This window comes from Leptosomus discolor, chromosome 5 (assembly GCF_034619465.1).
Source record: "Leptosomus discolor isolate bLepDis1 chromosome 5, bLepDis1.hap2, whole genome shotgun sequence".
NCBI lineage: Eukaryota > Metazoa > Chordata > Aves > Leptosomiformes > Leptosomidae > Leptosomus > Leptosomus discolor.
In genome coordinates this window covers 30940230-31012318 of record NC_141395.1, presented here as the reverse complement: position 1 = coordinate 31012318, position 72089 = coordinate 30940230, and the positions used below count along the sequence as shown (strand labels likewise).

Genomic DNA, 72089 nt, shown 5'->3' with positions numbered 1-72089 from the left:
GATAATAATGAAGAACTGTCATAACCATTTGGCTGAGGATCTCATGTCATTTTGTGAATACTTCCAAATGTAGCTTCAGAAGTCCTCTCCTGCCCTTAGGGGAATAATTTTGGCATGTGGACTCATGTGTTTCACAGAAAACTCTCATCTTAAGTCAAATTAATCTTGACAAAGTATACAGACGCTCTGTAAACTGAATATAGCAAAGGTGCCTGGGTAGCTATGCTGTTTTCATCCCTGCTCCACAGAAGAATGCTGCAAAGTGAAACGTATAATTTTTTTATCACCTTCAGGCTGAAATAGGTAACAACTCTTGAGACAGCCATTCTATTGATATGTTACGAATTAGTATAAGTTTCTTTTAATGAAGTTAATTCCCAAAATAAGACTTCTCTGGGAACATGTGCATGAGTTTCTTGGTGAACAGAGAGATTTCCATAAATCTACTAGGGTCATTAGTAGTGTACCTGGAGTTGGTTGCAGAAACCCTCTTACTGTTTCTGAGAGTGGAGAAAGCTAAAATTAATGGAGATATCTGTGAGTCAGCCAGAGATTGAGGAAAAATAAAGACATCCAAGTAAAACTTTCCCAGCTGTGGAAAAAACTATCCCCATCTATCAAAGTATGGAAAGTGTAGGAAGCAGACAGCAATTCTTCTATGACGTGGAACTCTAAGCATTGCCTTGCACTCATTGTCTGAGAGCTGGTGCTTTAGTGGGGCTCAGAACTCAGTTCTCTAACCATTTTGGGTTTCCAGTGGGTCCAGTTCTTCTGACAGTGGACTTCTAAGAGAGATTTCTCATCCAGTGAGCTACTAGATGTTTAACTGTGTGGTGTTGAATTTCCAGTGTCATGTGGCTCACATATGTCTGTGCTACAGGTCCATTCCAACTCCAGTTCTCTCAGTAGGAGTTGGATTAGGCCTGTAATGCTGTGGGATGAAAATGTTGACTGGCATTAAGTTAGGAGGAGTAACAGACTGAAATAATGACAGATCACTGTTAGGAGAATAAAGGTGCTTACAGACTCTACATGTGGACATGTTTTTAAAAATGTATCTATAAAGAGACTGAGGCCCATCTTGATGCTCTAGCTCACACCAAAGTTCCCACACAACCAGGAAGAGCTTCATAGGCTAGAAGGACTGGATATTCAAGTCCTTTAAGATGCATAGATCATAGTAAACACTAGAGTTGGTTTGGTTTTTAAACCATTCTATTTCACGCTGGCTGAAACTGAAGTAGTGCCAGCCTGCTCTGAGAGCCTTCAAGAACATTTTTTTTCCCTTGGCAAGACCACATAATTTACAGGTTTTCTTCTTCATTGCAGCTGTTCTTCGTTTACTGTAATTCCCTCTTAGACCAATGTTGAACGTGGATACTCTCCTTTGCCCTACTGTGGTATTATAATCCCACTTTTGTCACTGGACGGAAATCTGGCATAGGATGAGAGCTGGTCCAATCCTGAAGCTTTTATTTGGTTGTTTCCCAGTCCTAAAGTCAACAGATTCTTTTGCTATAAAATCTTTGGCAAAAATCAGATGAGGATGGTTTTAGTCAGGGAGCTTATGCTGCTTTATAATCATATGCATCTTTTATTGTAATAAGACATGCGCATTGTAAATGTCAATATGAATTGTCCTCTGAAGGCTGGATCCTGCTGAATATCCTTATTTATCCTTATCCTGCATTCCCTGGCTGGAGGTAGAAACTGCGGTGCACAAAATGGAACATAGTTGTCAAGGCAGGCAGAGTTCATCTTTGGAGGATGTTACTAGTTGACTGAATACTGAGATGCAAAACAGGAGTCTTGCGACTGTGTTGAAGTGTAGCAGTGCCAGACAAGGAGCACCCCTTCTTTGCTTTGACTGCATCAGTACTTATCTGCATTGGGTGTAAGGTTGAGACTGAATGCCTTAAGGTTTGACTGTCAAAGACGTGGAGGTTTGCTGTCCACGTGCTAAATAACTGCATTGGCCATTAGAGAGGTGTGATTGACTCAGTAGCTAGGCCAAAATCAAAAACCAAAAAAGGTCCAAAAAAAAAAGTGCCAAAACCCTCAACAAAATCTCACTTTTTTGTGTGTGCGTACCAGCAGACTCCAAGAAGCCTCTGCACTTGATCATGTCAGTGTTTGATAGAAGATTCCCTGCCTTCTATTGACTGACTTCTCACCCTAAATGTTCCATCAGTGGCCTCACCAGAGAAATATCCTGGAATGAAAACTAGCTGTAGTCCATTGTATCCTTGTGTTACCAGCATTCATCCCAGCTTGGCATGCCTCCGATTCCAGAAATAAAGCTAGCATTCAATTTTTGGAGGGTAATGAACCCCAGACAACAACAACAAAAAAACCCACACAACAACCAACCAAACAAAAACCAAACAAAAAAAAAAAATCAACAACTTCAAGACCACCTCAACCCCACCCCCCTAAACAAACTATTCTTAACGTTAAATGTAAAAGTTTCAGGCAGAGACACTGTCGTTAAATGTGAACATTGGACTCTGCAAGTCAGCAGAACTGAAGTCGTCCACTTGTTCTTATGGTAGTCTTTTGTTAAGCTTGTGAATATGTAGTGTTGAGTTTAACGTTCAGCCCCTGCAATCTCTCTTTGCTTGGATGAAGGCTACTGCAGGTAGGATCTTGTGGCTTCTGCTTAAATTTGGAGTTGTATTGGAAGATATCTGTGTTTTGATTTGGGGGTTTGATTTAGGACTGGAGGACTTGATTTCACTGCCGGCTCCCACAAAGGTAAGAGCTGACTTGGACACATTCAAATAACTTTCGGTTAATTTCAGTGCTAATTTTTGTCTCTGGGATATACTTAACACTGTATTTTGGACTGTGTTGAGGATATGTACTCAGGAATGGAGAGATTGAAGGTTATGTTTACTGTTAGGATCTAGAAGGCTCATAGGTCTACAGTGGAATTAGCAGAGTGCAGTGTTTAGTTTTTTGAGCTCTTCTGTATGAGGTGTATTGTGAAACCTCAGGTTAAGGTTGGGCTCAGTGCTAGGCATCAAACAAGTGGTCAAAGAGCTTGTTTTACTTTTCCAAAGAGTAGAGAAGATTCATATAGGATGAGGACTCTTGTCCACAGTGTTATATAGCTCATGGTATGCTTTGAGTCTGCTCTTTAGATTAAGACCTGCATCTCTATGAATAGCTGTTGTGATCTAGATTTAGTCTTAGTATTAGTTCTGGTGCTTGTGTGTGTCATGTGTCACATTAATACTAGGATTAGGAAATTGTTAAAAAAGGTCAGAGTTCAAGGTGAGGAGTGATTTTTAAGTGCTTGGTTTATTTGTGTGTTCTCCAGGGCTGTAGAGCTGTGATGAGCACTGATTTTCTGCTGCTTTTTTTGGCTTATGTTGGTTTTAGTGTAGCTGTCACTGAGCTCTGTTTGATGTGAGTTTTGGAGATACCTGAAGCTCTGTGGCTTTTCGTACCCTGTAGAGAGGGACAATGGGTTGAAGGTTCTGAGAGGGTGTTCCATGTCATCTCCACACACATGGGCTTCATTGGCCTTAGATCAGGCACAGAGGGATATGGGCCACTTTAAACTCTATATCCGTATCTGCAGAGTCACTTTCCTATTTCAGGGTCTTTCTTGTTTGAAGGTAAAAATCAGTTTAAGAATTGACCTTTCGTTATGATACCTTACAGATTTGCAGACTTTAAGCAACAGTATTGTTTTTGATAACATGGAAATGAAATACGTTTACTTATAAGTGTTGTGCCTTTACTCTTGATTTCCTTTCTCCTCCCTTAAGTCATTATTTCCTGCGTAATGTTTCTTTGATAATATGCTGTGGAACACTGAGTAAGGAAGAAATGGTGAGTTAGGGAGGAAACCAAATTATGATGAGTTGTCCCATAAGAATCCTTTTTTTTTTTTTTTCCCAAGGTATTATATCTCATGTGGTCAAACTTGATAGATGCAGTGCTATTTGGAAAGAAAAAACCTTTCCAATACCCAATAAAACTTTTTTTAATTTTACATATGGTATATAGCTGTTTTGGTTATGTGCTTTTTTACTTTACAGTGACGCAAACCAAAAACTTTTGGCTACAATTTTTTTGCTTGTGTTCCTTTGTCTTTTAAAATATTATTTAATAGTAGCAACCCTCAAAGTACAGGAATTACAATTCTAACTTTAATAATTTCATACCAGTCACTATATTTCGTACCTGAGATGACATCAAGAAATGGTATTCTGACATTACCTGTCATTCTGGTCTTCAGTATTTAATTAAATTCCAAAGGACAGAAATTGTCAAAAGAACTCACTGAGCAGGGGAAAAAGTAATTTTTATAACTTGTAAAATTGTTCCCATTTGATTTTTTTTTTTTTTTCGTTTTAAATTTTCTACTGAAGTTGGAGGGGAATCTCTCCCACACCTTGGGTTGAAGATGATCAAAACTGGGGTTTAGCAGGTGGTGTGCTATGCAGGAAAAAAGCAGAATCACTAGGGTGCATCAGTACAATAATGTGCATGATCTGATTTGTTTTGCTTAAGTCTTAAAAACACCACCTGCAGACTAAAGATGTTACTGGAAGGAGTCAGGTGTCCGTATGTTGGTATAAAAAATGCTGTAACTATTAGGAATGTTGCTGTCTTTCTCAGTCTCAATTCAGGTGCTCACTAGACCAAAGGGGATGCACAGCGTCTCCTTGTCTTCCTTATATCCCTTTGAAGGGAGTAAATAGCCAAGTCTTGCCCTTGCTTGCGCCGAAGAACAAAGTGGTGGTAGGACCATGGCGTAGGCCTCTTCCCAAGCTCTTGGTTAGGGTATTCTGAGCAAAGGCAAGGAAGTGGGTATTCTTCCCTCACCGGGTTTCCAGTCCTTCTATTCACCTCATGGATCTGTGCCTGTTGTGTAGATTCCAACACCCACAAGTGCTCTTTAATGCTGTGACATGTGCAAGTACTTGTATTTCTTCATTGAAGCATCACATTTTAAATTCCACCATTCATTCCGTTGATTTTGAACATAACTGTGACTCAGCAAGCCATGCAGAAATGTGTGTTTAGATTGTAGTGGACTTTGGGACCTAAGCTCTGAGAGCCTTTGTGGTGGGAGCCTTTGCTAGGTGAAGTGCTTTGAGGAACACCTGGCTGTTTCAAATGCAATTTGGAAGCAATTAAGAGCTTTCTTCCTGGCTTTAAAATAAAATCTGTGATGCTGACAGGACTTTTGCACTTTAAAACTTCACTTTAACTTTGGCAAAATACATAGTTTCAATAAGGATAAAACAGATGAAATAGGACCGCAGTCACACACTTCTAGTCTGTTAGTGAGTATTCTGTAATACAGAAGTAAAAATAGGTCTGCAAAGACAATCCAGTTAGTGCCTTAGCAGAGGCTGATTTCGGCAGTCAGGATATTCAGAAATGTCGTGTATACTTCTCAGGTTAGCTCAGGGACTGCTGAACAGATCTGACTGCAAAACAAACAAGGACCAGTGTGCAACTCACTTAAGTAGCAACTAGAAAGGAGTAATTCCTGTCTGGCATGCATGGTTAAATCACAGACCAGTTCATTACTGTCCTCTTCTCTCAACTGCGGAAGAGAGTACGAAACTTACCTACTACTTTTTTTTTTTTTTTTCCTCCTCTTGCTAATGAAATCGGCAGATCGGTTTCCATTTATCTTTGTGTGTACATAAACAGGCACTCAGCTGTCTATGTGGTTGTATGGCTTTAACTTTAGGTAGAATTCCTCTGAAATCTATATACAAATCAGCAAAGGGCTTATGTTGTGGGCAAAGTGCTGGTGTCGCTCTTTGGGCTTTCCTTTGTTTCAGCTGAGTTAGTGTTCTTGAGATAATAATGTTGCTTATTGGAGAATGACCACACTGAAACTGCACTGGTGCTGCTCAGAGGGATTTCATTAGTAACTGATGAGGTACTGTAACTTGCACCTACAGCCCTCTTCTATTAATGGATAGAACAGTTTGCATCGCTTACGTTTATCTTGCTGCACATCCTAGTGTACTGTCTAGTTTGATTTTAAAATTTGTGTTAGTTTTAAAAATGGGTTTGTTTTAGCTGGTGGAATTGTATGTGCAGTCAGGAATGGGGTTAAAAACAAGGCGTAGGTAATTGCCTAAGCTTGCATGGCAGTGAAGATAAGCCCTGTAAAAACTGATAATGGTATCTGTCAGCACCCCTACGTGCTGACCTGAGCAGTAAGGGGATGAGGGATGTTTTTTTTTCACAGAAGTCTCCTGTAAGGAGAGAGCAGTAAAGTAAATGAAAGAGCAGTAAAATAAATGAAAAGTAAATTAACTAATTACTTTCTTTTTAACTTCCAGCTGTTTTTGCAGGAGATACAGTCTGTTGGAGACAATAGAAAAATAGGAACAGAAACTGGAGTCATTCACAGTGGTAAGATACCTTTTATATCTCTCTCTGCTAAGCACTGTGACTGGCGTGTGGCTGGGTAAGGTCAGAAACTTGTAAGTCACACTTTCAATCTATACTTTACAACCAAGTTCATCAGGTTTCTTGATCTGTCCTGCTAAAGCTGATGACAGTGCCACATGCTACATTAACCAAAGGGGAAAAAAGGAAGAAAATGCAAGCATTAGTGAACTGGTGCATTCTAAATTCCTTACTATGTAGCTTTGACTTTTTACAAAGACGCAGATTAGTGGGTAAGTCTGCCTGCTTTTGCATTGTGCCTGTGTGTGATGGATAGTGGATAAGAAGGTACTTCTATTTGTAGGTCTATTGATGTGGGAATAAGAAGCCAGAAACTCTGCAGGCTTCTTTCACCAGGGCAGTGCAGCCTATCTGAACATCTAGGAAGCTGCTTTGGTTCCTGTTTTGTCTGCAGGGTCTATCTTTTACCCCTTCAGATAAATTTCTTTGCTTTATCTTCTTTCTCTTGTGTCATTAAGTTGATCAGCTCATACTATATTGTCCTACTTATCCTCCTCATCCTTTTTTTAATTGTTTGAACTGCTGTGAACATGTATCATGGTTTACAACTGAACTGCTGAACTGGTATTCTAAAATAATCTCATGTTTAGTCCAAGGTGATGTTCAGAGGATGGTGGAAAAGTGCAGTTTCGCTGTAATTTAAAAAAAAAATAATAATAAAAAAATAGGTAAGCCTATAGACCACAAAACTGAGAAGTGGGATTGTCTCAGTTTAGAGGTGGTCTGAACCCAATGTTTTTTGTCACTTGTTTTGAAGACAATATTTGTTTAAACATATCAAGTAATTCCTTTAGCTGTTGTGTCTGAAAGTAGGCAGTTTGTCCAGCATGTTACAAAAGCTTAAGCTCACTCTGGTCCAAGCCTGAGTCTAATGAGTGGGCTAATCATTCTATGTAATTCTAATGGGGATGACCATTTTTTCAAATGTCTTTAAGATTTTCCAGTTTACTTGCAGCTGAGGACATCTGGATTGTGTTCCCTATGAATAGCTTCCTGAGAAATCTTCAGTGAATCACTTAATGCCTCAATTTTAAATCTGTAAAATGAGATAACAATACTCCTGCATGTGAGCTTGGGTGTCAGGATGATAAATAGATTATGTATTGAGGTTTGTGAAATGTTCAGACATTATAGTAAATAGGCTGAAGGAGGACACATTTGCACATGTTATTCACTGCAGGCAGCCTGTTGGTTTTGGTTTTTGTTTTTTTTTTTTTTGGTGGAGGGCAGTTACACTGTTTTTTAAGGATTTCATTTTTGCTTGAAATGTTTGGTTTTTTTTTTACACAGAGTTGTTACATGGTAAAATTCCAAAGCTTTTTGTGGTGGAAGGCTTACAGGGAGTGACTGGATAGAATCAATCTGTTAGTTAATAGTTTAGTGCGCTAAACTCGGTAGTGGTGAGCTGTGTGGCTTCCTCAAAGGAAAGAAGAAAAAAGATACGGATGCCCAAAGTGTTTCTTACACATCTGCTGGTCCTGAGTGTGGCCAAGTGCATGATGAAATATTACTTGTTTGGCTATGAGCTCTATTTACTACAACTAAGTGAATCATCGATTCAGTTCCTGACCAGACCTTGAGCTGTCAGAGACAGATGGCCTGCCTAGAGAGCAAGAAGCATCTCCACCCGTCAGCAATGTTACGCAGCAAAGGGATTTGTCAGAAAAGGAGTGCTGGCATTCAGTGATTTTGGTGAAAAGATGGTAGTTTTTCAGCTGTACTTGGTCTTTCACATCAGAATAATATCTTGTGGCTCTGAAAATAAGGAAATTGTTGCTGGCTTGTTAGTGAAGGTCCAGATTTGTGAACCAGATCATGTACTTGGAGGAGCAGCAGTAGGGAGGTCAATAAAGCCCTCAGACTTGTGAAGAGCTGGGGTTTTGGCTCTGAGAAACCTTCAGGTTGCTATTAAAAGATGGCTGGTGTGTGTAAATGTTCTTCCTGGAAATGAGGCCAGAATTTTTAATCAACTCTGGAAATATTTTCCTGTAGTCTCTCTCTACCTCTCTACCTATCAGTGAAATGATGATAATAAATGCTTCACCTCAGTTGTGCTGAGGATAATACTTGGCTCAGATACTTGGGTAAATAATGTGTCATATAAGTATCTACAGAAATAATAGAATATTGTAGACACTGAGTATTGGGGGCAAGTTCTACATCAGAATCTGAGAAGGGTATAGTACACCAACCTGGAATATGTTTTCTGTGTGGCTTGATGTGGTGGGTTTGCCCTCGCCAGCAGCCAAGCTCACACACAGCTGCTCGCTCACTCCCCTCACCAGTTCTCTACAGTGGGGCAGGGGGAGAAAATAGGAAGAACAAAATCATGACAGTTCTTCTGGAGAATGAAATAATAACTGGAGAATGATTTGCTTTGTTTATTTATGTCTTAGGGTTTTGCAATAGGCATATATGTAGGTCAAGTGCTCCTAAAACTGTGTAGTGTTGGATATTGAAGGATTTTTCAAGTGGATGAAGAAAATCCAGGCAGGTTCTGTTCTGCCTGTGGTAGTGGTTGCAAGTCAGGTAGTTGGAGTAAATGCAAACTCTGCAGTTAGATTTAATTTTTTTTTTTTTTTTTTTAATGCCAGGTAAGCTCTGTTAAAGCACAGTACTAAAGTGCTTCATCTTCTAACTAGCATCTGACCCCAGCCTGCAGCCAAGCACCCACACAGCTCACTCCCCTTGCCAGCTCCTCACAGTGGGGAGAAAACAGGAAGAAGAAAATCATGACAACTGTTGAGTTTTGATAAAAACCAGTTTAATAGGTGAAGAAAAGCGGGGGGAAGAAACAAGCAAAGCAAAGGAGCTGGCACACTGCCTCGCACAGGCTGACCGATGCCCAGCCAGTCTCCAAAGAGCAGCCACCTTGGAAACAGAAAACCCCCATCGTCATCATCACCTTCTACCCCTGTTTTTATTTCTGAGCTTGAGGATACGTCGTGTGGAATATCCCTTTGGCCAGTCTGGGTCAGCTGTCCCAGCTGTGTCCCCTCGCAGCCTCTTGCCCACCCTTCTGCTTGCGGGGGTGTAGTGGGAAACAGAGGCGGCCTTGACTCTGTGCAAGCACAGCTCAACAATAGCCAAAACACTGGTGTGTTATCAGCCCTGTTGTAGTCACAGATCCAGAACACAGCACCACACGGGCTGCTATGAAGAATGTTAACTCCGTCCCAGTCAGACTCGATACACTTACTTTTTAATGTAGTACTGAAAAAAGAATTATCAGAAGAACAAAATCCTATTGTGCGATCTTAAGAACAGCATTTTCTTGATTAAAAATGTTTTCTTGCATGGCAGATGTGAAATTTTCATTATTATCATGGGCACTTCTGAAATGGTTCAGAAAGACTCAAGGCTCTTAAGTATGTGCTGAAGTTCATTTTTCTCTGAAAAATGTCTCAAAAACACTTGTTTTAAGTGTCATGGAATTCAGTAGTGCTTAAGTGCTTTTCTGAATAGGGGCTGTATGTTCAAGCTGACTGTCCTGCAGGAGCAATTCTGAAGGAAGGTCTGATGTTCACACTGAGGAAATGATCTCAGAAATGGGTAGTTCTGTAATTACGTATAGATGCATCTTGTTACTGTCTGTATAAATATGTCATTTTGTGCCTTAAAATAATCAACTCTGCAAGTCTGAGATGGAATTGTCTGCATTTATCCTAAGACTGGATAGATAAAATGCTTTCAAAACTAAAACATTAAGCATTAGAATTATGTGATTATCCTAGGAAATTGAACAATAAAAAGAAAAAGAATTTTAGTGAATTACTTTACTGTCAGTGTCCCTGTTCTTCCCTGCAACACTTTATTTTTGATCATGTATGCTGCTGTCAATGAAAAATAACTGGCAGCTGTGTGCAAAGAGCTCAAGAAATAATTCAGGTTAGATTTCTCTGATCGCTTTGGTCAATATCAACGTCTGAAACTGAAAGCAGGTTGAGCTTTCACAGAATTTTCTGAGGAAATCATTGAGGTTAAAGGAGACTCTTTAGTTCTTGACGAGATACTTTATTTTTAGGATGTTTGGACTGCTCTGTTATTGCTGGCCCTTCTTTATTCCATTTCTTTTAATATTAGGATGGATAAGCATTTGTTCCTGGTGGTGGAAAGCATCAGAAAGGCTTTGGTGAATGTATAGCAGTGTGACCAGTCTGAATGTAAGATTTCAAGGTGGCCGTCTTCAAATCTCTTACTGGATTTGTCAGTCAGTGCTATCCAGTTCCAGGAGAGATAAAACATTATGGGATTTGGTTGGTCGCATGGTAAACACAGTGAAACTGAAACTTCAGTGTGTTTATAAAAGGTGTTACTCAATTTCTCATGGCTTTTTGGTACTGAATGAAGGCTTCCTTGAATGATGGGAAGAGTGAACATATTAATTGAAAAGCAGCCTACAGTGAAGGCAGGACAGACTTGCCCCCCTCCAGTGTGTTCTGAAATGGTTCATGCTATAAACGTTCGTGATCAAACCAAGTAGTTTTTCTTCGCTGGTGTTAGCTTGCATTTTTGTGCTCTTTATGGAGCATGCACTCAGAATAGGTTGGAAGAGTTGTGGATATCTTTCGTCAGCAGCAGAGGAACGAACACTTCTGAGGACAGTAGGATGGGAGTGTGTGTTCTGCTAGAATGGAGGACCAAGGCACTAATTTGTGCCCTGTCCAAAAGAAGGTTGTATGTGGGGATAAAGTAGTGAAAGAGTTCTTGTGTTTTTCCTCCAACTGCACAATTCAGGCAGTTTAAAAAGAGCCGAAACATTCCCTGTTTGCTGTGCTCTGATTGTGAGCAAGGTGGCTAGACTGGTCTCTGTTAGTGAGCAGAACCCCTGGAAAAATAATGATTGGTAAAGTTCAACTCTTGGAACAACTCTACCTGTGTCAATATTATTGGGAACTCTGCATGTTTAAGGAAGACAGCTGGTGAAGCTGAATCTCATTCCCTGTAAATGGCTTCTTGTACATGGGGTCTTTTTTTTTTTTTTCCATTGTTGGAGAGTCCAAATGTTGAGCAACTATAGAGCCAGCTCTCTCCAGCCAAAATCCTCGGTTCTGTGGATGCCAGTGACAGAGCTCTATTAACTGCAGAATCTAGTTGAAGCTCACATCTGATGCCCACAGAGCCAGCTCTGTGCTTTTTGGTATGTGGCTAAATTGGACATGTGAATTTGTGGCAGTTCTGACTGTGTGGTTTTGTCTACAGTAAGAGCTCTGTACACTGCTAGAACTGCTCTTTGTAAATAAAGATGATAACTTTGTGCATGGCTTCATGAAAATACAGTCAGAAACCTAAAAAAAAGGCTAGCTGTTTAGGGACCACCTTTGCCTTTACTTGAGGTCACTCTAGAAGAGTGAAGGAAAAGACATGACTGATACAGGGCCTTATTTGACAATAAACACTGTGGTCAGCTCTTCTGTGAGCGCACAAGCCACAGTAACTTCCTGCTTTGATAAGTTGAATTTTGCTTATCCCAAGTTTTGCTGTGATTTCGGCTCTGTGGGGAAGGATAACTGGCTCACAGGGAATTCGATTATTTTTTTTGGAGAAGCCTTGTTCAGCAGATGTTTGAGAAATGTTTCAGTTATGATGAAGTAACTCCACCCGCCCCAACAAACCCCTTTTGATTGGAAAATTCCTAGCTAGCCCAGTTTGTTGTCTGCCAGTTCTTACTGCTTACAGGATGTTTAGAGCAAGTTGAGATACTGAGAATTTGGCTCATTTAGTGTGGTAACTTAGCTGACACTGTTTCTTTGATAGTACCTACATGCAATATATAGGGGCTTGTAAGTGCTATTGTAATGTTACTAGTTAACAGCAGTGGGAAGAGAGATTTAGCCGTTAGGGCAATGTTGAAGTTCCCGTACAAAATGTGCTTTTCTGTGCACTTACCTGAAATGTGCTGGTATCTGTGTTTGCCCAAGAAATGTGGGTGCGGCATCCTTTAGCACACTGACAGTTTCAACAGGTAGGGCATTGTTGGTAACTGCAAACGAGAGCTTAATTTCCTTTTGAACATTAGATTCTGTAGAGCAAATATTCTGGTACTTTATCCTACAAAGCTATGTTAAATATTCCTTTGCAGAAATTCTAACAGATGCAAAGTAAGGGTCTGTCTAGTGTGCCACAGATTTTATCAGTTCAAGGATTGTGGCATGCAAAAGATCACCTCCAGTGAATGGGCAAAAACAGATGAGCTACGAAACGCTCTAGAGTGTGTGTCTGTGCTGTACAGTGTAACTGATCTTACCTGTCTTTGAGAACAGTACCATCAAAATAAAACATACATTTATTTTCTTTAAAATGTTCCTCAACAGATGAACAAAATACCTTCTTTTTATTCTATTGATAAAATTACTCTATTTGCTGTCCACATGTGTTCTTTTCTGTGGCCAGTCAAACAGCTTTCTTTATCCGACTTGCCCTTGCCAAGTTAAGAAATCAGTAATTTTTTTAAAAAGCCCTTTATGTGCCTGGCTAAACAAGGGCCTCAGTTCATGCGTGTCAGGCAACACTTCATATGCTATTGACCTTCAGAAGCAGAAAAGCTCTCTGGCATTGTCTCCTGACTATTGGGAAGAGTGTGGGAGGGGAGGCTGGTTAAGGTGCCTTTACTTATTTTTAGCAATATGCAGTCTGCATTGACCAACTGTACTTTTACAATTAATTTTGATGTACCTGGGTAGTGTGGGTTTCAGCTGAAAAGAATAACTGGTTTCTTGTTTTTTTTTCTCTAAAAAAGTACAGTTCAAAGTCCAGTAAATACTGTAATAGCCAGTTATTTTAATGTGTAATAGCAATTAGGTTGAAGGACTGTATGAACAACAAGTAATTATAGGTTAATTTATTTATATGCTTTTGTTGTTGTTTCCAGGAATACCTTTTGTTAACATAGAAAATCAGTGTTTTCCGTGGGGGAGGAGAGGTAGGCTAGCATTTGTTGTAAATCTGGGAATACTAAAATGTCAGTGGTATTGCTTCCAGTATAGTGTGTGACTGTGGATACTGTTAACATGGGAATACTGCTGGCCCTGTGTCTGCTTACCATGGGTATATATCAGGTCATTTTAATGGAGGAACTTGTTAACATTTTTTTAGAGTTTTTATGTACATACATTTTGTGTGTGTGTACATATATATGTAAAAATAATTTAAAATATTGTTCAAGGAAAAACTTACATCTTCAAAGGACCTATATGGGGTGACTTGGTCTTAGAAAATGAAAGGCTGCATATAACTTTAGTGTTCAGTTTTGGAAGGTTCAGACTGGTCTAACACCTTTAAATCAAGTACTTACCTTCAAGCATATGCATAACTTCACTGACTCATAGTATGCTTACATATGCTTTGAACATACATTAGTCACCTGAGGCCTAGCTGCATTAAGGCTTCTTTAGATCTGTCTTGCTTCCAGTTGAGTATCTGGCTTTATCAGTTTTCATCAAAAGCAGTTTACTTCAGGGAGCTCTGGTAAAGTTCTTACCTTCCCCAGGCTCACCATAAACTTGCCAATTCATCATTGTGAGTGCGGTGCTTCCCTGTGTGTTCAGCCAGAGCAGCTCTGGTGACTGTGTTCAAAATGCCACTGCCCAGACTCCTTCTCTATGTCTGCAGCTGGGGGAGGCTCTGCTACCCTGTCCTGTGGGACCAGCAAGCAGGTGATTCATTCAAGTCCACATAGCTCCCTCCATTCAAAGTGGTTGCTCCAACCTGCATTTGTTGAGAATCAGCCCTGCACATCTAGCAATGCTAAATTGGCTCTTCTGAGATGTCTGAGCGAGAAGAAAAGGCGATGTGGACTTAGAACACTTAGTAGAAAGAAGGCTGAAACATGTTTAGCTCCAGGACTTTCTTTGAACTTGAGATTATGAGAATTTACTGTAGCAGTTACGCAATCTGCTGGTAGAAGTTTGATTATTTGTGATAATTTTATTTCTTAACATCTAAACAAGTGAGAATTCGAATACTTCCTAACCTTCCCTGTTGTCCCTCTGTGCTTACTGTTTAGAGAAACCACTGTGATTGAGGCAAGGTGCACTACTACATTGCCTACTTCGCTGTTAGCATTCCCATGCCATACCCTTCTAGCAGTTCACATTTGGGCATCCACAGAAGCAAATTAACTTACACTGTCTCTTCGCATGCCATTCTGAGCTGAAATAGGAGCCAACATAAATGACTGTTAATGACTCAAGCCCCTGGCAAGAATGACTTGGAAGATAATACCTAGGTTGGCGGGGGGGGGGGGGGGGGGGGGGGGGGGGGGGGGGGGGGGGGGGGGGAATAACCTGGTTTTTTGTTGTTGTTGTTTTGGTTTGGGTTTTTTTAGGTTTTGCAGGGGGTTCATGCAAATGTAAAATTCAAGTAGGTCATATTTTATTGTTTCACTGCTCTTTATCAGTATGTTTGGCAAGATTCCTTCAGGCACTTGAGGAAGAGCAAGATGGTAATGTTTATTTTGGCAAGCATTGCTGTTGAAAGTGAGTTTTCTCAGTCTGAAACTTTCTTTCCAGATACCCCATCCCTCCTTCCTGCATATCAGAGAGGACCATTTTACTGGCCATGTAGCTGAATTCAGCTGTTCTGAATTTGGCTCAGCTGTACTGGTGAGATATATGTGGTAAACCCAGGAATTTTTGACATCTTCAATTTGATGCTGAATCAGAGTGATACTCTTCAGATGCTCCTCTAGCCAGAGGAACATAGGCTCTCAGCAGTGATTCTCTTGCAGAGTGGGGAGGGTATAGAGCCCCTGGGTGCAATCCCTAAAGTGGAGAGCATTGGGAGTTAAGCAAGTTTCTGCTTTATCCTGAGCAGCCATTGGCAGTTGTGATATTGGAGTGGTGCTGAGATTCTTGCCTTTTGACCTCTGGAGTGGGGAAATGCCTTTGCTGGCTCTTAACTGGTTCTAGGAAACTAATAGGTGGTTTTGAGAGGCAGATGAAAAATACATAGAGAAATTCCTCTTCTCCTCTTAAGAATTGCCTAGGGGTTAAAGCAGACTTCTAGTTTAGCAGGAGGCTGGTTTGGAATAGGCAGTAGATCTTCAGTAGCAGTAGGCTGGAGACATTCCCTTGTCACTGGGCTGCTGGGATGAGTTTTTTTCAGTCTCTTCCATTTGAGCTGTTTCGTATTGTTTAAATAGACATTTGTCAGATGGATCTATAGCACAGGAGTCCTTGTTCTTTCAGAAGTTCTGATTTTAATGAATTGATAATTTCCTACTCTGAAATGAAAAATTGTTGGGAGACTTCCTGGCTTATAGTTCAGCACTTTAGTATTTTTTTATAGTTCAGTATAGCTTCTTAATGTGAAGTAGAGTTTCAATGCTGTTGGTGAGTGTTTCCTTCTTAAGCAAAAGGGTGGTATAAATTGTATGGGTCAAAAAGAAGAGCAATGGGAAGCACTGTTGCCTCAGTTTTGAGATAAATGTGCATTTGACAGCTCGCATCCTTTCAGGAATATACTTGGTAGTTGTTGGGTCGAATCAGATCATGTACCTCAGCAGGGACACAAAACCAAATTGATAGGGATTTCAAACACATGTTGATATCTATACCAATTAAGGTGGGAAACTGTTGCCTTCAGATTACTGCCACTCTGCTTCAGATGGCAACAGTCATGCGGCTTTAGGGAACATCTGGCTTGAAAAGGAATGTTTGGCTAATAATCAATATGGTAAAGAGGATGGGAGGAATTTTCAGAGGTTGTGCCTAAGTCACTTGGCTGTCCTCTAGGAAACAGTTTTTATGTCATGTAAATAGCCTTTCTTGGAAAGGCCTGATATTGTGCAACAAGACTCCCTTCCAGGAATTCGACGTTTTTTGAATTTGAATTCCTAGGTTTTGTTTAAGAAACGTGCTGTTACATATGCTTGGGGGATGTTTTTCAGTCTTTAGAATGCTATTTATTTTTTTAATAATTGTACTTATTTTCAAATTTATTTTGCTTAAAGTATGATTATTTCATAGAGCATTGTATTATATTCGTAGTTTCCACCCACTGAACTACTACTGAACGGACTAGAATGTGTTCTTAGAACACTCAAAGTTAACTAAACTTTTGGTGTGAAATATTTAGCGAAGACTTGATTAGTTTTTCCATAGTAGGATTTTTCATAAAGTTTGAACACCTCTTCATCCTTACTCTCTTTTCTGAACAAAGATTGAGGGTGGGAGATTGATCTGCCTTGTAGCCTTATCTCTGTTTTTGCCAACAGTATGACACAATCTTTTGTTTTTAATTCATGATATCATTAAAACTACCATGATTGAATTAAAACACAATTTAATACAAGTTTGTCAAACAACAAAGAGGAGAAAGTGAACAGTGATGAGAACTTTACAGGTCTCTGGAGTCGTAATTGCTTGTCCATCATGCAAAGAGACTGGAGATCACTCATCCTAAGCTCATTGCCACCCTAGAGTAGGCATTCTCTGGACTCACTAAATGGGTCATAATAAGCCACACAAAATTAGTCTGTTTGGATATTTGTATTGTGTGTATTTTTAATGCACGGGTGCAGAATGTGACGTAATGAATCAAAGATCTTTTTATGGATGGAAGACAAGTAGCCGTCAAAGGAAGGAGCGGTGTTTGTATTGCATGGAAGCAAATAATTGTTTACTAACTCTGTTGAATATAGCAGGTGACTGCTGGTTTTAGAATGTATGTGTATTGCTATGGAATATATGTATGTATCATTAGGAGAAAAACAACTTTATTTCAGTAAGATGGTTTCTGGACAGGGGAAGTTAATGTGTTTTCTAGTGAAACATGATGATTCTGTGATGATTCTTTGACAAACAGTAAAAAATGGGTGCATACATATACCTTATATACTTTGGCTCATGGGTTATCACAGGACAGATTCTTGGGTATGTGTATGTGCCTGCCTCTATATATATATGTATGTGTGTGTGTGTATGAGCAGTTACAGAATATCTACTTTGTACTGGTACCCATCTATTGCAACATGGACATGTTGCCATATGCAGGACTTGCATGTGTGGCCTACTGTGGCCTGATTCTTCATTCCAATAATTTACTGTAATTAATGCAGAGCTGGCCTTTTGTCAATGTTGTGATTCGGGTGTCTCATATGGCAGAGTTCTTAGTTGTTTCATTACAAATATAGTAAGAGCAGGGACCACGCTTTGCAGTGGGAAAATGCAAGGAGGAGGCAGAGTTGGCTTTAGAACTCAGCCTGAAGCATTAGTAAAAAGAAAATTGATTTCTACTGTTTGGTGTTCTTGAGCACATTAGGCTAAAAGTCCTGAAGGAATTACTCAGAAGTGCAAGAAAAGATCGGCAAAATGTTACTACTGACTACCTTTTTTAATCTTTATTGTAAATGGGGACATATATTTTGCAGCTGTGAATTTTCTGCCCTTGTGAGCCAGAGGCTATGAGAATTGCTTTGATTTATTTCACTGCAGTGTAATGCACTTATGGTGTTAATGAGCTAAGTATAAACAACTGTTTTAGATTCTTCTCAGCTCAAGGTGTATTCTACAAAGTTAGCAGATTCTTATACTTACACATATCTGGGATGGTAACTCTGGTGGTAACTGTGACATGGTGTCAGTCACTTGTCACAAATGAACATCAGCTAGTACAGTGACACTGATCTTTCACGGAAGCCACGTTGAAACTTGTGTTAAAAAACAGCTTAGCTTGGATAGGACAGACCCAGCATTCAAAGACTGTCCAGCAAGAGGGTTTGCAAGTAGCCTTTGCTAGTAACAAGGGTGTGTTGTCTGTGGACTAATGATAGGAAATACAGCCACAATCTTTTGTGATGTCTATATCAAAAGGTACGGTCATATCACTGAATACTTGTAAACTGTTTGGGTGAAATATTAATGGAGTTTGGGGAAGATGCCAATCAAGTAGCTTTTCTCTGACCCTCTCTCAAACTGACCTTGGTAAGGGCTGGAACATTCCTCTGCAGGAGTCTCTTGTAGTGGGGTCTGCAGCACCAGATGCGTGGAGAACCTGAGGATCCATCACACACTACATTGGCACTGTTTCCAGCGTGAAAGCACAGGTGCCTGTGGAGCCCACATGTGTAGTGGCTTGGCTTTGCTTATTCACTGGGACAGGGAAGTGAGCTAGCTGACAGGAGAGGAAAAACATAGGCTCTCCCTGTGTTATATTAACAGCATCATCTCTGCTTATGAAGAGGAGAGCACAACAAGATCGAAGATTGATGTGGTATATCAGAGTGAGGTACAGGACTTACTGGTGCTTAACCATTTTGTTGTGAGACTCATTGGATACAACAGTGTTACTGTGATACCTGGTTAGAACCATTCCTGCCCTTGGCAGAATCCTGAGAAGGACAGGAGACAGGCTTCAAAGGATGCTCACCCAGGTGCTAAGGACTGTCCTTCCTCTCATATCCCACTCTCACCTCTGTCCCTTTTCTCTTTGTAGCAGTTAGGTCCATGGTTTCTCAGGTATGGATTTTACAGCATTAAATAACATAGCTGAGTTCCTGATGCACCATTGCCTGTTTTCCAAACTTTTATGCATTACTGCCTGTTTTCAAGCAAGCAGCCTGCAAGGCTGTAGATCTGAGACGTCTGCTTCTTTCTCAGGTTGTAATGTCAATTGTTTCAGAAATCCTCAGGGAGGAGGTGATAAACAATGGGAGAGCATAAGCCTCTTTTCTGCAGGAATCCAGACCTACATGTGGAATCGGTGAGACATTTTATTTCCTGCATCCTGTTTCCAACTCTGCAGCCAGTAAGTTTCAGGCAGAGTGTGGTGACCATCAGGGAATCAGAGTGCACCAGCTGAGCAGAAGGGAGAATGCAGATGTAACAGCTGTGTTTTGTGGTTGAGACAAGCATGACCAGGGGATGGCAGTGGGACTGGGCTCTGCAAATGGGGAATATTCTGGAATGTGTGTGCTCATGTACGTACGTTTACGTGTGTATTTAAAGAAAAGAATACTAAAGGCCTCGGATATCATCAAACTTACCCAGAAGTGGCTAATCTCAAACTTATGAAAACCAGGAAATACAAAATTATGGTGTGTACTATTTCTGGATGCAATATTTAGAAAGGCTTAAAACAGTACTGGAAAAATAGCAGTTCTGTATTAATTACACATTATGTTGTTTTTTACTGTGTTCATTTATAATGACACAGAAAGCTAAAAGGACAGCTAAGAGGACACTTGTTAGTATGTCCTAAATGCTCTTGACACTGGTTATGTTTTATGCATTTATTCTTTAATTATTGCATTTGTCTTTAGACACTAGACTACAGCAAATAAAAAAATCAGTGAAGACAGGTGTCTAAATCTCATGCTCTCTCTAGTAGTTTTACAACCGCAGTGGCAGGGCTTTGCACAACAAAGGACATTGTATACACACTAATGCTTGGCCTTTGACCTAATGAGGTAATTTTTTTCTCCTGCTATTTGAGTAAAACCTGAGTGAAGACCAGAAGAATTCCTTCTAAAATATTTAAATTTTGGAATCACACTCTTGCAGTTTTGTCAGTTTTGTTGATACAATAATGTTAACTTAAAACTGCATCAGAAAAGGTGTGTTCATCCCAGCCTCCATCTGCAGTTCTCTGGTAGCATCTCTTTATAATGAAAGTCAAAGTCAAATATGGAATGGAGACCATGTGTCTCTGATTTTGTCTTTACTCAGGACATGTGGACGTATGCAGGCAAGACAGTGTAATATAATACATATGGATAGGTAGGAATCCCATTTAAAAATGAGATGTCATTCTGTAAGAGAAGTGAAACAGCAGAGATGAAAGCACAGTGCAGGCTGCTGCAATCTCATTAGATACTTAGCATTTACATCTTATTTTTTTGAAATTGGCTCTAAAATTGTGGTTGCTTGCTTCTGCCCGTACCTTGCATGCTAGCTTTTTGGAGCTGGGAGATTTTGACTGAACTAATTGGAAATGAGTAAATGATCCTTAATTAAAACAAAAAAATAAAAATCCACATTCTAGCATTGATCTACTTTATGAACATATTTGAGTGACAAAATTGTAAACTCCAGTAGCTGCTTTGACAGTGAAAGCTTGTTCCGTGGCTGAGTGTGTATAGCCTTGCTTAGTAGGGTTGATACCAGGTTTTTTGGTGGTAGGGCCATGTATCTATTTATCTCCTGCCTTGTGTTGCTGTACTGTCACTCAAAGTATCTATAGTCATGGGGTCGCCTGACTTGTAAAAGGAAAGAGGAGGGCAGTGCAAAAGAACCTGGCATTGGGGTTTTTTGGGGGTGCTGTGTGAAACTTTGAAAAGTTAGTCATGGGACATTTGAAAGAAATTAGCACAGTGAGAGGCCTGGGTTAGCCCAAGGTGCAGCAGATGACTGCAGAATGAATTAGAGAGGCATTGGCAAGGGTGAAGTCGGTTAGACCTGGGATTCTTGTTGTGCTGGTGCAGGAGAGGAGCATTTTAAAAGGAAACAGTTGCAGTGGGCAGATGAGGAAATACGTCATTTTTGGGGTGTAGGAGGCTATTCATCCATAAACCTACAGATGGGAAACCCTTCCAACACTGGATTATTCTAGGCTGTTTTGTGGAGAACTTTCTGTTCCCCATTGCCAAAGGTTAAGTTGTATCTTCAGATGTCAGAAATGGTGGAACAGGTGTCACACGCCATCTCCTCCACTCTGATAGAACTTACTGCTGAGGTATTTTCACAAATTGTATCTTTCTGGCAACATTTACACTTCATAAACTCCTTTCCCCCTCTGTGTATTTGCAAGGAGATTCTTTTTTGTTTTGTTGGAAGGGAACATGTTTCTTCTGTTTCTGGTATTGTTTCTAAGTTTGAAATGTGCCAGCTGGTAATTGCCAGGTTTTGCAGTAGAGGCAGGGCAGAGACTTAGTCTCGTGATTTGCTGATGCTTGAGATGCAGGCAATCCCACCCATGCAAAGTATTGTATAATATGTAGTATTTGTAAGCTTTACCCGAAGACCTGTCTAGCTGGAAGGTGTCTGTAAGCCAAACACCTCCAAAGGTGGTTCTGGTGGAAACGTGTCCGGTGTTCTTTGGCAGTTGAGCACAGCAGCAGTGGGATTTCAGAGCAGACAGAAAGAAAACTTGTGTAAAGCCTGGGCAAGCAGCCACATACTTAAGGCTGTGACAGGTGAGCTCTGGCATATTTTCCTGTGGTGGTTAAAGGCTGCTCCTGACTGACTGCCCTGCTGGACATTGCTGCTTGCAGTAAGGTCAGCAGGACAGAGCATGCTCCAGTGCCTTGGCTGCCCTGGTTCAGTTTCAGGTTAGCTTAAACCTGCATAAAATAACGTGAATTGCTTCGTTTGGTAGGGGAGAGAAGTAAGGCTCTGTCAATCTTAATCCAGCCTTATGCAGCATTCCCTTCAATGCTGTTGAAATGCTTTATTTTACAAGGCAAGTAAAATGTCACATTTGGATGTGTGTAATAGGTATAGAAATAACACCTTTCCATCAGTATTTGAGGTCAGGATGTAACAAGCAACTGAGAGTAATCTTGTAGTCCAGGTAACATGTTTGGAAATTGACATCAGAAATTAATGATCCATTTATCTAAAGGATTCCATAGTATTTTTTTCTTTCATGTCTTTTTCATGGCAGTCCTGTTGGTATGACATGCAGTGACATTTCAGGAGCACAAATACAAGCAAGAGATGTGGAGAAAGACATAGCATGTAAGCTGATATTCAAGCTGAGAACCTCTCATATACAGTATGTTTTGTGCCTTATAAATTTAGTGCTCGTGTTAACTTAATCTTAGCCACTGCAGAAAATCTTCTGTAAAAGATCTTTCTCCAAATGTTTTTGTGTGCATGCTAGGGACATGCAAAGCACTTTTCTCCCCTGGCTTTAGGGGGCTTTAGGGCTCAGTTGAGGATCGTTTTCTGATGTTCCACAGCTCAGGCAGAAAGAAGCTTCTCTGAAGAGTTCAGGATAAGTATGTAACAGCTCAAATTTAGATCCAAGCCTATAGCTGAAGCCTCTAAACTTCAGTGGGACTATTTTGTTCATAAAATTATTCATGTGCTATAATCTTTTGTCACAGGATTAGAAATGAAGTAATTGTTCAATACAGAGATTAAAATATAATCAGAGAAAAAATACCAGTTAATTCAATAAATAAGTTTGTGCTACAATGAGAAAATTAAATTGATTAACTATTAAGTATAGCCATAAAGGGTATTTTTCAAAACTAGTGCTACACTGACATTTTTCTGTTAATGTATTATTGTATTTTATGTAACAAGCAGTGCTGGACTGATTTATATAAATGAGCAAGTGTTTTATGCAGGTTATTTCAATTATCTGTCCTTGGAGAAGGTGAATGAAAAATAGCTCTAACTCAGTTTTAGCATCTTTATTTTGACAGCTGTAATATACATATTAATGAAGAGTCTGAAGTGTAGAGGAATGACTCTATTTGTAAGCTAGTGTCCTCTTTTTTTCTTGGTCTTAAGGGGGGGGGGGGGGGGGGGGAAGAAGGAAGCAAGAGAAACTGAGGGTATGTTTTGCGTGGCTTGCCAAGTGTTCTTGAAACAGCCTGCAGTTGCAAGCTAGCTCAATCAGGACCGCATTCATCAGTGGAAGACTATAATCATAGTAATACCTAGAGTGTGCAGCAAAGAAGAGACAAGTCAAATCTGGCAAGATGTTGTATGAAGTTTTTATGTCTGGTTTTAAACTGAGCTGGAGCATTGCTACAAAGAGCAAATTTGGTTAAGTGCTGTAGTACGGTTTAATCAGCAAACTGGATTTAAATTTGAAGAATTATTCAGCTAGTATCTCTGAAGCAACATAAACAGAATTGTGGGGCTTTCACAAGGTACAATTATTGGGATTAGTTTGCTTCATACAAGATGCAATTTTAAAATGTACAGTTTTGGTACAAAATTAGTAAAATATATGCTGAAAAAGCAGAACCTGAAGATTTCAGGTGACAAAGATATTTTCCCATTATTTATTGATTTTTATAGATTAATATACTTTTAAGGCCAGAAGGATTTGTTAGCTATAATCCTTATTGTACATATTTCTGTGCTGTGTGTTCGTTCCTCAAGAACACTTTTTTCCTTTTTTTTTAATGTTACAAGGTGTTGGATCAGATTAAGTGTATTTAAATTTGTGTGCAAGAGGGCAGGCTTCCATCAGTTGTCTGTAACATTACAAAAGCTGCTAGATAGTAGATACAAGGGCAAACTAGTCAAATTCTTTAGCTATTCCTTAACATACGATCATCTGTTAAACAGCAAATAGTATCAATCTAGCATGGTTTTGATGTCACTAGGTAGAAGGCATGCTTTTCTGAAAAGCAGTAAGGGAGATGAAGACTTAAAGAGTAATTTTAGAGCTAAGTTTTCGCATCTGCATGGGAAATGTGATGACCTATATCTCATGTTCTGTGCCCATTTAGCATGAGAAAGAGCTGACACCAAAAGACAAGAAGTAAAAAAAAAAAAGTTATATAGGGACTATAGACTACAGTAATTTCTCAGTGCTTTCCTTTAGTTGTTGGAACACACTAAATATTGGAAATTGAGTTGCTCCAAGCTCATATTCTGTGTAATCTTCCTGCCTGCTCTGTCCAGACATTTTATAACTCTGCTTTTAGCCATTGGGTGGGTTTGACAAAGAAAGTAACTTGAGCTCTTTCACTTTTATTTAAGGAGGGACAGGGAGGGGAACCTTCTCATCTGTGATACCAGCAGACAGTAAGGCATTCAGAGTGGCCCAGTTGCCAGGAAGAAGCCTTACTGGATATAGTGAGACTCTAGCTCAGTGTCTTGGCAAAGTAGGTGAGCCACTGACTAAAGATAGATAGAAGGTAGGTGAGTTTTAATAGAGAGGATCTGTTCATGGTATAGTAGATTAGAGGTGGCAGGAGGAGCCTTACTCATCTCAAGCTTTTTTTTTTTTTTTTTTTAATAACTGGCAATGGAAAGGGTTTTGGGTTTTTTTTTTTTTGGCACCTTATTTTTGAATGTTTCCCTAATTCAGTACCTGTTCTTCATCAGACCAAACCTCAAAAATTCATTTCTTTTTCTTCTTCTTCATATCATCTCTTCCCCATTTCCCACAAAGTCATGTTATTTTTGAAAATGTGCTTCCTTGAATCTCATCCCTTTAATTAGAAGACGGATGCATACAAAAATTAGTAAGAAGATTTAAATGCTATCAGTGGATACTGTAATAGAAGAACTTAATTTCTGGAGTTTGAACTCCACTGAAGTGCTATGTTTCAAAGTAGGAGTTAAGGGAGAATTGTTTAAATGCATTAAAAGAGATTTAGAAGAATTACGGGAATTCTAATATCAGTCTACATATCAAAGGGCTCAAATGGGGGAAAGGAAGAAGTGTTTCAACTTAAAAACTCAGAAAGAACTAAGATTTCATTCTCATGTCTGTACATTCTTATCAATGTACAATAGAGTGAAATTTGATGACTAAACCAAGCTTTTATTCCATTTGACTTAGTCTTTGCTGTAGTTCTTTGTGTGTGATTTAATTTTAAAATGTGAAGATTCAAGCCTGTTCCTTACTGAAGTCTTAAGGCAGTTGGTTTTGATGGAAGCAGGATTAGGCAACTGGACTCCCTTCCCTGTGTTAACTCTTCGTCATGTAGAACAATGTTTCACCCAGCCACGTAACTGGAAATAGAAATCATATTGCAGGGTTTCTTAATCACATGCAAATTCCATTCATGTGCCCAAGTTTTCAGAGCAGACTTGGAGGTTTAACTATACTGACCCTGTTAGTTTCAATAGGAGCTGTGTGGCTAAATCCTCTGAATTAGGGGGGGGGGGGGGCAGCCATGCAGCACTTGTCAGCCTAACCTCCTGGCACACTTCGCTGCTTTTTAAGATGGGATTTTCAGGCAAATTTTCTGGCAAAAATTGGGGTTGCTGGTGAATGAGAAAACAGGAGCTGTTGAGTTTGTCTAAGGTATTCCTCCTTGTTAAAGCCTCAAAGGGGAAGCATGATAGCCCTTATGATATCCAGATTTGTAACTATGAGGCATTTTTAAAATGTGTTTGCAGAAGTAATCTGGTGAAAGTGTGAAATTTGGACTAGCTTTGCTTTTTTGGCGACATTGAGCACTGCTGTGCAGGATGTTGAGTGTTCTCATGTTTCTTTAATGCTTATAGGTAAGCAGATGCAATTAGTCTTTATAGGTGTATCTTTGACAGGTTGTGATTAAAACCTCCAAGTGAATCTCTTCGGTGTTTCTCTCTTTTCACAGACAATATTCTCACCTGAAGAGAAATGGCAGAAATCAATTCTCCCGTAAATATCAAGGAAAAGGTAGGTTCAAGTAACAGTACAGTGCAAACAAAAAATGATATTTGCATACCTATTTCATCCGTGCTCCTTCAAACACCATTCACATACTTAACTTCAATATGCATTGACAATGTGCATAAGTACACAGGCAGATATTCATAGTATTAGTATATTAAACTTGGTTGACGAGAAACAGTTTTGCTTTTCTGCAGAGACAATGTTTTGTCAAGTAGAACTCTCTTAATCCTTTGTGCACACTGATGCTGTGGAGAATAGTACTTTGTGATGATTGTTGCTGTACAAAATACAACCTTTGAAGAAGCACACCCTTTAGAAAATAGTTTTTCTAACTAAAAATGTCGTGTCTGTACTACTTAAAGGCAATTTCTAAAATTACAAGGCCTGAAAAGACGGGGGGTTTGTTTTTTTTTTTTCCCCCCTTATGTAAGTAGCGCTGCTAGTGCTAGAGCGTCACCACCTTTTCAGGAGCAGTAAAGGACCTAAAGCTAATTAGTATACAAATATGAGGTAGGTCAGGACATCTTTTGTGACTCCCAGCAGGCAGATTGTGAAGAGACAATCTAACCTATAGATACTCTCCACCAGCATAAATAGGAAACCAGGACATCTGCCAAATAATAGGAAAAAAGGAGGGAGAGAGAGAAGTGGGAAGACTGTAAGAGTATAACATGATAGGGTTATATTTTAAAAGAAGCCAAGACTTTGAGAATTCACCTGAATCATCATCTTTTATAAAATCAAATTTTGTTCTATTTCATGTTTGGGAAGAGAGATGGAGCTTTGAATTTAGGAAGTTCAGAGAAGGCTAATGGGTTCCTTGAGTTACAGCTTTATTAAGCCCAGTATGGCGCTCTGATACTGACTTTTTTAAGGCAATGTGATAAATACCTCATAGGTAAGCTTAGGCAGTGTGGATTAGTGGCACAGAGTCCATTTGGAGACCTGTAGCTAGCGATGTTCCCAAGGGATCAGTACTGGGTCCAGTCTTGTTCAACATCTTCATCAATGACCTGAATGAAGGAAGAGAATGTGCCCGCAGCAAGTCTGCTGATGATACAAAACTGAGAGAAGGGGCTGATACACCAGAAGCGAGAGCTGGGCAGAGAGGAACCTAATGACATTCAACAAGGGCAAGTGTAGGGTCCTGCACCTGGGGAGGAATAACCCCATGCACCAGTACAGGTTGGGGGTTGACCTGCTGGAGAGCATCTCTGTAGAGAAGGACCTGGCAGCCCTGGTGGACAGCAAGTTACCTATGAGCCAGCAATGTGCCCTTGTGGCCAAGAAGGCCAATGGCATCCTGGGGTGCATGAAGAAGAGTGTAGTCAGCAGGTCGAGGCAGGGTATTCTCCCCATCTGCTCTGCCCTGGTGAGGCCACACCTGGAGCACTGTGTGCAGTTCTGGGCTCCCCAGTTCAAGAGAGACAGGGAACTACTGGAGGGAGTCCAGTGAAGGGCTACTAACGTAATTAGGGGACTGGAGCATCTCTCCTACAAGGAAAGGCTGAGAGACCTGGGTCTGTTTAGCCTGGAGAAGAGAAGACTGAGAGGGGGTCTTATCAATGCTTACAAATACCTGAAGGGAGGGTGCCAAGAGGATGGGGCCAGGCTCTTTTCAGTGGTGCCCAGTGACAGGACGAGGGGAAATGGGCACAAACTGGAGCACAGGAAGTTTCATCTGAACATGTCTTCACTCTGAGGGTGACAGAGCAGTGGAACAGGCTGCCCAGGGGTTTGTGAAGTCTCCTTCTCTGGAGATGCTCAAAACCAGCCTGAATTTGGTCCTGTGCAACCTGCTGTAGGTGAACATGCTTTTGCAGGGGGTTTGACTACATGATCTCCAGAGGTCCCTTCCAGCCCCTACCATTCTGTGTTTTCTGTGAAATGTTAAAAGATTGGAATCCAGTTCTGTCAGGGAGCCCACGTTTGTACAGATATCAGTGAAAAGTTGATTAGGCCCATTCTTCATGAAAAATGCACAAGGAGAAAGGATAAAGACTGATTAAATGTCAAGGAAATACAGAACAGTGAGGGCAATGTGAAAGTGAGAAATGTAGTCATCTTCTGCTCTATCATAAGACCCACCTGTGACACCGCACCTGCTGCCCTGCGGGATGTGTAAGGAATATTCTCTTCTGTCTGAGCCTGTCAATGGAAAGGAAAAGAATATAAATTTGTGTACAATTCCTTGGATTAACTCTTTTCCTGAGCTGACAGAAAAAAATATTTGGCAGAAGATTTGCCTACCTTTAGTTTTGCAATTCAAAACTTCAGTTTTGCAATTATGTGGAATGATAACAAGGGAAAAATCATTTGGCCTGAGGGATGTGTGCAGCATACTGTAAATGTGGCTTTCCAATCCAGAAGAGTCCCAAGAAATGGTGGAGAATTAAGATGTAATAACACACCACAGCACAACAGAGAAAACCAAAAGCCTAGAACTAGAGGTCGGTAGTCAGATTTTTAGTTAACTTGCTGCTTTGCTTTGGAGTTCACAAATAATGAACTTTTCAGTTGGGTAATGTATTTCTCAGAACTGATTAGGACTAGTAGTTAATGGCTTAGACATCACCTTTAGTTTATAAAGACTTGATGAACCATGACAACTACTGAGCCTGAAACTCAGTTTCCTAAGTTTCAGTTTGCTAATGATGTTTCCTGAAAGAACAGTTACAAACTGTTACCTGCCCACCAATACATGAGTGAAGCTGCTGAGGAAACACCAAGTGGTGATTATACAAAGTGGTTCAAGTGGGAAGGAGTTCCTGTTCAGACTAGTGTATCCATCTTTTGCTGCTTACTCACTTTCTTTCCTTTCAAAAGGATGTAGAACTTTTTTTACTTTATATCCCCTGATGGCAAACAATTCCTTACCTGTTGCACTGCCCAGGTGCCTGCTTTTTGAGTAGTTTTTCCTTCATATTTGTTGCTGACTCCTGAATCACTCATTGTGCTTGAGGATTTGTATGTCAATGTGAATCTGTATTTTGGAGTTGAGTATCTTCATTAGTCCCTAATAACAGCACAGGGCTTAACTATTGAGTAGCATGATGGATTTTGCAACAGAAAGTAATGTCATCAGATCCTATCCTATAGTGCCAGAGTGCTGGAAGGTAAATTACAGTAATTCTCAAAACTGAAGTTCTGCCTATTTACTGTGTAGCTTGAAATTTTTTATTAAGTTAGTCAGGATTTTACAGATCATCTGTTTGTCTTTTGCTGCTTTAAGAATGAAGAACTGCAATAGGACTTTTATTCACACTAGGTATCTGATATTCCAAGTCTGATATTTGCTGGGAGTATCTAAAATCAAATGTTTATGATCATATACATTTTAAGGCAGGAAAATACTTGGATCAGTGCACTCTGTTTTAAAGAGTTCCTCTCCTTATTCCTGTATCTTCCAGCAGTATTTAGTGACACTAAATCCCTATGCCAAAGTGAAAACTTAATTTAACAGCAGTTAACATTTTATTGCAAAATCGCTGGTTTTTATTCTGGAAAATACAGACTAATCACCAATTAAATAAAGGCTTAGTGACTGAACACCATAAACCTCATTAACTCTACACACGTCAGCTGAGAAGCTAGCATGCTTAGTTTGCTATTTCACCTGGACAAGTCTGTCTTGTTTTAAAATGAGATTGCGATGGCACAGAACCTCCATTTGACATCTCATATTTGGTTTACAGTATGGTGGCTCTTTCAGTCAGCAGCAGAGTAACTCTAAAGCAACTGTAGCTTTAGAACCCTCTGATTAATGTGCTAGAAATATGAGGAAAGGGTTGAACGATTTGTCCTGCTGAGTTGGCTTTAATTGTATTTGCACATAGACTGCTGAAACATAAGGACTTCATTTGCACGTATGAAAAGCAGACGTATTTACAGTTTCCTGGTAAGAGTCAAAATCAAATCCCTTTCTCACTTAGAAAACTTAGAGCAAGACATAGTCATGCTACAGAACACTGAAGCAGTGAGTCTAATGCTTACTTTTATTCACCTTTTGTGGGGGGAGTATTTCTGGGGAACAAAACCAAGATTTATAAATTTAATTACTTTTGCTGAGCTGCACAAATCCATTGCCATCAACACAAGAAGACCTTGTTAAAAAGAACAGAATAGAGTACAGTTCCTTCCTAGTTCTCCCTTTCTTCTACTTCAGTGCTTGCAGATCATAATATATTTAAAACTTTTATTCTACTAGGATTTGAATGAAACCAAAGAAGCTGTACTTCTGCACACAAATGCTTATTCTTGTAAGTTTCTGCAGAAGCAGAACCAAGTTTCTCCTTAAATTGGACATTGTTTCTTTGTGACAAAAAAATAGTACAGAGCCCCTGAAGTTTTAGCATAATATTTATTGTCTTTTTTGTTCTTTAAGTGGTGGTCTTTTCCCCATGTTCTCTCTATGATCAGCTTCTAGTTATGCAAGGAAATAAGACCTCTGCTACTCTTCTAAAGGTGATGTGAAGGCTGGGACAGACATTTTGGGCATTATGCTCACAAACAGGCTCTGTAAGACCCTACCCCTAATTTGCATCATGAGAGAATGCTACTCTAGTACTGATACTTGTATAATTCATTCTTGGCGTTTCAGCTGAAATAGTTCATCAAGTCAATAGGTTAAACCCTCTATTTCATATCTTATCTTTTTTTTTTTTTTTCCCCAAGAGATTTATACAAATGTTGGCCTGCGATGTCAGGAAGGCTAATGGAAGTTTCCATAGTTGGCAGAGGCTCCTGCAGCTGTGATACTCTTGTGGGGAGGCAGGACTGTTCTGATTATCATATTTTCATGCATATAACCTACAGATTTTCTGGAATAACACAAGTTCTGCATTTCAGCAGCTGCAAGGGTCTTTACATGCCTGTGTAGCTAGTACAAGAAGTTTACCGTCAGGATCTCTCTCAATAATCCCCTCTGCCCTGACACTTCCTATAGTCTTTCTTCACTATGCAACTCTCCTAATTGCCTCTGGTTATACTCATCTCTGTGCCTGAAAATACAGTATAACTAAGGACTTGGTTTCTAGTTTCAGGATTTTCAGAGGTGGCGTTACACATAGTTCAGGTACACAACTTCACTGGATTAAGGGATAAAATGGGCCAAATTCATTGGCTTAAATCCAAAATAATTCCGTAAAACTAATGGAGGTATTCAAGCATTAACCTAGTACATCACCAGAAGAGGTGCTGAGATTCTGAATGACAATGCCTCCAAAGAAGCAATAACTGGAGTGAGGAATACAAGCGATACATTGTCTGCTGCAACAATTAGACCCTCTTAGTTTAACAAGAGAAGAGTGAATATCAGACACTCCTAAGGTTAGCCTGGCATGTGGTGTTTGATCCAAAGAAATATCAGGAATTGTTCAAACTTCAGGATTTGCTGTTGGGCCTATCTTGTTTGTTTGTTTGTTTGTTTTTTGTTTGTTGCTGTTGTGTGTCTAAACATGAACAAGTGAGATCTGGTGTCAACTGGAATTAACAAAATACTCGTTCAGATGGAATCCTCCTCTTGGGATTTTGTTAGGAGTGAAGATTTGCTGAAGTTCTCCTGAAAGGCTTGCTTTTTGATTTGTCATCTCAAGTGTCACAACTGTAGGAGCAGATGGGCAGGTTTGTTCCGTAAACTGCAAGAAGGAAATTTTATTCAGATGTGGTTTGAGGGGGTTTCACAGTTTTGTTTACATTGCGCCATAACTGTCATTTTCATGAGGGATAGTCAGCATGCAAGGAAAGAGTAGGAGTCATAGTGGAAGGAATGGAAGTGGTGTATAAATTTAAAATCGTACATTACAAAAGCAGGTAATTTCCAATCTATAATTTCACTAGGTCTCCTTAAGTGTTGAAGTAGATGGACTTAGTCTAAAGACCAGCAAAGTTGATCAAAATGCACTTGTGTCACTTGATAAGCCATTTAACTTGGGTTAAGGATATTGTAGATTCAGGTCATATGTTCTTTCAAGATTCCTGAAATGTTTCGTTTTTCCATTTGAATTAGGTTAGAAATTTAAGGGACAGGGTCAACATAGTAAATCCATGATGATTGCCTGAAGTAGTTTAGTGCAGCAAGTAGAATTTGTTTTGTGCTTATTGGGGATAAATGATCTGAAGGTATTGGTGCAATAAACAGGTCATGTCATGAAAAGAGTGGTGCAGACCTGATCAGAGCTGTTGTTTTGCTCAAAGGCGGTGTTAACAGTAGTTTGGTGTGTCATGATGAACTCTGTTAGTAAAGCTTCTGGGAAAATGACTCAGACATAAGAAATAGGCTCTTAAATAAAAATTTACTTTGCTGTATTATGAAATATGTTTGTGTAGGAGTTTTCCAAACCTTAAAAAAATTCTGCAATGAAGTGGTTTTTAAAATGCATTGTCCTGCTTAATGTAGCCAGGAATCTGCTAATGCTAAATTCCTAGATTATAGAAATCAGCAGAGTTCTGCAGATAGCCCTCCTCCCCTGCTCTTCTTGCAGGATTTGGGTCAACCCCAACTGGAAGCGTAATCTAGTTAAACATGGTCTATGCTGCTACCTGTCCTCAGTTGCGGTGGGTGTATATGGTGTATATATGTACATAAAGATTTGCTACTGATGTACAGAAAAATGAAGTTGGAAAATGTCTGTATATTCATTGATAACCATACTTCTAAATGAATTTCACTTCTAACTTAAAGTCTGTTGACCTAAATGTTTAATACAAAGTGAAGGTGGATCTGCAGTAGCATTCCTAACCAAGTGTAAGAAAGAACATTTCTAACTTAGTAAGTGACCATAATAGTTACTTACTTTAAGGGGATTAGAGCAGCTGTGTCCAGGGGTTTCAGAACAGCCGTGAGCTTTTAGCAGAGAAGTTTAATTTGTCACTATGTCAGGAATATATAAACAAATTCTCTGAACCCCGGATATGTTACTTGTTCACCAGAAACATCCTCTTTGAGATGATGCCAAGGGGGAGCAGATGGAGTAAAGCAAACAGTCAGTGATTGGTTCCATGTTGTTACAATTGCCTGGGAATCATGTGGAACTTGATGGGGAACCTAAAGTACTGGGAGGAATACACAGCAATGTCAGCTTGGTTCTGGGTGTGGAGTAGGTAATCTGCTGTCACAACTTTCAGGCGGGCTGTATCTTGAGCTTGACTTATCAGGAAAGGCTCATGAGATGGGTGGTCATGAGTGCTTCAAGTAAGGTACCATGAGAAGTTAGAATTTCAGTGTCATCCTCTCCTGTGTGCCGTGTTCCTCAGAAGTAACCTGTTACGGAATTATTTTTTTTCCAGGCAAGACAAAAATTTGTCCCAAATGAGATCGCTTGTAATTTAACAGAAATCCTCAAAAAAATAGTTAAGTATATCTGATCAGACCTTGGCAATTGTATTTTGGTGTAGAAACAGCTTATCTGAGGGGACTTGGAATATTTTTCAATTTTAATATCACTTCTGGGCAGTCCTCAGCAGTTTGTGTAGGAGACTGATAAAAACAACCTCATAACTGTGGAATTCTGGTCCTGATGAGATGCAACCTGGCTCAAATTCCAGCAACTTTAACAGGGCTTGAGCAAGCATTTCAAGCTAGGCATGTGCTTAAGACTTCAGCTCAGAAAAGTGATTAAAGTCTTCTAAACTTTGAACTAACTTTAAGCTTATCCAGAAGAGTAGCTAGGTCCCCAGGAATTAAATGCATGCTTGCAAGGTAGGTCTCCGGATCATGGGTTTAAATGGAGGTGGACGTGGGTTCTGCCTTCCATGTTCTTGAGTGTATGCAGTTGTTTTCAAGATCACAGCTTTATATTTTAGGTCTGTGATTGCTTTAGAGTAGCTTTTGTAAGCTGAAATTCTGAGCAGGTTGTCTTAGTAGTAAACAAAGAAAAGTGCTTTCTGGTCAGGCTACAGGAGGGGAAGCCCAGAAATTTAGCTACTGTCAGTGACAGCTTCTCAACTAATGCTGACATTAATAGCACAATTATCTGTGGTTCAGAAGGTATGTTAGTGAATTCTCTTAGTGTCCAGGAATGCTTGTCTAGCATCCAGATGATGACAGAAGTTCACTGGGAATCTACACTAGATTAAGACAGGATGATTCACAAAACCATTAAAATAGTTGACTTCCCTGTAGTCTGTCTGTCTGGTAATGTTGTTCTTCCTATGATCAGGTTTCAGTGAGTAACTAGTGGGAGAAGACTGTTTTCTCCCACATACATGGAAATAAATCTAAAGAAGTAGACTGCTGTGAGTTTGTTCTTGCAGATTGTTAGGTATTTAATGCAGTATCACTGCATGTCAGGAGATTCTTTGACTCATACTTTTTTTTCATTCTTTAGGATGTTAAATATTTTTTTAAAAAGGAATTTGTTGCTGAGAAATCATACAATACAAATTATTCTAGTTCCATAATCTATTGCTTACATTTTGAGAAGATGAATGGTCTTGGTAAGTTTGAGGACTATAAGTTTAGAGAAAGTTGGGAATTATCTCCTGCCCTGGAATTACCCTTTCACACCTCTAATAAAAACGAGCTTTATATAGTTTTCTGGATTGGGAAGTGACAGACTGCTCTCAAGCAGCTGGAGACTTGTAAGCAGTAGAGCTGTATAGCTGTACTAGCAAAAGGGCTAGTCTATCACTTGAACTAGCAGGTGAACCAGAGAGGAGCCAACATACCTGAGCTGACTAGATCTAGCTCACATCCAGCCCTTTAATATGTCTCCCACTTGTCATCTTGTGTTTGTCAAGAGTTCCTGGAGCTTTGCTGTGCCTCCGTTCATCACATTCTGTGGTATGTCTCTTATGACCTTCAGCTGTAGAAGAGCGTTTGTGTTGGACTTACACTGTCAGGAACATTGTCTATCCCTTCCTTTGGCTTTTTCTTTTGTATCGCTATGTCTCTTTCCAGAAATACATGGAACATGTTTTGCCTGTTGAGACAGACCTGAGCTTTGAACGTAGAAATCTACATATATTTTTGAAACCAGGGTGAAAGGACTAAGAAGTGGAATATCGGGGACCTTGAAATTTGCATTTCTAGGCTAAGGCTGTAATGTGGCCTAGTCTCCCTCAACACACCTTGTCCTCCTCCCAGATACACTGTCAGGTCACAATTTGAGACTTATAGCCATTTGTCAATAACTTCTGGGTGCCCAGAAATCACTTTTTCATTGCCTATGTACAATAGTTCAGTGTGTTCTGGGTGAAAACATTAGTGAGACAGTGCACGTGTTGGAGACCTGGTATCTGGCACACAGATATCTGTCTTTGAAATTCCAGAAAAAATATGGTAACATTATACCATTTTGTTCCTAAAAAATTTTAAGACAAAGTACTTCATCTCAGAACAAAACCTTTTGGGATTTCTCCTCTGTTGGAATTCTGGATTTGTCTGCTTTTGTTGTTTCTGAACAGAGCACTATGTATATGTGTTTTTTTTTTTTTCTTAATATTGACATATCCTGCTGGTTGCAAATTTTGGTTTTCATCTATCTTATCCCACATAAGTCACTGCAGAAATCTGGAAAGCAGAAACAATACAAACTTGTAGTATCCTGGGTATTATAGCATGTATACACAAGGAAGGAGATGAAGAAAGTGTGAGCAACTTCTGATTTGGAATTTCCTAAATCCTGAATGTTTTACTTTGCAATCTGATGTTCTTTTCCTGAGGAATTTTTTCATGAAACCTCTTAACTTTTTCATTTTCTGAATGAAAAGATAAACAAATGTACAGTTTGTACAACAGTCAACAAAGGATTTTGTTGGGTTTTGGCAGTAGAACTGTTGAGCTCTGCAGTACATTAATGTTCCCTAAATTGAATTTCTGTATAGTCCAACTAAAATGGGACTGTGTCCACAGTGTTTGTCCTGTGCTTAATTTCTTTTCTCTGTATTGGCAAGTATTTTCCCTAAGATCATCATCTTGCTTTTTTGGATTATCTCCACAGCTATAATGTTTCTATAACCTTTTTGTGTTTAATCATAGTACTAGACAGATGAAGCACAGTTTAGCTTTTAATTTTGGGTTTTCTATTAATCAAAAATTTCTTAACAAAGACCATACAGTGCAAACAGACGGTCTTCAGTAGATTCTGTAGTCTAAAACATAGTCTGTCTGGTCGAGTTCTTATGTGTCAGTGTTCTCCACCCCACAGATGTTCTTCTTAATGTCTTTAGAAGTTTCCAAGCTGCAGTGTGTGGCGAGTTGCCTGATCCATCCTGTGGTCTTGGCCTGACTGTTGTTTCCAGATGCTTCTTGAGGCTTCCAGACCTTTCATAATTAAGAAGGACCTAGAAGCCATATGAAATTCCCATGCTTATATTTAAAGGTGGTTAGAGTACACTATATGTTTCCTTTTACTGTTTTTCCTGTAAGCGGTTGCCACAAAGAGATTATGCAATTTTGTGTAGGCAGAGAGTTGATCCATATGGTTGTGAAAGAAAAGGGGAGGTTTTTGTGAGAATATGAAGATGTAATCCACAGGGTGGAAATGTTTGGCAGCTACCAGTTTGAACATAGAATGGACTGCAGCTTGTGGCCTGCTTGACCCTAGTGTCTTTGCCAACTTTTATTGTTATGGAGCCAGCTTAGTTCATACTTCTCGCAGCTTTATCAGTAAATACCATGCCTGTGCCCACAATCAGAAGATGAATAAAACTCCTTTTTCCAGGGCTTTCTCTGCACATCCTGTTGATTTGGGTTGGCTTTCACTTGAATGAAAGTGCAGTGCAGAGCTCTATACTCACTACTTCCCTCCCCATGCGTACACAACAGCTGAAGAGATAAGCTTGAGCAGACAGATTTTCTGGATAGTTTCTGGCAACAACAGCCTCTGGTTCAAGCGGTCCGGTTGACAGCCTAGCCTGCCTGAACTTACAACAGAGTAACCTGTGTTTATTAGAGACTCCAAAGCAGCTAGCTGTTGGGTTGGGACCTAGCTTGTGGGCAAGCCTTGCCCAGTCATAGGGTGGCAACATTAGACAGATGATTAGATAGGCTTTTGGAAAGGGTCTTTGGGAAGTAGACAAGCAATTTAACTCCACTGCCCTCTAAATTATGGTTGTGGCCGGAGTTGTCCAAGGCTAGACTTGCTACTTGGAACATGTTGTGGGCAAATGTGAAGCTGTAGAGAGATGTGTGACAGGATGATGGACAGGAGCAGAGTAAATCGTACTAAGTAGATGTACTAAAGTTGTGTGCTGAGGTCAGAAAGTGGCCTTCCTTACACAGTGAAGGAGATGAGCTCATCTAGAAAGCCTCCTACAGAAAGTTTGATCCTGTGTGGATTTAGCTGAAGCAAGTATCAGCCTTTTGTGGTGCTGAAGCCAAGTTGAGCAGGCATCGTGCATCAGAGACCGCAGTCACTGTGCATTAACAGAACCTGAAATGAGTTGTGGCTTATGTTAGTATATGGAACAGGGAAATACAGTGGTTGTGGAGTGGGGTGAAGATACCACAACAAAATAAGATTTCTGGTCATAAAACTGAGCACTTAAGTGTTCTGAGTCACCTTCTGAGGTCTCCACTGATGGTGACTCCATGAAGAGAATCTAGAAAGATTGTTCTTCAGCATCTTAAATGGACAGCTAAGACAAGGTAGTGTGAATGCACTCACCATGTAAGCCAGCCTAGTTCCTTTAAACAGATCTATCTTCACATACTATTTTTTCACAATTATATTTTACAGTAGAATAAAAAGACCACCAGTGCTTCACAGTCAGAAATTAGCATGATGACACCGTGATGCAGTAAATAAAGTACACCCTAATCAAGGATGTATTCCCACAGAAAGATGGCAAAGAAGGGTGCTGGATAAACATTTGCAATGCAGTAACAAGTTTATAGTAGTAAATACATGCCAGATAGCTTGACACAGAAGCTCAAAAAGCTGATTTGGAACAACTAGACTGGTTTTGACACTGATTCTCTTGTTTTTTCGGGGTACTGTCATAAGCTGTTATTTTGCTAATTTTGATTAACCAAGTATTTTCATTTTGGTAATACCTAGTAAAGCTTGTCTAGCATTAAAACAATATAGTAATTAAATTTCATGTAACTATTTACTTTCTACTATATTACATGGGCATGAGAAAGTAAATCATCAACATGATTTCAGTAGCAGTATTTTATTTAAAACCTAGTGAGTCGGACTACCATTTGGTATAGATGGATACTGAAGACAATGCAGCAATAGCAAATGCTGTGAAATTGAAGCATGGCATGCCAGAATCATCTGTGGGTGTAACACCTCATCCATCAGCAGAGTTTCCTGAAGGAAGTATTTGGCTTCCCATGTCCTTTGTTCAGGATTTTGTTACACAAGCTTCCTGGTCACATATGTATGGAACAGCAAACTGAAATTATGCTGAGCAGCTGCTAGAGCTTTTCAGAATAGTACTGTTTTCTTTTAGCTTGGGACTATTTTCATGTGTATAACTGTTTTCCAGATGTCAAAAAAACCACCAATCATAAACCTTGATGTAGCAAGGCCATGCGACAGCCTTGTAGTAGTTGTGTACTCTGTAAGTTTATGTAGGTGATGTGCTTTGTCAAGTCGCATGGCAGCATAGATGTTTAGAAAGAAGCATAAGGCCAAATTCTGTCAGTTTAGTTAAACTAGCTTTCCTGCTGTGACTGGGGGTAGGATTTGATTCTAGGCTTACTGGCTACCAGTTCTGTGATTTGGTCTCTTGAAATTGTTTTCATTATTTGCATGGGCCTGGTAAGGAGAGCGTGGGTATTGCTTCATATAGACACATTGCTGTGTACTTGTAAGCATATCGTTTGTAATATGCATTTATATAGACATGCATTGGCACAGAGGTACCTTGTTGTCTAAAGGAGTATGATAAACCCGTATGTTATTGTCTTCCTTTTTTTTTTTTTTCCTTCCAGATCAATGCAATCCGTTCAATTGTTCCAAACAAAAGCAATAATGAGATAGTTCTGGTGTTGCAGCAGTTTGATAACAACGTGGACAAGGCTGTTCAAGCTTTCATGGATGGTGAGTACAGTACCCTTTTCACTAAGGCAGGAGGGTTTCAATTGCATGCTGAAGTATTCATTGTCTGTAGTGGCTCAAAATACATCCTGTTCTGCTGAAATCCAGATGATTGTGACACTTAGTTTATTTTTTTTTATAATTGATCCTCCTATCTCTGTCGTCGTCTTCGCAGTATGAGTTTGACATGCTGTTTACCTGTTCTACCTGACTTTGCCATTTTTTGGTGCCATTCTTGTTGCAGACCACCTTTATTCTGCATGAAAGTTAACACTCTAAAACCGATATGTCAGAATATGATTCACTATTGAAGATATAGTAACTAACAAGAAATTGGGATAGTTCTGAAGCAGATAACTAGGCCCCTAAACCCCTGAACTTGATGCATACATTGACATTCAAACCTCAATCTGAATTTTACAAATAGCCTTGACATTTATAATGGCTGAACCAAGACTCCATTGAAAGTTAGAGCCATTCTAAATCTGGATCTGAGTTTGTATTTTGCATCATGAGACCAAGTGTAATGAAAGGTCACTTGTATTTAAATAACACTTTTCTGATAAATATTTAATGGCAACTTTCACCAAAGTCTATAAGAAGCGCTTTGCAGGAATAATAGCATACCATGGGCAAATACTCTCAAAATCTTTGTAGCCTGGCACTGCATAAAAGATGCTAGAAGTTCAGTGGAATCAAAAGACTTGTATATCTTAAATGCTTCATAGTGTTGATTTGCCATCTAACCCAGTTGCTCATTTCATATCTATTTTACTTCAGAATAGTTTTGGGTTTGGTTTGGATTAATTTACTGAAATGTATCAGCCAAAAAGTATCATGATGTACTAAGAATTACTTACTAATATGTAAAAAGCAGATGCATGCAAACTGGACTATTTATAAATGCATCAGAATTCTTCCATCAGATCTGTATGGTGACTCTTGATTCAGTCATCTGCATCAACAGTCAGATTCTGAAAGATGCATGGAAATTGGAGTTTGTGCGCACACACACACACAGAGGAAAGAAAAATGTGATGCATCTAACAATAATCTAGTTTTCCTGTAATATACGTTCTGGGGAAAGTAGTGGAAGGTTGCTCCATGGTTATTCAGTAAGTTCCTTTCATTCAATTTATTTTGTCTTGTTACCATTGCTTGCTTGTGGTCTACAAGTTGTTCCAAATGGCTGCTCAAAAGGGGAAGTGCTTTCATAGCCATGTATTGTCATCTGGTATGAGGAAGAAACAGGGCAAAAGCGGGCCTTGCAAGAGTGCAACAAAGTCTTGAAGAAAAGCAAGCTGATATAACCTGAGTTCAAATGGTCTTTGTTTGAACTTCACCAGTTTATGATCGTTGTGCCTTGAGTTCAGAAGTCTTTGAAGGTGAGCATTTGAAAATGGCCAATATTTGTCACTGTCTGGAAACAGTGTGAGAAGAGACGTGTCCATTCAGCTGACTCTGTGATTAGAATGAATCTAGCACTTCGAGCATCTTTCCACATGAATGACAAAAATTGCTAAGATTGGAATACCGCAGTCACAGAGAACACATTGCTGCATGCAATGGGGACAGCGATGCTGAGTGAAAAGGCTGAGCTCCTCCATTCAGTGCTTCTCTCAGAGTTGGTGCATGCTGAATCAAGAAATGTTCAAATTTAGTTTCCCAGGATCAGATATGAAGCAAGATAGGAGCTGGAGTGGCGTATAGGTGATGTCTCTATATCAAATTTACTTCTATATGTGAAAATTGAGTTAAATAAAATAGTGGTTCAAATGTTTCACTTGCTATGTTAGCGTTTACCTAATTAAGTGTAATCAGAAGGTCTGTTCATCTGCTTTGTAGGTCTCTTCAAGAAAATATACTGGTGGGTTCAAATGAGAGCTTTGGGACTTGTACAGTTAGTGCATTTCCAACAGGAGGAAACTGGGGTTAGTTGGGTAAATCCCTAAAATAACCCTCATCCTGTATAATATTCACAGGGAAGCTGAGGGAAACAAAGCTAAGACAACACCAGCCAACACAAAAAGAGTGTTGGATGATACTGTGAAAACATTTAACAAAGCAGTCAAGTGAAATCACGTATTTTCAGCAGCATGGAGTGTAATGGGCAGCAAATGTCTGGGTTTATTTCTTTATACTGAAACATGGTGTCTGTGAAAAGATAGCATACCTTTAGGAGAGGGGATTGTATGTTATATGTATGTAAGTATGTATGCATATATCTAAATATAGATATATGTGTAGTTATACACATAACAGAAGTTTTCTTAGCCTTCTGTCTGCATTGTCCTGTCATCTAGGAAACAAAATATGGCTTTGATGGATTCTGTGCACATTTTTTCACAATTTAACAAATTAGGCTTAGCACTGCTAGCAAGACATGTAATCTCTTCTAATGTGCACAATAGACTCACCAGATAATCTTGGATCTGGATTATTGTGATAGAAAAATAATTTTGGTACATTTGAAAACCTCGCACGTCTTTGGCTGAATATAAGTTGACCTCTTATGGTGGTCTGAAAACAGCATTACTTCTTAATACTATTATTGTCGAGAGTTCACTGAAATGAGTGAGAAGAATGGCTGAGTATGAAATGCATTTGTAAAGGATAATAAATGAATATTTACTAGAATTATGCAGTCATGGTAAAGTGATTCTGAAATTCAAGCAGAAAACCTTTAACCTGCTTGCGACTAAAAGGATTATTGTAGCAGATACTGCCATAGTATTTGGGATGTCGATTCAGACTGCATGCTTACCATGAGCATCTATTTTCAGCTTCAGGGTCCAGGAGAACAAAATAATGATGTGAACTAGATGCAGAAGAGTTTTCTTCTATCATGGCAGCTGACTCTGGTCTGACCAAGGCTCTGCTTGCTTTTTTCTAGAACCAACTCATTAGGGCTGGCAGACAGAATTTTGAGTATACAAAATTGTAATAGTTTTTCTGCCAGGCCTAAGTTTACTGCGTTTGTGTGATGCAGAATTTCTGCAGCGAGTTCACAAAATCAGTCTTTTGGATGCTAGTTGAGTCTTAATTTTTACATCTTCCGAATATAACACATAGGAAGTATATAATAAAGATTCCAAAAGATTTTAAAACTTTTGGAAGCTCTAAAGTCAGGGTGGACTATCTAGTTTACCCAGTGTTTATACTAGGGTGCTGAGATGCTTCCCTTTTCAGGCAAGAGATTTGAGCATTATTTTTTCTGGGGCTTATGCTAGTGCTTTTAAGTTAGGCACCCACTCAATCACTTTGTGGAATGAAGGCCATAAAAAGCAGTAGTGCCAAGTAGCCTGTCTACTGTACCTAGTGTCATCCAAGAAAATGGGCAACTAAAACAGAGAAAGACAGCAGGTACCCATTTTGTTCTTCCCATATAAGAGAATTTGCAACAACAAATGGAAATGCTGCCCAGCTAGGAGACTAGAAACTGTTCTTGAACACATTTGTTCTTTCTCATAGCTGAGCTTTTGTTGAAATGTTTTATCTTTCCTTTCTTTAGGCAGTGCAACTCAGGTTCTAAAGGAGTGGAATATGACAGGGAAGAAGAAGGTAAGAACTTGCTCTTGAGAATCAAATCATTCAGATCATTTATCAGTGGTCTGTAGTTGAATGTAGTACTTCTATTTTGGCCAGTACTTTGCCTTAGCTAACATAGGTGACTTTAGTCACACCTATATCAGAATACTTGGAAGAAAATGTGTGTATTATTTTTAATCCTGTTCATTGTTGCTGTCTCTCTAGCCCAGTGTTCTGAGACAATTTCTGGGCCAGCACATGTGTGTATGTGTGTGTGGGAGCCAGACCCTGGACAAGTACAGAACGAATCCCAAAAGAGCCCATGTGCAGGAACACTTTCAATAAGCAGTTGTATCCTGGATAGTCACAACCACTTACAGTGCTAGAGTTTTTGCTGCCAGGTGTAAAAATAACTTAGGCATAGCAGTCATCCATGAGGAGTCATGCATTAGCGACACTATCAAGTCAGATACTTCAAGTATGTATTTGGGATGTGGTCTTCATGCTCATGTATCTCCAAGCCAGAGCTGTACCAGGAGGCTGCCCTGTGAGTCACTGTCGTGGCGGCTTCTTTTGATGATTGGGAGAGCTACAGTACCAGTGGCCAACCAATGTCCTCTGTGATCACTTCCTACCTGATCAGAGTGGTGCCTTCAGGGTTTGTCTGTGTTACTGCATGGATATCCCCTGGATGGCTAGGAAGCACTTGTCCTAAGTGACTGCAAACATTTTGAGCAGCATCTTAGCAGAGGCGTTGTTACCATTTTGCAATGCAAGTATTTTGTGTGGAAGGAAGGGGAAACCAGTTTGGGGCTTCAGGTTTTATTTGAAATGGCATATATATTCAGCTGAACAGATATAATGTGTTATAGCACAGCATGGCCTGTAAATTGCATTACACTGATGTCACTTGTATGGCATTTCAAGAGCACGGACAATTTACTGATTATATTTTGAGTTTATATGAGCTGCAGTGAGTGATGTCTCTGTTCTTGCAATATTTTTGCATCTAGAGCAACAGGAAAAAAAGAAGCAAATCTAAACAGCATCAAGGCAATAAAGATCCTAAAAACAAGAACGGTGGACCTGAGAAGGCATCTCAAGAACCCCAGGGAATATATGACTGCCATCTGAATGGATGCTCTAAGGACAACTCTTGCAATGGTTCTGTCAATCAGAAACTAGAAGGCGCTTCTCCTGAGAGCAAAGGCTCAGGATTTGTAGAGTCAGCGTTGGTCTGTCCAGAAATCACAGGTCAGTTCATGACCTGTTCAAGAAAATTAAAGTGTAAAATGGTGACAGAAACGATAAAGTCCCTCATCTGCAGCAAAGTCATCTGAGCAGTATGAGCTTGTGGGTATATTACAGGATTTCTTTATTGTCTAGTCCTGACTAGTCCATTTTTTTATTTTTCTTATCTTCTCTAAATAGGCTAGTCACAGTAGATCTCCACTGGCTTTCCCTAGCAGGGAAGGGAAGGCATTCTAATAGCCTCTTAGTAAACGTATGTTTCTGCTAGGGTCTAGATACTGATTCTAGAACTCGGGGGGACAGAAGGCTTTTCCTCTACTGGGTTGTAGTAGATACAGAGTTATGATTATAGCAACAGCAATGAAAACAAACCTTCCTCTCTGGGGGAGAAGCTCTGTGAAAGCAGTTTTCTTCAAGTATCCTTTTGTAAAGCTGGTATTTAATTGCTGTCAGTACTGGTTATGGTTTTTCAGCTCTTCACATTTCAGACTTCTGACAGCCCTAGATTATTGCTGCTGTCACTATTTTCTTCCTGTGTCTTAAGCACTATATAAGACTGCATTAAAACAATTTTCCTTGAAATCCCTTTTTCCATGGTTGCAAATTCAGCTCACAAACCTTATTTAAAAGGAATGTGCCAAATAGATTATTGTTCTGGAATGAATTCTCTGCTGCTTCCAGATTACTTTGGTGGTGCTGACCTCTGGTCAATTAAAAGAAAACTCTACAACCTATAGCAGCCAAATAGACAAACCACCGGTCAAGAAACTTTGTTCTAAGAATTTGGTGCCTTGTGAAGGATCGGAGTTACTCTTCCCACCCTTGCTAAAGATTCCTGCTTACTTCGGATAGAATATGCCATAAGCCAGAAAATTCTGCCTTTCCATGATACTAAAAGCGTTCTCGCCACTTACTTTATGACATTTCTCGCCACTTACTTTATGACATGTAAACATTTGTGGTGTAAATATTTGTCAAGCTCCCATATCAAACTTCTTAGAGGTGCTTTTTTTTTTTAAATGATACATACATGAATAAAGATAGGTCGACTGAATTGTGCATGCATGGGGAGTGTTTTCTAGGGGGTAAGAGACCTGAATGCAAGAAGAGTACCCATGCATTTAGTGTGATCTTTTTCTGTAGCATTGGGATTGAGTCCTTTTTTTCCCCTTTGACATGATACGGCATAGAGTTGTACATACCAAAGTCAGAAAGTATCTCAGAATTTTTCTTTGCTTTTGCAAGTAACAAATGAGATATTACCATAGCTTTCCAATTTTTATAAACTTTTACACATATCCCCTGTTTCAAAATCAGGGAGAGAGAGGGATGAAATAAAAGAAAAACGCAGAAAAGAAAAGAAAGGAAATGGAGATAAAGGAAAACATGAAACTTTAATATTCAAGTTTCCCTTGCACAGTAAAATAAGGTCCTGGCAATTTGTTTAATACAGAGGAGGAAAAAATTTCTTCTTCACTTCAGTTGCATTAGAATCCTTTGCAGCCAGTATAATAGCTACTTTCTTAAGGTCAAAAGCCACCCATGTACATACTGTTAAATGTGTGCTGAAGTGCATGGAACTAAGTAGAAGGGTGATCAGGATCTCTCAAGGGCCAGCAGCTGCACCCTTGTGGTTTCTGAGCAAGTCAGACTCTTCTAAAGCAGTTTGAAATGCTGAGGTGAGTCCAAAGTGCACCTGTTTCATATTTCTCCCTCTTGTGTTGTAATCTCCTTTGTTTTGTCCTTGTCTGCCTTGTTTGTTTTTGTTCCTTCCCTATCAAACTAATGTTACTGTAGTCATTTCAACATCACCTTCAGACAGCTCACGGCTTAGAAGGTTCATAGTCAGGTGTCTGCTGACAGTCCCTTGTGCTTTCCTCCCCATGAGGAATATGAGGTTGCAGCTTTGCTTATACCAATTTACAGGCTGTGAGATTAGGTCTTTCAAAGTTATGAAATCCTGGCTGCCTGGAAGAGACTTCAGGGACCAGTACTATGCAATATATTCATCGGTGACCTGGATGAGGGAATAGAGTGAATTGTCAGCAAGTTTGTTGATGACACAAAACCAGGAGGAGTGGCTGACACACCAGAAGGCTGTGCTGCCATTCAGTGAGACCTGGACAGGCTGGAGAGCTGGGCAGGGAGAAATTTAATTAAATACAGGAAGGGCAAGTGTAGAATCTTGCATCTGGGAAAGAACAACCCCATGTACCAGTATAGGTTGGGGACTGAGCTGTTAGAGAGTAGTGTAGGGGAAGGGGACCTGGGGGTCCTCTGGTGGACAGCAGGATGACCATGAGCCAGCAAGGTGCCCTCGTAGCCAAGAAGGCCAATGGCATCCAGGGGTGTATTAGAAGGGGTGTGGTCAGTAGGTCGAGAGAGGTTCTCCTTCCCCTCTACTCTGCCCTGGTGAGACCGCATCTGGAATAGTGTGTTCAGTTCTGGGCCCCTCAGTTCAAGAAGGACAGGGAACTGCTTGAAAGAGTCCAGCGCAGAGGCACAAAGATGATTAAGGGGGTGGAACATCTCCCTTATGATGAAAGGCTGAGGGAGTTGGGTCTCTTGAGCTTGGAGAAGAGGAGGCTGAGGGGTGACCTCACTAATGTTTATAAATACGTAAAGGGCGAGTGTCAGGAGGATGGAGCCGGGCTGTTCTCGGTGATGGCCAATGATAGGACAAGGGGCAACAGGTGCAAGCTGAAGCATAGGAGGTTCCACATCAACATAAGGAAAAACTTTTTCACTGTGAGGGTGACAGAGCGCTGGAACAGGCTGCCCAGAGAGGTTGTAGAGTCTCCTTCTCTGGAGACATTCAAAACCCACCTGGATGCGTTCCTGTGTGATGGTCCTGCTCTGCTAGGGGGGTTGGACTAGATGATCTTTTGAGGTCCCTTCCAACCCCTAACATTCTGTGATTCTGTGACCAGAAGAGAGGATACAGTGTAGCTGGTGTTTCTCTATGTGTCCTGTGCTAGAAAATGATAGGGAAGAACATGTGGCTATTACCTTTAGTTCAGGTCTGCTATTCCATCTTTCTGTTTCTGAAAAGTCTTTAGTTCTTGCTTTTTGTGTGGTAGTTTCTAACAGGGAATCAAGACCTGCTATAGACAATGAAGTGCAGAATTCAAGGCCCTGGAAAGCCAAATTGCTTCATCGTGGAGAGTTGTTTCACTTAATTATGAGGCAGTTCAGAGGCTTTCCCTCTCAATATCATCAGGGGGAAAAGGCCCCAAATAAACCAGATTACTTCAAAATGATGACCAGAACAAACCCTCCAACTCTTCTTCTGAGAGACCTTGGCAAAGCAGGATCTGAAGGACTTAGAGCTACCCTTTCTGTGCATCCCCTTGTAAAGGAGGGGCATGAATGCGCTGAAAGGATACTTAATGCTGCTTTGCCATGCTATTGGTTTTGCAGGGACTTGGGTAAAACCAGATACAAATCAGATACTGATCTCTTTCCTATTTTTTTAGCTTGTTATTCATATAAGATGATTTCTAGTGAATCCTTCAGACTGCCTGTTTATATCTTAAGGGAGTATTTTTTTTCTTCTTTCAGCCAAACAATCCATTGAGGTTCACTTTATTTAAAAGATTTTGAATGTCAAACTGTTATAAAAAGATAAACCACTCATTTCAAAGATGGCAGCTCGGCAGATTTCAAAGCAAGTTTATTTGGGCTGCTGCCGTTGCTGGCGCGTCTGGTAATACTTGACAGTTAATACAGCGGAAATCACACCTTAGACTAGTGCTGAAGTTCCAAGCCACCACATATGGACCCTTGCAACAGTTTACTTGCAGCTACTATTACCCACACCTTTGACTTCTCTTTCAAGTATTTGAGAGAGACTTTGTCCCTAGATTTTGTTATACATTTTTCTTAGCTGGCCCAAGTCTTCAGAGATTTGATGCAGGCTTTCTTGATCTATTTTTATTTGTGTTGATTGTCCTCAAAAAAATTTGAAAGTTCCATTGCAGCATACTAAGGTATTGTTTGCTAGGCTATGATGGTCATCTTGCTGCTGGGTTTCAAAGTAGCTCGTGTGTCATTTTGGAAGAAGTGTCAAAGTATATTGCAGGCAAAAGATGATTTAAAAGTTTTTAGAGTTTCAACCGTTGTCCTAGATTACTTCCTTTAGGCAAAAAGATGTCATTTTGTCAGTTGCTTGACAGGTACACCAAAGCTGCTACTTAAATGCAGTAAATAAAAAATTTTGCACTTTAACAACAAATATCAAAAGATCTAATCTTGGGGACAGAACCCAATTGCCCTGGCCATTCTCTATAGCTTAGCTGATAGTCTGCTTGTTTCTGTCTATTGGAGTTACTTAGCAAGGCCAGCCTCAACTGACAGTAGAAAGAACATTCTTTATAAATCAAGGCTATCCGCATTGGTGTGAGATGCAGCCAGGATTGCACAGGTTTAATGGCAGTTATCTCACAACAGAGTTCCTGGGTATGTGTGAGGCTGGTGTCTGCATTGCACCTTTGATATGTTCAGTGCTGCATACCTGATGTTTCTTGCTTTCACAGATACGCAGGTTTCTTTAACTTCTTTAGCTATTTTCTTACATAATATTTTATGTAAGATACTTTTTGTGTTTGCAGACTCACCTTTTAAAGCCCATAAACAAAAGCTGTTTTAGAAATGTGGGCACTAAGGTTTCTCTGGTGTTATGTGATTGGCATGGAAACATACCAAGGTATACTTTACACCCACCCTAGTGCCCAGCCAGGGCACAAAGTCACTAGTTGATATCCTGGAGCTGTCCAGGTGGTATCCCTCAGTCCCAGCAGTGTTAGTCCTACTCCATGGGCTATAATCCAGCTGTTAATCTGACAAGCCCCTTTTCTCCAAACACCACACAACATCAGCTGAATAAAGTGATGCATAAAGAGCATCTTCAGAACAAACTATCATTCACTCCAAAGTGAGTACAAAAATTGGAAAAATTAGTTAACAAATCATTTCCTATGCGTGTTTCCTTAACTAAAATTCACAGTTGCAGTAATAGCTGTCCTTACCTGTCAGTTTTTATAGACATTTTTTGGCTGCTTGGTCCTTGTGTCATGATGCTGATATCTTGAATCCATTTAGAGTCTTGGAAAGAGTAAACGAGGTTTTCTTGTGGCAGCCAAACAGGCTCAGGCATTGTTTTCTTATCTCTCTGAAGCTGTTGAACCCAGGAGCCTAATCTTTGACATTGTTTCGTTTCCTGCTTTGTCCCTCTTAGCAGTTGCTTTTGATAGAAATTTGTAGTCAGGCAAGGGAAGTATTTCAGGTAGGAGTGTTTAATCAGTGCTTTTAAAATGCTGATTAAATGATGAACATTTTTTGAGGGAGAGAGCTATCTATAGATATAGATATCAACATTAAAGTCTCATGCTTTCCGTAGCAGATTTCCTCTCTAGTTCTGTTCTGTAATTTGGGCGAAGTTTACAATTGGTAGTATGCTTTCCATGTTAGGAGGTGTTTTTTCATATCAGCATGGAAGAGTTGATTTTTTTAATGGGTTTTTCTTCTTAGACTGTTGAAACATAGATGTGTTCAGATTGGAGTTTAATAACCAAAACCATTTTGTGTCTGTTCTGTCATTGCTTTCTGAGGTTCTGTAGAATGCGTGCCAGTGAAAAAAACCAACTTGATTTTTCCAATGTATAAACATAAAGTCATTCAGATTCAACAATAGGTCTTCATATCTTTCCTAGTCTTATAACTCCCTGTTTTCTGCCTTGTTTTCTTGCAGGCAAAGCACGAGAATACCAGAGAGTATCTGTGGAATTAAACCCAAAGACTCTGAATGGAGCAGAACAGCCTGAGTCTCTTCAGTCATCAGTTCAACTCCAATGTAACCTAGGCAGACCAAAGTCAAAATCCTCCTCAATTAAATCATCCAATGCTATAACCCAACTTGAAACAAACACAGATGATTCAGTCAAAAGAAGAGGTAAATTGGATCCCTGGTTGCTCTGTGCTGAGGTGATCAGACAGCTGAGGCCTGGGGGGGGGGGGGGCGGGGGGGGGGGGGAAGCACATACATGAAGAGGTGTGTTGGAAAGTGAGAGCAGAATCACGTTCAGCATAACAGAAATGGGTATAACAAGTTATGGTCTACTTAACATATTAAATGAAATTTAAAATAAATAATTTGAATCGATAGTGCTGTTTTAACATTTATTTGATTTGGGGAATGAATTTGAGCAAAGATATTTAGAAACTGAAGAGCATCACAGAAGGACTATGGAAAAGTTGGATTTATGGACTTGAGTAGGATAACCACTTCATCCTAATCTGGGCAAAAAACATGTTGAACTGTTCCCACTCCCTCATTCAGAAAAGACAAAAACCGCTTTCTGACTTCTGTGCAATTTTTGTTTTCTATTTTAGGGCCAAACATTGAAAAATCAGTAAAAGACTTGCAGCGTTGCACTGTTTCTCTAACCAGATATCGTATGATGATCAAAGAGGAAGTGGATAATTCAGTGAAGAAGATAAAAGCTGCTTTTGCGGAATTACACGGCTGGTAGGTAAATCGACTTGAGAGGTCCATCAGCACCACCTGACAAAAGAGGGACTAATTAGGCCACTAGCATTGGTGGGGAGGGGTCACTTACACCCTCTTTGTTTGCAGCATTGGAGTTCATCCAAAAAAAAAAAAGTGGTGTTATTAAGTAACTGCTCACCAACCAGGAATTAATATCTGCATAAGTGCATGTTTACATACATACATAAAGGGGGACAAAACTACAGTTCTTTGAGAAAATCTCACTATGGTTTTTTTCCTAAGTGACCTGTCTTGACCTAATTCTTTTGTATCAAGTTCAGTGGCGGCATATCTGAGCAAATGAAAGCTTTTCCAAAAATCCTGTCTATGGGGTTTTCTTGAAGTCTCTTCTACCTTATTTAAATCTCTTCTTTCTATACTTCTTTGATCTTACCTTCTTTGGCAGGCAGTCCTTTACTGTCTCTTCATTTCCTATCATCTTCTTATCTCACTATTCTTTTTTTCTCTCGTAGTTTCCTCTAACTTTCCTACCAATCACTTGATTTCCACTTCTTGCCTCTAGTTCATTCTTTTTCCTCATTTTTTGATCTCTTCCTTTTTTCTAAATTTTTCCACTATTGTTTTGGTTATTCCTGATCTTCACCATATATGTCTACAACCTTTGAAAATTTGTAGCAGAAATAATTGTAATAGCAAGCTGCATATTTTGTATATACTTGTCATAGAAAAATATTTTCTGGTTTGAGTTTTATTCTGCCTCTTGTTAAGCATAGATACCATATAAAAGCTGTGTATGATACAGTGTTGCAGTAAACAGAAGAAATCATATTGAAATGTACAAGATTTGGTTACAAATCACAGAAGAGCACAAAAACCTTTCACCCTTAATTAGTCCACAGTATTTGCCAGTATTTTTATGAGCGTACCTTATGAAGGTGCTGTAGTATTGGCAGTAGTTTAACTCTGGACTTCAGTGGTGTATTCTTTGTCTTCATTTATGCATCTAAAGTTGCTTCAGTGCCACTGGGCTCCACTTCTGTATGGGCGGAAAGTCCAAGCACTACTGAGCTGATTTTGTGGAAGATTATGTTTTACTGAGCCACCCATGTACCTTACTGTCTAGCAGAGAATTTTGTTTCCGTTTCTGTACTCCAATGAACATGGGCTGTGATTGCCAGTTGTACTAAACTGCATATTGTTGTCAGCAGTGCTCTGGAGCCAATATAGTGATGTTTGCTTATGAACTAAAATGAAGCAATTATATTGTTTGTATAGAAAAATTGCATAAAGATCATCAGTTCCTTGCACCTTTTTTTGTGGTAGTCCTCAGAGTTGTCTTCATATGATTTTATAAAACTTCTAAAATGTTTATGGTTTCTGCTAAGAAGGCTCTGACCTTTTCTCTGAGTAAACTCCTAGTTGGGTCTCATTTGCTGTGTAGTTCTCGATTTTTTTTTTTTTTTAAATTTTTTTTAATAACAGTGTTAAAAATAAATCATGTCACCTACATGTCTAATCTTGTTTGCAGGCAGTCACAGTCAATTTAGTCTCTAAACAATAGTCACTCTAGTCATGGAACAGGCTTGGAACTCTATCACGATCCAAGAATGTGAGGAGAGGTGCTACATTAGTAAATTCAGAACTGAAATTCTTCATTTTTCATGTACTCATGTTTTAGATTGAAAACCACTAAAGTGTATTGCCTAATGCTAAAATGGGAGAAATAGGGGAAAAGACGAAAATTACCCCAAAAGAGTATGTAAATCTAAGTAGACTTAAAATAATGAAAAATAGCCTGGAAAACTTTTGAATATGATTCATTTAATTTTAACTCCTACCAGCTTCTGTGCCTAAATTGTTGGAGTGGAGTGTGCCAGAAGCTCTAGAATGTAACAGATCTGTGCTCTGAATACTCATGCCTCACAAAGCAATTTCATGCAACTAGCATAACGTTGCAACAAGGACAGTATAATGTCAGGACATGTTTTTGGAAATTTTAATGCAGGCTACATTGCTTTTGGCAGCTCGTAAGCCTAATATTTAGATTTTTCTTCAAATGAATGAAGTGAAAATTTGGTTTAAATAGTAAAATGCATGACTTAACACATTTGCTAAAATTAAAAAGAGTTTTGGGGTATTTCATGTGACCTTGTGGCTTAAACTCTGAAAAAGATGGGAAGAGCTGTCTTTAGTGCCTCATTTACAAAAACTTGCTGCTAACTGCTCTAGATTCAGAGGATTTGAGTAGAAATTACCATAACATACAGCTTCAGACCTCATACAGTCCACACATCATATTCCTGGGCTGAATGGTTTAGTTTGTGTTACTTACATGGCAGTCTCCTTGCTTAAAAGTTGAACAAAGCTTAGCTAGTGGAAGTGGGAGGATAAGGTAATTAAGTGAGCACTCAACCTCTTGCATATTTATCACCCTCCTTGGGCAGTTTCACTGTGGCACAGTCGACTTGTCTATCAAGGAAAAATGAAGCTATTCAGCTAAACTGTTGCTCCCAGAATATTATGAAGTAACGAAAAGCAAGGGCGTGACAATGATATCTGGTCTCCTTTGTGACAATGATTCCAAAGCTTTTTGCAAGTTGTTCTCCCAGTTGCTGCTGGAATGTGGACTGGTTGAGATGTACAACAGATAAGCGTAGAACAGCAACTAAATGCTGTCTGTGGTCAGAACTGCAGGGAATACTTGAATGGGCTCAATACCGTAACCTAGATGGGAGCTTAACCAGTTCCTGTTACGCACAGCTGGGGGTTTTGGTGAAGCTACATGAAGTCAGAAGCTTTAATCTTGTGTTGCAGCTGCATGCTGAAACATATGCTACTTTCTGTTGTCTCTCTTGGGTTTGTTTCTCTTTTTACTGCTTTGGCAATAGGATAAAAGACCCTTTTTGTGTCCTTCTCTTTGCATTTACATCAAGGTCAGAATCAAAACTGCATTTCAAGAGACAGTAATCTTTTGGACTTTCTAATCTACTTTTTTTAATCTTTTCATGATTTTACCAGTCACAGAAAGGATGAAGTGCAAAGGTAACATCATATATGTTCCTTTTACCTCTACCTGGCATATGAAGTGATTATTATGGAGATAAATGAATAGCGCATGTGGCCTAAGATGTCCTGAAAGCTTCAGCAGAAAGATTCATAAGAACTTTTCCTTTTAGCAACAGAAACTGTTGAGTGATAGTTGCCAGTGGAAGTCCATGTCTCTGTCTGGCTCACAGCTTGACCTAACCAGTGAAGGGAAGTTATTCCTGAACACAGTCAGTACTATGCTGCTATTTAACAAGTCTGGCAAAACAGTGCATACCACCCTCCCACAATCTAAAAAAGGAGTGGTATGGAGCAGGTGTGCTGTGAACACCTCTAGATGCTTGGAAAAGAAAATTGCAGTGCTTGCTTTAACTTTTTAATGAAGTGGGGCCAAAAAACAATCCCAAAAAGGTGTTTGAAAATGCTGCAGTGGGCTCACTTTCTCTTTCTTGATAAGCCTCCCAGGAGTTCCTGCGAACTGGAATAATTCTCTGCATGCTCAGAGCAAGAGATAATGACTTGCTTTTATACAGTGCTTTTCATGCCAGAAGACAACAGAGCATTTTACAGGCCATGGGCTGGACCAGGCAGGGCACTTCGCCCCACTCTGCAAGAAGTCTTTTGCCGTCTCATGTGGATTGTACTTCTGCTGTGACCCAGCGCTGTTGTCACTCCCACTTTTGCAGGGCTTTCTGTGATACTGCTTTCCCCAAGGCTATGAGAGCAGTTGGGCAGAGCAACCTGAAGGGCAGTGATTCTCAGATTCACAGGCGCGCCTGAAAGTTATGAGGAAGATCCTTCTAACAGTACTTCTTGAGCCCGTATTTCTCCTCATTGCATCCAGCTTTGGTATATGGTTTTCAGGAATACCTTTATGTGAGTGAGAACATAAGCAGCTCCACTTACTGCTTGGACGTAACATGTCAGAGCATAACCCTGTCTCACAGTAGAGTAGGGCAAGATAAAAAAGAATACCAAGTAGTGCTTGCATTGCAGGGGAAGGTCAGAAAAGCTAAGTAAACTCCCCTCTTGTGGCAAATTAAGGGCACGGACTCCGGTTGAGGATAAACCGAAGACCTTTATTGTTTGCTACAGCATCATTATATACTTTCCTCTACTAGTACACCCACCACTAAGCAAGCTACGATTGGTGTACAGGCATTGTCCACGTGCCACTACCGCTAACCCCATTGGCTGCTATCCTGCGTTCCTCTCATACCTAATGGTCAGCACCTGTTTACTTCCCTGTTATCTTCCTTTACTCTTGTTCAAGGCTCAGGGCAGGAGCTGCCTGAATCCTGTTAACTCTTTCTGTCCCTTCTCTCCTCGTTCCTCCTCAATGCAACAGTGCCTGGACAGCTTCCAAAGGTCGCCTCTGACTTACTCCTACACCCTCTCACTCTAGTGAGACCAAGGTTAAAACCCATATGCTATAATTGTGTTCTTGCTCTTCCACCAAGAGACTGAATGATGATCTTGAGGATAAAGAGAGCCCTGGGAAATCTGAGTGAAATGTGTAGAGCACAAAAGGAGCCACAATTCCCCATAACACCTCTTGCCAGAAAGTCATTTTCACGTATTGGGCATCTGCACAGTCATATAGAGAACTAAAAGGAAACATCTGCTACTTGCTCGTATTGTCTGCTTCCAACCATGCATGGAAAATAGTCTGTAGAAAATAGTAAGGGCCAGGTTTAATTACACTGCATACAGAACTGGACAACGAGAAGCTTCCTCTACTCTTTGCATCTCAAACACATTGATATGTCCAATGCTTTATAAAGAGCGTGAAAACCAACACAGTTGATTTTTTGAGTGAACAAAACACTTGAAAGCTCCACCACAGGCTGAATAAAAAATTGATTCTGACATAATGCTGGAAAAATGGAGTTTGGCAATACTAACACTTTAAAAATACATTAAAATACATTCGGGGAACAACTAGAAAGCATGTACTGCATGTTTGGGGAAGATAAAGCAGTTTTTCTATTGTTTTGTAAGTTAAAATCAAAGCAGAGGAGTAGTTGAATGGCAGAAGTAGTAATTTAAAAGAACATAACTCAGTGCTGGGTGATGAGCAGTGCTGCTAGTACTCACAGTTGCAGAGCAGTGAGTGAATACAGTTATCCCTTTTCAGGGACCCCTGCTTGGCAAACTGTAAATATGATGGTTTTCTGTTTCCCATAGCCCAGAATCAGTGCACCAGATGAAGAGCTGCCTGTTTGTGTTAGTGATGTGGTAGTTTAGAGAATGGGCAGATAACTGGCAGGGCCAAGACTCATATTGCTTTACACTGAACTGAGTTCCTGTGCGGTTTCTGTCTGTGTTTCCAGGCAGTCCTCATTAGCTTTCTGTCTCTCTCTGTCCACCAGCTGACCTTTGTAGTCCTTATGCCTCTAAACTACAGATTTTAAAATTCTCTTGCAGTTGGTTCTCAATTTATTTGCCCATCAGTCACACAATCCAGTCCATAAATTTGCCAGTGCCAAGAAAGAAAAAAAGGTCTTCCAAGCATTTAGGTTTCTTCAGGCCTAGCTGGATTTTCTGGTACCTTGAAAGACCAGTGCTTCTACCAAGGCCCCTAGGCCCTGCCCCTACTGCCTTGGAGGGTCTGGAAGGACTTGATCCAACAGCTTTGGCCTCAGGCTGGCTACTTGCCTGCAGAGCTGCAGCACCAGGAGAGGGGCTTGTTCTTGCTCTCTTGTTGTGATCTCCAGCAATTTGGGATTATCTTTGCTGTGTAATAGTGGAGAGCACAGACTGAACTTAGGAAATTGGGGGGGGGTAGGTTTCTGGCCCCTTTGTCTTTTACAGATACTTGTTTCGTCCCCATATTTTTTACTAAGCTTGCAAAGACAGATTACAGAGGTGAAATCCAAAAGTGATTACACTTTTTCTTAGCCTGTTGTTCATATTTTATGGCCTTGTATCTCCTCTCTTCCCTCCTAGTCATTCATAGGTGTGTAAAACAGTACACACACTCAGTAAAACAAGCACATGTGCTTTTTAGGGCCATGCAGGTAGATTGTTACTTTTGTGCCTGTTACTGTGGATGAAAAGTGAACACATCCTTTCTGATCTTGTTGTCAGACTAAGGAGAAATCTATCTTACTAAACACATATAGGGAATAATTTTCTCAAAAAAATTCACCAGGTGTTAGATCAAAGAGCTAGAATCTTCTTCTTTCTTTGTGGTCGCTTTCCAAGGTCCTTTTGGGAAAGTTACCTCTCTTTTGTAGCAGAAGCCCAACAGAGACCACAGCCTTTTGCCTTGCCAGAGTGTGTTTAGGCTGAAATATGTAAAACCAGTAAGATACTCGGATACCTCAGTAGTCGGATCAAAAGTGAGACTCAAATAGGAAAAAAGTACTTTACAGATTTATGTAAAAATGTACAGGATGCTAATAAGCCATGGTACAACTCATACTCACAATTGTTAAAACTGCCAAATCCTGAGGTGATGCCTTCATTTCTAAATAAATAAAATTTAGAAGTGTTCTTTCAGGAAAACATTTTCCATGTCAATTTTCAGCTTAAACAAGTTTTTATGATCAGGCAATAAATTTCTAATTGTTTGTAAAGCAATCTTAAAAGAAAAATGCAAATAGACCTTTAATTATGGCGGCTTCACCAAACCCCAGTGTGCTAGCTGGCTGCTAAAGAGAACAATATTAGTGATGGTAGATAAAGAATAATGCAAAATAAACTTTAATAACTAAAAGCCTTCTGGCATTTTTTGCTTTTACCAGATGGTACGCTGCAGAGGGAAGGATTCCAGTGAAACTGATCTATTCTGTCTTTTGTTTATCTGCTTATTGTCAGATTGTATTTGTGGTCAGAATGAAAATTCATGTAATCTGGTTTGCTGTAAACATTGTGCATGTGCGAATACAGCAATCAAATAACAACCTTCAAGCACCATGAACATGTAAATACAACTGAATTAATACTGGACGAATATAATTTACTGAGACATTGCAAAATATGTAATGTCACAACAGCTTTTCCTGCAGGTTTATTAATATAAAGAAAACTTGAAGTATCATTTTTCCAATTGCAAAATAGCATGGCTATTCAGTAATCCTACAAAGCTTATAATCACCCATTACGGGTGATTTGGATTCATATTTACATTCTCATCACATCATTCTAGTTCCTTGTGCTGAAAGTTTGACAGGGACAGTTACGGTTTTTGGATTGAGGTGGGGGATTCTTTTGTGAAATACACAATTGGCTTAGAGGTTCTTATCAGCTGTCTTTGGTCAAATACATTCATGCTAGAATGAAATGTGTACAGGAAGTAAGGCGTAATACTTAAAGGCTAATGCTGAGCTTATCAGGACTGTCTCATGAATTTGTATGTAATCTCAGCTCAGATATAGCAGAGACAGTGACATCCCTCAAACTTGCTTGAGTTTGTCACCAGATTTTTAACCAATGCAACATTAAGGAGCTGCTGTGGTCTGTTCCAAAGCCTGCTGACAGAACAAAGTCACTGGAGAATGGTGTGTTGTATTTTTTTTTTTTTTTTGAAGCCTAAGCTGTCAGACTCCAGCAGTGTCCCACAACTAACTCCCTTCCTCATGAAAAAAGGACTCAAATTGTACCTCAGTGTTCCAGCATCTCACCTACTGAACCAGACCCCAGAGGGTTATTTTATGAAAAAATAGCACTCTCTCTCTTCCAGATGAAGAGCCCTGCTGCAGTTGTTCAGAATGACTGTGTCTTCTTCAGTCTCCAAAACAACAGTCTTTCTCAAACTATGCTCAAAGCTGGTTCAGGGCAGAGCGAAGCTTATTAAACACCTCAAGGAGAAAATTGGCATTTTGGGGGGTTTAACAGGGTTTTGAAAAGACTTATTTAAATTACACTCTTAACAGTAATCTCTGTGCTATGCAGCTGTGGCTTACCTTTGTGAGTTGTGTCAGCATGTTTGCCTCCATGTCAGCTTGGTCTTTTTTATTTCTCCATCTCTTCAGGCACAATAGGTTTATAATAATGCCTAGAAGAGGCAGAAGGAAAGAGAAGGTTCTGGTCATGTGGAACCCTTGTGATTCTTATCAGTAAAGCTATAAATCAGCCAGCCTGGCACTCTGAAGCAGCTTTTCTGAAGAGGCACTAATAACTTTCATCATTTTAGTGGGATTTTGAGGTGTTGCAGTTGACTGAAAATACTTTTTCTTTTTCATTATACAAGCACTACATTTCATGCAGTAAACTAGAGGAAGATTAATTTGTTTCCACTAATGTCAGAACAAATTCAGAATTTATTCTGAGTGTGAAACTGTGAAATGAGGCAGCTGTCATAATTTACCCCGTCATTGCTGTGCCAGCAACTTATTGCAATTTGGCATTTGCAGCTCTTTTGGCATTGTATACTAGCATGAATTCTGCCTGCCTGCATAAGTCCAAGGCACGGGTACTGTCCATTTGACCAGGAATAGGGCACTTCCACACTTGCCTTCAGAATCACTTCAGCAAAATGAATGCTAGAGAGTTGCTCTTTCTGCTGCTGCATCTCATATCTCTACAGCACGAACACTGGCTGTGTCCTGGCTGCATTTGCATGTCCTCTACATTAAGCCTCTGTCTTGCTGTGTTCTTTCAACAAAATTATTTCCTTCCTGAACCCCACCTCAAAATTTCATCTGGATATTAAAATCAAACAGTGCTGAATCCTGTGCTCCGAACTACAGAAATTCACCAAGTCTTTATCCTGAAAAAGTGAGGGGTAAGAGAAGAACAGAATCAATCCTTTCAGAAGAGAGGTGTGGTAAAGAGAGACAGAAAGAGGTGGTAGTGTTACTCTGTTTTGGCTCCCATGGACTATAAGATTCACTTGATTCAGATCTGACCTTGAGCCTTATTAGTGGGAGATGGAATTTGAGTCTCAGTATTTGCTCCAGTGAGTATTATGAAAGTATAATGAAAAACTTAACACCTGTAGCAGAACTGACAAATACTACTACAGCAGAGGATCCTACAGACTGATGATTAGGAGAAGGATTCGGGTACATTCAGAGAGGGAAGTGGTGGTGCAGAGTTGTGTGTTTGTCACAGGAGTCTCAAATGGTATCAGGAATCAGAAAAAATTGACAAGGGTTTGACCTCTCCAGAACCTCAGCTAAAGAATCATGTTTACTGTTTTAACCCTGGTTTCTAACATCTACAGAAGACCCAAGAGGAACAGCTTAGAGAGGAAGGAATTAGCAGAATGTTTTCCCTGAGGTGTCTTTAGATCTAAAATGCATTCTGTCCCTTGCTCTGCTATAGTCCAAACTTGGTGATAGACAAGTGGGTAAGAAGTTGCTATGGCACCCAGCATCCAATTCTTCATAGTGCACCAATGGCTACAGGATGTGCACTGGAGTGTACAAGCTTGATACAACATTTTCATATTAAGTGGATGCTAAGAAGCATTGAAAGAAAATGCATTCCCAGGAGGTATTGCTGAGCCGATCTTTGAGCAGTTCTCAATAAGGCTACTACTGTGGTCTGATTGTGGTCATCCTATTCAGGCTGAGTAGGCATTATTCCAGAAAATACACTCAAACCAGTTAAACTTCTCTTGACTTAAGAAGCTGTTCAGCTTAAGTGGCTCTCTGAGCTTCATGTGAAAACAGTGGGATCTTAGTAGGAACAAGAGACAAGATTTGATCCATTGATTTTTCCATAGTGTTCTTGTCCTTTCTCCTTCTATATCTGTTAGCATTTAGTTTTCTTTTTGTATTTTTGTCTTTCATCTTTTTTTTCCAATGCAGTTTTCCAGCTTTCTGTCATTTTCATTTGTTTATAACTTTGCCAAGTTCTTGATGAAGGAGTTGGTCAGTTTTGCACTGAAGTGCTGTAAGTGACTAGAAAGGAATCAAATTAATTCCTACTCCATTTCCTTAATAATTGACCCTTACACGAACTAAGAAGACACATAGCATTTCCTAGTGCTGGCTGGCCTATGACATTTCTAAAGAAATGTTAACTTCCCCTATTATTCTATAAAATATGGTAGTTCATGATTTCGAAGCTGAGAAATGTGGCTGTATGCTTCCAGATGAGAATTAGTATGTTCCTTTCCTTTTGTTGATTGAGTGAGTGCATGTCTTGAGCTGGTATAAGTTAGTACAGCTGCATTGCCTTCAGGGAAGGGCAACCCCATGAAGATGTGTCCATTAAACTTAGTTTATCACATTAACTAGTCTGATATTGAGAAAGGCACCAAACATTTTTTACCTTGTTTTATTCTTCAGTTTTTCAATGTTAGTTTGTAGCTACAAGGGAAGTACTCAGGTGGTTGTTCTCCATCAAATTTATCAGAATCCTGGCCTCTACTACTACAACATCCAAACACTTTCCTGAAATGTTTGTCAGAGACCATGCAAAAACATTAGGAGTGGAAAACTGTCTAGTAACAGATGAGATCTGACTGTAAAATATGATAAATACAGAACTGTTATGGCCTTGTTCTCATTCTGGTTTTAGAAGTGTTTTTATTTGGCACCAAATTAAATGTTAGGGGCCAAGCAGTTTAGCAAGGATCTGGTTTTGGAGTGAGGAGAGGACAGTCATGGAATGAACTGGGCCAAAACACAGTTCTGATAAGCTCTGTTGTGAGATTGTTGCTTGGATACTTTTTCCAGCCAAAAGTTTATGTTTATATAACCTGTGTAGTACTCTAGGGAGGCACTTTTGTAACACAGGCAGCAAAAGTCAAGATGTGCAGGTTTTTTAAATTTAGGGGAAAATACTAAAGACCATTGAAATCTCTCTTTTTGTGTGGAGGGTAGAAACAGGTGAGAATTTATTTCAGCCACCTGCTGTGAAAACTAAAGAAGTTTATTATACCATGTAGTTACAAAAGCTAATTGAAAATAGATTAATTCTGAAAAGCTATTGCTATTTAGATTAGCAAGCCAGTCATCACCTGCCTATGTGGAGTCCAATCTTAATGCTTATGCCTGGAGAATATTGAGGGCAAACTGGAACAAGTGTGTCCTTTCATTGTAAGTGTATGTCTCTTAACTGATTTGCTTTACTGTAAAAAACCCTGCTGTTTTATTTCCTGTGGTGTGTAGGTCACACTAAATTGATCTGGCAGGCCAAAACAATATTTTTAGTCCTATTTATGTGTATGAAACAGAAAAATGTGTTACACTGCAATTTTATGTCTTGCCATGTGTTTTACTATCAGCCAACCTGTTTCTGTCCCTTTTGTTGGCTGTTGGGAGACTGTGTAAAGGCAGTAGCCTCTCCTTCTCTAAAGGCGGCATGGTTGACTGGTAAAACCCGAGCATGGCACTCTGCAGAACTTCTGTTGCAAACCTCCTGTATGAGCTTAGTTAATTTATGGGAAGGTTTCAAGGAAGGCTGCGTGGCACTTGAACACATTGTAGCTGATAGTTTTCTGGTTGAGTCAACTGTATATCTGCCACGTGTTTCCTACGCTGCTCGCTCCTTAATCTTGCCCTGTTTTAGTTAACAACCCGTCAGTCCTCCTCTCTTCTGTAAGTTTTCTGTCTTTGATTGCTGCCCAGTGAACTCTGGGATCTTTCCTTTTTTGCTCAGGGCGTCCTAGATAAATGTTTTGTTTGTGAGATTTTTGTAACATCTTCCTTCTGATGGAAGCTAGTTCACATATAACTCAGTGTCTTCACTGGATACAAAAGCTTATGTTTAAGGATGATTTTACTGAAAGGGTTGAGAACTGCACTCTTCCCTTGAGTGCATTCCTGGATTTACTCCTGGTGTTTGACCTACTTTCTGCAATTTACCTCCAGCTGCTTAAGTTTACTCACTTATGCAAACATAGACATTAACATTGGTGGTGTTTATTAAACATGAACATTATCTAGTGAAGGGAAAATGGAGTGGCACACCAGAGCACTATCCACTGGAGAGCATTCTGCAGTGGTGTTATTTCACTGAACAGTATTGCTGGCTTGATGATGTGAACAATTTACCAGTCCCGCTGCCTGCTGTCAGTAGACCCACTTGATCAGTTTACACTTTGACAGCTTAAAAGCACTGTCAAGGATTGCACAGCAGAGATTTGTGAAAGGAGAGGCACACGAGACCTTTAGGAAGGCCAGGTAAAAGTGGAACCACACCTTCCTGGAGAGAATGGGAGGCAAGGAAGCTGACCTCTATTATGGAGATACATTAATGCTTATTTACATCACAAACCATTTTCTTGTTTACCCTGACATATTTTGCAAGAATATCTCTATTTAAGGAAGAGAAGGACCTCTCTCCACATGGCATTAATTCTTTTTTATTCTCAATATTGCACTGAGAGCTAAGCTGTATCAACCTGGGTAGCAGCAATGGTATATCTGGTTTAATTAGGAAACAGATTGGTTTAGTCACTTGAGGACTGCTGGTCCTGGGCAGGGCGGAAGAGGTAAATCAGAGTGACTTCCACATCTGTGCAGACACATGGACAGGACAGTGAGATGTTTGTGCAAATCAGCATACACTGATTATCACTAATTTTTTGTAGTCAGTTTGCCTAGCTGTTTCTTCAGCTTCCATTTTTTAAGTCTTATTAATTTCAAAACTGCTCATAACTAAGGTTGAAGTCTTTCTGTAGTTAATAGCTTTTGATTTTGATGGGAGTTCTAGCATGGATTAAATTGTGGTTTTTTTTCTTTCTTTTTTTCCTTTTTTAGCATCGTAGACAAAGAAGTGTCATTAATGGCAGAAATTGATAAAGTTAAAGAAGAAGCCAGTAAGTAAAAAAACACACAGAGAACTTCTGGAATAGTCATGGAAACATTTGTTTTGTTTGGCAGAAAATTACACAGTACATAAATTTGGTTAGCAGCATTGCAGCATCTTTCATTGTATATGTATACAAATAAATGTTCCAGAGTAGTTTCTGTATGGTTTTGATCTATAAGGGTTGTGCATCAAAATGTCAGTATTATGAAATTAAGGTAAACCAAAAGTTCATATAATGTTAGATTTGAATTACGTATTCCTTCTGCTTACTTATCAGAGCTTTTTCACCGCTTCTTTTTTTTTTCTTATTTCTATGGTTTGTTGATTATATCATTTCCATTTCTTAAGCACTGTTTGCTTGCTTATATTACATACATGACTCATCATACTGGAAATTACTAGGGGAATAGGTTATTGTGTGGCCTTGCATAGCTTTAAGGTGTAGTGATCAAGCTTATGAATTAGAACAATAAAAAAGTCAAAACCCAGATGTTTACTGGAATCTGTTTTCTTAATAATCCGTGGGAGTTGATCGGGTTCCAGGTTTTCATGTCATCTCTGTTTTTTGCATAGGTAAGGTACATATATTCTGGTTTGGGAAAAAACAAGCAAGATGAGCCATGTATTAGTATATGACAGTATCGGTCTTATGCTCCATCTGAGATATGGTATTTATGGCCCAGTAATCAGGGGAATGAGTTTCAACAGAGAGTACTAAGCAAGAAATTGAAGAGTACGTGGAGTATTGTTAGAATGATACTTTGCCTGGGAGATGAAAATATCACTACTATGTATGCAATCCTTTTATAGATTTGTGAATTTAAGGTCCTTCCAAGGAGGGTCACAAATATGTGTAACTTTCTTGAATGCTTCATTTGCATTTAGAACTCTTACACTAGTTAAATTTTTATTTGAAAAAGTAATCAAAATCCTCCATTGTTGACTAAGTCTCTTGCAGTTGTGTATGTGTGGAAGCTAAAAGGTATGAGTTGTTACAGCAAAGACTAGCATTAGTTTGGAATTTTGTGTGCTAACTTTTCTAGTCCTAACATGAAATAGGTGTGGATTTGGAGTTCTGTGTTGTTCTGAGGAGGAGTTGTGGATGAAAATGTATCAGCAGCTTTTTGGTTACCTGCAGAGACTAAGTAGCCATAATCAGCTACAGGCCATGCACTCACTCCCAGGCAGACCAGTGGTGAAATTCCCATTGATATCAACTGGCATGGATCTAAGCCCTAACTGCATAACAAAAACACATTTTGAAAATCCACTGTCTGGGACTGATGGTATCATAGAGGCCCCTTCATTAATCTTGGCCAGGTATAGTAGTAATTTTTGTGGAAATTAAATGTAGTTCTTAACTACAGGCATGCAAAGTGCTACATTTGCACGTGGCAGGTTCTAGTTCCTTGCTTTCAGGCTGACTCCACATGTGCCAGTGGATGGCCCCTGCACCTGTCTTTAACAGTGCAGTTTCTGCTGTCTGTCATCAGGGCTGTTGTAAGCTTGTGAAGTGCCTTCAGAACTTTAGGCAGAAAATTGTTATAGGACTGTAACATGCTAACCAAGATTTACGTTATTATTTATTTTCACATCTCTGCTGCACTGGAGGTCTGTTTTACAATGGGTAATCTTATTCTTGCTGTCAATACTGGGGAAATTTCCAAATATGGTAATTTCAGGTTTTTTTAAAAATAGGTATTTGGCTAGCATCTCGTGCCAAGATAGGTGCCAGTATGAGATGAGATCCTGTGGTTTGGGCAGTCACTTCAGCAAAGGGGATGCTGACCTTGGAGAGAAACAGTAGTAGCATTACCCAGAATAAGCTATAAAGCACAGCTATTGGACAAAGCAAAACAGATAGTAAACTGTTCATTTAATTTAATCTGATAAAAGTTTCTCAGCCTTGTAGACCATATTCCACAAAAATTAAAATAAAAGATTGGCTAGGGAGATAGATACACACCTTTTAGTATAAGAAATAATGTTGGCACAGGTTTACCAACAAGACTAAAGGAACTGTAGCCACCCTCTGCCTTCCCTGCCCTGTGTGACACATGCTCCTCTGTTGTATGGTTTGGTTGCTCCCACCAGCTGTACAGCTGCAACTCTGCCTTCCTATACCTGCTGGACCATTCTGTACTTGGTGAAACACTGGAACAGGTTGCCCAAAGAGGTGCTAGAAGCCCCATCCCTGGAAACATTCAAGGTCAGGATGGAGAGGGCTCTGAGCAACCTGATCCAATTTCAGATGTCCCTTCTTACCGCGAGGATGTTGGATTAGATGGCCTTTAGGAGGTCCCTTCCAGCCCAAACCATTCTATGGTTCTCTGGTACTTTCAAAAGAAGGTGCCATCTGATTAAATCATAATGGGTTGAGAAACAAATTCTCTGTGAAATGTCATTAATTCTTACCTAAAAAATGACATTCCACAATATGAGCTGGTTAGGTGATTTGCCATCTCTGCTCTGGAAAATTGTGGCAAAAGAAGGCAAAGAAGCCAAAGTCTCCACAGGTGTAATGGAGTCTGGCCTTAAGATAGCTTACAACAACTATCGCTCACCCATGCTGTAGGCATAAGCTCTAGACAAAAGACTATGATGGTTATTATTTTACATTTAGATGCTATGTTTTCTCTCTGCCGTAAGTGCTGATTCTGCCACCCAATTATTCAGTTGTTACTTTTACATTGAGTCACCATGTAAGTAATAGAGTTTTCTTATATTTTCCACCAAAATTGTAATGTCTTATTATCCTGCATGTAAGTGGACTGTTGCTTTGTGGTTTATGATTAATCTTTTCCTATAAGAACATACCTATTCACCCCTTCCTTATATAAAATATACAAGATGGGCAGTAGTGAATATTTAGTATTTTTTCATAAAGACTGTTGGCCTTTTCTACAGCAAAGCAGTATTAGAATGGCAACTATGTATATTCTGTACTTGAAAGCAAAATTGCAATGCCGGTGATTTTAACGTAAACTATATAGGAACAATTTTTTTTCAGAGTAACTGAAATGCCCCTGTGTAAATAAAATACAGCATGTCTTCAGAAACAGGCTGTTGACTCAATGTAATGCTGCTTTCCATGTCTCCATGATTTTGTGCTTAAAAATAAAGCACTGGAAAACTCAAAACATGTCTCTGCCCCTGTTTGTCTAAATGTTGAAGGATTGGTTTACCTTTGGTTTTCTGACAGCTATCCCATTTCCAGATCTTTTTTAGCATTAGGCAGTTCATCGATTGAATCTGTGCAAGCAGCATATTGGAACTCCAGTTGAAGTCAGGGGTCCAAGATGCGTGTGTTGCTCACATGTGATGTACAGTGTTAATGCTCAAAGAGTAATGAATTACAGAGCAATTTACCTTCCCAATTAATTATTGACTATTGGTATTTGGCAGTGGAAATCCTGACTGCTCGGCAGAAGAAAGCTGAGGAGCTGAAGAGATTGACAGATCTAGCCAGTCAGATGGCTGAAGCACAACTGTCTGAACTCAGGGCTGAAATTAAGGTCAGACATTCACTTCTGCTTGGGTACTTTTAGCTGTTTGCGTAAATGCCAAGAAAGAGCTGTCACGTTAACATGCCCAGGCTGTTCGTTCCTGCTATGGGCCAAAGGGTAACTAGCTTTCCATGGGGAAAGCATACCTTCTTAAAGCATTATAGCACCTCTGAGCAGTGTACAGATACTATCAGAGAAGTGTAAGCTGTCCCTTCATAAGTGTAGCAGTGGGAAGTTTTGCTCTTTGTGTATCATTTATCAGACTCAGTTAACAAGTAAATGTGATTCATCACTGAACCGGAAACTAACGCATCTACTCCAAAGAAATAACCTGCTTCCCAAGTGCAGGAGTGATCCACCCTTCACTGGGCTGCGAGACATGTAATTTGGTAAGGATGGGAAACTACTTGGTTCTGCAGAGAACTTGTGTACAGGGCAGGGTCAAGAGTTTGGTGAGCCTTAAAGTGAATTCAAGATAAGTATTTATTGGTTTCTGTACCATCCATATAGTCTTTTGCTCACTGTTAACTTGTCTGTATTTTTGCAGCACTTCGTGAGTGAACGGAAATACGATGAAGAGCTGGGCAGGTCTGCCCGATTTTCCTGTGATACAGAACAGCTGAAGACCCAAATTCAACTCTGTGGAGAAAGTAAGTGCTGGTGATTTCTCACACTGAAGTTCTGGGAGCATAGTGTTCCACATACCTGTTCGGGAAATGCCATCAGAAATCATGGTATGTGTACTGTCAATGTGTGTGTAGAAAGCCTGACATGAATGGTATTTCTGGATGTAGCAAGCTTGCTGAACATGCACGAGTCGACTTTACAGTATGCAACACATTAGACTCACTGTACACTTGCTGCACAGTCCATCTGCATGTGCACAGTTACCTGGAAATCTCTGACAGAGGGTATTAATCAGGTCAGTTGGAGTTTTCCATTTAAACAGGATTTCCAAGTAGAAACAAAAGTCAGCCCTGGGGAACACTCAAATTCAGTAATTTATGAATAACTAGTAAATCAGAGTTTTCTGGGTGTGAGCATAATGTTATGTGACCAATTCAGATCTCTCCTGCTAGGAAGTAACTCCCCAGCAGTGTTCGCTGGGTTTTTCAGGAGCTAAAGGTAGTCCCAGGTGTTCCTGTTTCCAAATCATCTGCCCTTTTGCTTGGAAAATTAGCTTCATTTTCTGCTCCAAGTATCATGTCCCTGTTGCAAAATACAAGATAGCATATTTCTCATCTTTGCCATGCTTATATTCCCCCCAAAAAGTAAAGGCTATAATGCTTTGCCCCAGATGTTACCCTGCCCTGTGATATCCCATCAGTACCATCCTCAGGAGAAAAACTGTTAACACAATACTGAACTAATGCATCTTGGTGGAAGAAAAACAATTCAGGAGGAAAAATAATTAATGTTTTCAAGGAGTTACTAGAAATAGAAAAAAGTAAAAATATCACACAATCTGCCAATATGATATTCTGACTGCACAGCTAAAGAACTGACTCCTTTGAGGTGTAACCAGTTTAATTCATTAGACCATAAGAATTGCTTTTGCAGAACACTTTGAAGATCCATCTAACCCCTGTCTCTCATTGAAGCTAACCCAGGATGTTTCAAAGGAAGGCATAAGCTTCCCAGTAATGCATCTAATTGTTCACAGTCACTCATGGACCCTCTCATACCCTGAAGCTTAAGAGACTGAAAATTCTGTAAAGATTATCCTGACTCGTATAACCACAGCTGCTATTGATACAACCATAGACTATTTTTTTAAACTCATTGAACTACTTTCCTAAATAACTTCCAGCTGCAGTTAATTCTGCAAGTTAATTACTTGCTATTATTTCTGTAAAGCATTACTTAAGCATAGTTTGATGCAGACCTGTTGAAATCAGGCCAGTGAAGTTAAAAGAACAGCTATTAGCAGGGAAGCAGTGCCATCTTACAATGACTGATAGTGCACTGGCCATCTGAAGAACTTAGCTCTAATCTGCCCTAGGTGACCTTAGATGAGCAACTCACACTGTTGGCATGTCTTTGATAAAAGCTGTTCCGTATAAAGGTATTTCTGTTCGGAGCATCTCACAATGATGGCCATACCCTGCTAGGAGCTGCAAATACCCCTCAAACAGAGATTATACCAGGCCTGTAGCTAAGAACAGCCACTGTTGAGGGCTTTAACAAAAGCAATAACCAGAACCACAGAGTTTGTGCAAAGGCAAATATGTTCTAGCATGAGAAGAGGGTAGGCAGCATACACTCTCAAGGAAGGACAAGAGGAAACAAAAATAATTGGACTGATGCATCCAGAATGCCCGGTGGTGGGCTGCACCCCTTCCTTGTACATCTGTTTTTTGTTAAAAATACATTTTTATGACAAGCACCTAGATTTGTATGTAGTTTCCGTGTGCAGCAGTCTAATTTAGACAAAAGAGAGCAGTAGAATTCAGTGACAGCCAGCCTCACTGAACTTAAGACAGAAAATGCAGTCCGTTGTGCAGATCACTGCATTGTTTTTCTGAAGAGGACATCTAGTGGGAGAAATAGCTGATGTTGGCATAAGTGAATAAGAGCCTGAAAAAACTTAACAGACGATGCTCATTTGTTAAAATTATTCCGCAACTTCTTTCTCTGCATTGAAAGTGGAAAAATAGAAGTACCTCTTAGATAAGACAACATGTCTCACTGAAGTGAGCCTCTGATTTGCCATCTGTACAAGAAGGAAACAGGAAGATTCCATAATTGGAAAAATCAAACCAGCAAATGAAGATCAAGAACTTCAATAGCCTCATAGTCCTCTTTGAGACTGCTTAGGGGCCATTGCACAGAAGAGGCAGCTTGAAGAGCTTGTGGAAATGCAGAGAGTGAAGGAATCAAGGTTTTGTTTGGTGCATTTCACATCCAGACATGGAAGTGGTTAAGAAATCAGGTGGTCTCAAAATACTAAGATGTCAGGAGCAAGAAAATACTGAGCAATAGCGGTTCGTGATGGTGCTGGCTGCCACGATCCCCATGAAGTGGATTAGTGTATTGCATTCAGTTCCAGTTTTTATAGATATCCATGGTACAGAAGAAGCCTTGTTAAACATCTCCTTAGAGAGGAGCGAGCACTAAACTTTTTCTTTTCCTTCAAAAATATTTAGACATGGGAAGCAAGCTTTCATGGCTGTTACCTGTGGTGTAGCTAGTAGATATAAAGACAGCAAATGTCAGCCTCTTCAGCCTTCCATGATCAAAGAATAATTTGTAATTTTTTTAGTCTGTGGTATCTGCAGACACAACTTCCTTTGACCTCAAGCACTCGAGAGAGTTACTGGCATACCACTCCCTTCCTTCCCATGTTTCTGTGTTGCCTGAAGACTCCTGTTAGGAGCATTATTGATAGGAGAGCAGTGTGTGGGGCAGTGCTGATGGCACATGTGTTCAGCTCAGCTAGTTAAAAGTTCACAAGCAAACCAATAGTGCCGTGAATTTTGAAAAGTTTTGAAAAATCTTCTGCCAGGCTCCTTCCAATTTTAGTGCAGTTCCACCACATTGGCTCTTTTGTCTCCAGAAGTGGTTCACGATGAGGCAGTTTCACATAATTCTGCCCATAGTTGTCCAGCTTACTTCATTATTTAAAGCAAGGCTGGAATGATGCTACCAAAATTAACTGTAATCAGGATAAGAACACAGCCTTATGTTTAGATGTTGATCATTTAACTGATAACGCAGAATACTTTTTTTCATAGTTTCTCACCCAAAGAACAACTATTCCTCAAGAACACCATGTAGTTCAGTGCTGTCTTCAATGACGTCACATGCAACAGCTGGCAAGCAAAATACGCACACCCGGAAGTCCTCTAGTAATGCCAAGAACTCTGATAATAAAACAGCCAGCACTAAAGTACAAAGTCATCTTTCTTCCAATCCTACAGAATCTTCTTCCCAAGGAACCCTGACAAATAAGCAGGTAAGAAACCGGTTATGAACTAAACTAAATTATTTCAAAAATGTCAAAAAAACATGCAGCATCGAAAGTTGTTAATACAAAATCAACTACTGCTTTGCAGTCCGTATATTTAATTAATAATTTTTGAAAATATGCAAGTATATATTTTCCAGCTTCATTTTTAAGGCAGTGTGAACATACAGGGTGGAAATACCAGAAATGCAGTGCTAGCAAAGACTGCTGGCTGGTATTCAGAAGTGACTAGTGGCAGCTGATAGACTGAAAAAGAAGAACCCTCCATAAATAGCTAATTGCCCTACATGCTGTGATGGAGAAATATTTATTCCTGATCCTTCAGAAATTATCAGCTGATGTGCTGTTGAAGCATGATTATTAGCTAGACTTTGAAAGTGGAATCCTGCCAGGTTTAAAAGCATACTGTTTCAGAAGCTGTATAATACAGTGTATAGTATTGTGCTATATTGGTAGCTATTTCGTCGTAAGAGCACCTTAGAATGTCCTTGTACTATTGTGCTTAGGTAATGCTGCCACTGAAGTTGGCCTGAATATGGTCCCGGTAGGGATTTTAGGCTCAAGTAGGCGCCTGAAGGGAAACATAGGGACGTTACATAACACCAGTGCATGTATGGAATCAGCTGCCCTGGCAGCCACAAAAATAAAGCAATTTAGCCATTTCCCACTAAGGATCAAAGCTTCCTCTGAGCAAGGTTATCACAGTGGGCATCTCTCCCACCATGTGGATTCTTAACTTGACACTAACTTACATGTGGATTTCTGTTCTTCCTGCAATCGTACTGTAGTATCTGCACAATGCTTTACTAGGAAATGTATTTTCATGATTTTGGAAAAAATCAGTCAGTGTCAAGTTCTTCAGTGCTGCTTAACTGCGCTGTTGAGATGTCTAGTATTTCATCCCCTTTTCTGTATTCTTGAATCATGGCAGATTTTAATTTGGCATCAGTTGGTGACCTGCCATCTGTATTTCCAGGGTACTCAGATATAGCATGTTACTCATAGTTCAGTTTTTAAGTGTTATAAATAGAGAGCTCTGGCAACAATCAAAGCTGTATAGTGTTTTTTGTCTCCTATTTCCATTGAAAATTTTATTCTGCAGTTTTTGTTAATTATGTTTGCTGTATTTCTTTTGCTGTTGGAAGGATTCAGATAACCTAACAGTTATCCAATTTCTTTCTGGGTAGAATGGGCCATCTAGCCAGAGACGAAGATTCAACCCACAGCACCAAAACATACGTCTCAATGGATCTCTTAAGTCACAAGGTGCCAGTAATGAGGCAGATCAAAATAATGTAAAGAGTGGTTCCAGGGCTGAACACAGAAGACAGCAGCATAACAGCTTCAGATCTAAAAATAAAGGAGCTATGAAAAATCAAGAGCAGTCTGCAACTACAAGGACCATAGAGAATCCAACACATTCAGAGAAGACCCGACGAAAGCATCATACACCAGACACCGCAGATCACAGGCCTTTCCAAGGCAGTGTTGGCAGGGTGTCGCAATGCAATTTATGTCCTGCAAGGATGGAGGTCTCTGCTGATGCCACTGTTCTTTCAGTGCCAGCTGTGACTTTGGTGGCTTAAAACGTCACGGTGATGGCAGGCAGAAAAATTTAATCTCTTCACTTCAGGTTCTTGCCCAAGATGCTTGTTGGTGAAGAGACTAAATCAGAACATAGTCATTTTAAATCTGTTGCTGCTTAAAACTTGTTGGTATCTTTATTACTTACTAATTAGCAAAATTAATTCATACTTTCAAGGCCAAATATTTTGGGCACAGTTATTTTGTCATTGCAGTACAGAATCTTACCAAAGCAGCAT

The 72089-nt window shown here is 39.8% G+C and overlaps 1 protein-coding gene across 4 annotated transcripts; it reads left to right on the top strand.

Annotated features, from left to right (window-relative positions):
• Positions 1-42275: 42275 nt before the first annotated feature.
• SPATS2L (spermatogenesis associated serine rich 2 like) lies at positions 42276-71852 on the top strand. Of its 4 annotated transcripts, XM_086465384.1 has the most exons (11): positions 42276-42308; positions 43289-43506; positions 45858-45890; positions 45998-46013; positions 49296-49476; positions 49917-50052; positions 62742-62800; positions 66199-66308; positions 66847-66949; positions 70034-70254; positions 71454-71852. In XM_086465384.1, exons 1-11 carry the CDS (start codon positions 42291-42293, stop codon positions 71850-71852), a joined length of 1494 nt encoding a protein of 497 aa, XP_086321510.1. In that variant the 5' UTR covers positions 42276-42290. The 4 variants fall into 4 exon arrangements, with proteins under 4 accessions (XP_086321510.1, XP_086321512.1, XP_086321509.1 ...); XM_086465386.1 differs by lacking the exons at positions 45858-45890; positions 45998-46013 and adding an exon at positions 44609-44635 and having other exon boundaries at positions 43289-43529; positions 49300-49476; XM_086465383.1 differs by lacking the exons at positions 45858-45890; positions 45998-46013 and having other exon boundaries at positions 43289-43529; positions 49276-49476.
• Positions 71853-72089: the final 237 nt, after the last annotated feature.

Bases quoted from the DNA above. Each gene is read 5' to 3' on its own strand.
- SPATS2L (XM_086465384.1), top strand. The intron at 49,477-49,916 runs GTAAATTGGATC...TTTCTATTTTAG, and splicing joins TGATTCAGTCAAAAGAAGAG to GGCCAAACATTGAAAAATCA. The intron at 62,801-66,198 runs GTAAGTAAAAAA...GGTATTTGGCAG, and splicing joins TAAAGTTAAAGAAGAAGCCA to TGGAAATCCTGACTGCTCGG.